The following is a 71,919-nucleotide window of genomic DNA, read 5'->3' as shown; positions in this document are numbered from 1 at the left end:
TTGCCTAGGATGGAGTGCAGTGGTTCAATCTCTGCTCACTGCAACCTCTGCCTCCTGGGTCCAAGTGATTCTCCTGCCTCAATCTCCTGAGTAGCTGGGATTACAGGTGCGCGCCACCATGCTCAGCTAATTTTTTGTATTTTTAGTAGAGACAAGGTTTCACCATGTTGGCCAGGCTCGTCTCGAATTCCTGACCTTGTGATCCCCTGCCTCGGCCTCCCAAAGTGCTGGCATTACAGGCGTGAGCCACCTTGCCCAGCTGGGGGTATTTTTGAAAGGCAGTCATTAGACAGAAAATTTACTCCTCAAACTGGCCTTATCCTCACCTTCAGGGTCTGCTACCTCAATCTTTAGGTGGCAGGGCTGTTAGTGTATTCTTTTGAGGTTACTGCCTCCAGGCTGGAGAAGCACTTTCTCTCGCCATATGGAATATTCCTCCAGAGTCCTGCCTCCCCTAGTTCAATCCCACTGGCTCTTTATCCTGCAGATCAGGATCCCGCCCTTTCCTGCTTTCCAAGGTTAATGCTGAATTTCCCCTACCTATTTTATTTCTGGGTAGTTTCAGTGGAAAATTGCAGATGCCAGGGTAGAATGTCAGGAGTTAAGTGCTCAGGTTTACATGACAACCTTGAACCAGAAACATATCCTTTAATTTGTGTTTATTAGTAAAAGAGGAAGAAAGAAAATGAAACAAGGTCAAGAAGCTTGGAGAATGACTGCCTTGGGGAAAGTGTTACATTAGGCATGACTTAGGGCTCTACAGAAATGCAGTTCTTGGGGAATGTGTGTGGCAACAATTGTGTCTCTGACCCCTAGTCTGTTGGACACTGTGTGTGACGGCAAGGCTATGGGTGGGAGAGAGCTGTGAGCACAGGCACAGGAGAGTCTGTGCCAGCAATATGGCCCTTTCATCTAAAGCCAAGGTGCAAAACCCGGGCACGGTGACTCACGCCTGTAATCCCAGCACTTTGGGAGGCCAAGGCAGGTGGATCACCTGAGGTCAGGAGTTTGGGACCAGCATGGCCACCATGGTGAAACCCCGTCTCTACTAAAAATGCAAAAATTAGCTGGGCGTGGTGGTGGGCCACCTGCAATCCCAGCTACTCGGGCAGGTAAGGCAGGAGAAGCACTTGAACCCAGGAGGTGGAGGTTGCAGTAAGCCAAGATAGTGCCATTGCACTCCATCCTGGGTGACAGAGCGAGACTCTGTCTCTAAATAAATAAATAACCAAGATGCAGTTTGTACTGGCGAATTAGATGGAATTATTACTTTGGTTCAGGGTGTTTTACAGAGAAAATTCTTGCTTCTGACGTGGTGCATGGCTCTCGTGGAGACTGGACTATCGGTTTTTTAATGAGTCCCAGGGGTTCCTGCCCATGGAGGGCTAACTGGGCCCTAGGTTTGGTGCCAAGCCCTCTGCAAACACCGTCTCGGTTAATACTTTTGACAATCTTGTTATGCCATCGCCGTTTCACAGAGGAAGAACCGGAGCTCAGAGAGGAGAGGTGCACATGCAGCCGACGGTGCCACGGCCGGACCAGGAAGTCAGGCAGCGTATCTTGGGGGCTCCATGCTTATTCTCCTCCCACCTTTTGGAAGGTACAGGATGGCACCACATGTCGCCATTTATGCACAGTTAGTGCAAACTCTCACTTGTGAGCTTGCCTGGGGCAACTGGGAGAGGCTGGGGGCTCCTTTTCCACCAGGCCCCGCTGCCTCTGTCTGATTCTTCCTTGTATTTTAGCCCTGTAGGTAATTTTCCAGTTTATGGGCTCCTGTGCCAAATGTGGTGAGTTAAAAGAACAGGCAGGCAGCAGCGCGACTCCTGCGTCAGTTGCGTGACTTTGGGCAGGCCCCACCACGTTTCCATGCCTCATTGCCACCCGGGGGAAGCGGGATGAGCCGGCCTGGGGGGAAGGATTGTTTTAAGGGGGGAACAATGTAAGACGTGCACCGGGAACGCGGACGCTGCTGGGTCAATGCCCGCTCTGCCGTTCTCTTTGAGAGTAAGGCTTGGGTCCTGCTTGCTCTAGCGCCCCAGGTTCGGAACGCAGCGGGGGCACAGGAGGAAACGCTGGTTCACGAATGCAAGGCCAGCAAAGTCAAATTTTTCCCCCTTGTCCGCTTTTCGGGGTATTTCAAGCGGAGAAGTCCTGAGTGAAGAAGTTTCCGCTTCCCAGTTCTCAGGTTCTGTCCGTCAAGGACCGGGAAAAGCGAGTCCGGACTGGGGTCCCCGGCGGTCGCTGGAACCCTTCTGAGTGAGGTTGGTACCTGCCAGGCCGCAGCTGGAGCGCGGGAAGCCGCAGTCGCCGGCAGAGGGCGCCCCAGGCTCACGGAGCGCGCGGCGCTCGGGCTGAGCGCTCCAGAGGAGCGGAGCACCGGCTGCAGTCCGGCGTTGACCGCAGCCGGGACGCGCCCGCCACCCCGGCGGAGGAGTGAGTGCCCTTGGGACGCAGCGGTGCGCGCTGGCCTGGATCGCCGCTGCCCCGCGCCCTCCCCGCGAGCGGTGAGTACAGGCGCCGCTGGGCACTTCTCACCCTAGTTAGGGGGCACTTGGAGACCGCGCAGGTCGGACGCTGGCCAGCTGTTCTAGGAGTTGGTGTGCTGAGAGTGGGAGCGCTCCCCTCGCTTGGGGCTTTGGGTCGGGCTAGGGGTTGACCCCAAGAGGCTCTGGATGTCGGGGCCGAGCTTTGCTTTCGGGAGACTCCAGCTTACTTGAGGCTCTGACAACGGATTTGTCTCGCGGGCCCCGCGCGTGCTGCGCGGGGCTCCGGAAACTGGCGAGGTAACCGAGGAGGGCAAGCTCTCACCGAGGCGTCCTCCGCCCACCGCGCCCGCAGAACCATCCAGGGGGACCACGTGCGGCTGTCGCCTGCAAATCTGCCTGTCAAGCGGGGACCGCCCCCAGGGCCGGGGAGGGGACGCGCGGGCGGAGTGGGCTGTGCCCCGCGGGAACCCCGGCAGCCGGTGCGCCCGCTGGTGCCAGCTCGGCTCGCTGCCTCGCATTGCCACAGGCTGCTGAGAAGTCGCGGGCAGTGCCTGCAGGCAGGCGCAAGGCCCTGCCCTGTAGGACTGAAGGCCGCCCGAGGGGCGCCCAGGCTCTGGGCTCCAGGAAAGAAGCCAAGAAAAGAAGCTGCCCAGGTGACCAGTCCTGGGAGTGCTCTCTCCCAAGGAAGCTCCGAGCGCCCAGAAGCCCTTAGCCTGGGTCCAGTGCCCTTGGAACAATCTCTAGCTGTTCAAGGCAGTGGGGCGGCACCGCCTGTTTGGGGGCCTGGCCTGGGGTCCTTTTTCCCAAACCCGCCCTGGAGATTTTTGCGCACCGGTAGCCGAACCCCTGCTGTATGTAGCGGGTTGGACTCAGGCGCGCCTCCTCAACGTTTCGGAGCCGCTGCGCCAGAGGAAGTCCACATTCCAAGCTGCAGGGGCTTTGAGAGAGACGACACCAAGGCAAGGTAGGTGGACCCTGACGGGCTTGCTCTGGGAATTATTAGGTTGGGCTTGACGTGAGTAAAGATGCGATCTGCTTAAGTCTTGGAGAAAGACCGTGCGTTTTTCCTTTGCTTTTTAAGGCGTTTGGAGAGCTGCTGAGGAGCCAGGGGCTTGGAGGAGCGAGAAGACATGTATTTTCAGCTGTGTCTCAGAAGGGGAGAATTTCCTGTCACCACCAGAGAAGCAACAGCTCCGAAATGTGATTGCAACTGACTAGCAGAGCTGAGGCCCAGCAGTCACCGGATTGATGATTTAGAATATGCTTAAAAAAAAAAAAAAGTGCTTTCTTTGGGGAATTCACGGAGTGGCTGGTGCCCAAGACAGTTGACCTGCAGCAAGGGAGTCAGAAGGCAGATGTAGAAATCAAGAGTGACCGTCCACGGGATTGACTTGGATTGCCACTCAAGCGGTCCTCTGATGGAATGTTGGTGAGGTCCTCTGCCCAGGAAGCAATCGGGGTGTACAAGGGACTGCCTGGTGAGGAGGACTCCTGAAAGTCTGACTGAGCCCTATTCCCTGCTTAGGAACTCAAGGGGTGGCAGAGCCCCTGATGTGCTTTCTCTCAGGAAGATGAGGACTCTGAACACCTCCACCATGGACGGGACCGGGCTGGTGGTGGAGAGGGACTTCTCTGTTCGCATCCTCACAGCCTGTTTCCTGTCGCTGCTCATCCTGTCCACGCTCCTGGGGAACACGCTGGTCTGTGCTGCCGTGATCAGGTTCCGACACCTGCGGTCCAAGGTAACCAACTTCTTTGTCATCTCCTTGGCTGTGTCAGATCTCTTGGTGGCTGTCTTGGTCATGCCCTGGAAAGCAGTGGCTGAGATTGCTGGTTTCTGGCCCTTCGGGTCCTTCTGTAACATCTGGGTGGCCTTTGACATCATGTGCTCCACCGCGTCCATCCTCAATCTCTGTGTGATCAGCGTGGACAGGTATTGGGCTATCTCCAGCCCTTTCCGGTATGAGAGAAAGATGACCCCCAAGGCAGCCTTCATCCTGATCAGTGTGGCATGGACCTTGTCTGTACTCATCTCCTTCATCCCAGTGCAGCTCAGCTGGCACAAGGCAAAACCCACAAGCCCCTCTGATGGGAATGCCACTTCTCTGGGTGAGACCATAGACAACTGTGATTCCAGCCTGAGCAGGACATATGCCATCTCATCCTCCGTAATAAGCTTTTACATCCCCGTGGCTATCATGATTGTCACCTACACCAGGATCTACAGGATTGCCCAGAAACAAATACGGCGCATTGCGGCCTTGGAGAGGGCAGCAGTCCATGCCAAGAATTGCCAGACTACCACAGGTAATGGAAAGCCTGTCGAATGTTCTCAACCAGAAAGTTCTTTTAAGATGTCCTTCAAAAGAGAAACTAAAGTCCTGAAGACTCTGTCGGTGATCATGGGCGTGTTTGTGTGCTGTTGGCTACCTTTCTTCATCTTGAACTGCATTTTGCCCTTCTGTGGGTCTGGGGAGACGCAGCCCTTCTGCATTGATTCCATCACCTTTGATGTGTTTGTGTGGTTTGGGTGGGCAAATTCATCCTTGAACCCCATCATTTATGCCTTTAATGCTGATTTTCGGAAGGCATTTTCAACCCTCTTAGGATGCTACAGACTTTGCCCTGCGACGAATAATGCCATAGAGACGGTGAGTATCAATAACAATGGGGCCGCGATGTTTTCTAGCCATCACGAGCCACGAGGCTCCATCTCCAAGGAGTGCAATCTGGTTTACCTAATCCCACATGCTGTGGGCTCCTCTGAGGACCTGAAAAAGGAGGAGGCAGCTGGAATAGCCAGACCCTTGGAGAAGCTGTCCCCAGCCCTATCGGTCATATTGGACTATGACACTGACGTCTCTCTGGAGAAGATCCAACCCATTACACAAAATGGACAGCACCCAACCTGAAGTCCAGGATGAACCCTGCCACACATGCTCATCCCAAAAGCTAGAGGAGATTTCTCTGGGGCTTGCTGTTAAGAAACTAAGGTATGGTGAGACTCTGGGGTGTCAGGAGAGCCCTCTGCTGCTTTCCAACACACAACTAACTATATTTTCAAATACATTCCAGTGTTTTTTCTGTGTTGTTCATAGTCAATCAAACGGGGACAGTATGAACATGGGGAGCCACAAGGGACATGTCTTTGGCTTCAAAATTGTTTTTAGAAATGTATTCTTATCTTAGGACTTGCAAAGTAGGGCAAAGAATCAACAGTGAACAGATTCACTTAAAAATCAAATGTTTCCAGGAAGGAAATGAGATAGGTTGAGTTTGCTGTATACAAACAGGTGCTAACACTGTTCCGAGCAAAGGTTTCAGATTGTAAAGGTAGGTGCATGCCTTCGTAAATTATTTCTAAAACATTAATTGAGGCTTACAGTAGGAATGAGAATTTTTCTTTCCAGAATTGAGAGATGTTTTGTTGATATTGGTTCTATTTATTTATTGTATTATATGGATATTTTTAATTTATTATATAATAAATCTATATTTATCATATTTAATAGGATAAATTAATGAGTTTTATCCAAGACCTTACAACCACATTTCTGGCCATTGAACTAGCACTTTATAAGCCAATGAAACAAACACACAGACTCTGTGAGATTCTAAATGTTCATGCATAACTTTTAGAAACAGAGCAAAAACTGTTAGGTAAGGGAGTAAAGTTGAAATGATTCCTTAAAGCTCATGGACACAAATAAATGCAAGGTGAGAACTGACAAATGCTATAAATGCTTTTTGTTTTTCTGAAAAGATTTTGAAAAATTTAAAAAAATATAGCTACTATTGTGTTAAAAACATTTTAAATGACAAAAGACTTTCCCAGGGGAATTTGCACTTCTGTAAATATCTTAAATAAAAGCCAGCTAAAGAAGAATCCAGGATTAAATTTATGATCTTAGGTGTAATGAAAAGTATATGCTGCTTTGTATTTATGTAAAATAATTGGCCCTCTCCATCTTTTCTCATTTCATGTGTTAAGCAGTTTTTCCGAACCAAACAAATGGCTTTCCTGGAGAGAGATGTGCAGACAGTGGGTTACAGCAGCCCCACTGGCGGACAAAACTCAACCCCTGCATTTCCATCTTACCAGGTCAAACCAAGCCACTCAGTGGGGCTACTTTTTGTAGTGCTTTAATCTGAACTTAGAGCTGATTTTAAAAGAAGTCTTTAAATGTTAATGGTATACTAACTAACGAATAGTGCCTCATTCTCATCCTTGAGTCAGATACTTCTGTTGATGGGAGAAACAGAAGGACCCTTTCTTTGGGTGTGTTGAGCCTCCCAAAGCCATCAGCATCTCTTTTGACAAATGCTAGTCCTTACTCTGTGCTTTGGAATCAAGCTCTTGTGTCATCACCTGAACTGTAAAAAGTATCGTAAGCCTCCCTCGCCAGATGCTAACTTGTGGAGCATTTCAACAGAGTTTCTTTGAAATGTTTACAAAGTATTCTTCTTCATAAGCAATTAACTTAACATTTAGATGCGATCAGTGAAAAGAAAAAAAATCGGAAAAATATCTCCTGCATCAGGTCTGTGTTATTTATGTATTGTGAATGTTTTCTTAATTTTATTGGCTGTATGCTTTCTTACATATAATAAACATATTTTGTGAACTCAAATCAACCCCGAATGAGCTGTGTTGCATTTGCTAAATGTGTTTTTAAAACTAGAACATTTCAGATCTACAAGGAAGGAAACACAGGCATTTTCAAGTATATATTACTTTTTCTTCTTTAATGGAATTTTCTTCTATTGCATATGGCATGTGCTGCCTTTGAATATTTAAAGTGAAAATGTTTTCTGATTTGGGCTATATACTCTTTTTCTTTCTGTCTTAATAATTTTTTTTTTGAGAAGAGGAATTACTTGAGGAATTATTTTACTTTTCATTTCACAGATTTTAAAACTTTCTAAAATCTCTGCTTTCTCTTTCAAAAAGCCTATTTTAAATAAAATAAAAATTTCAGAAAAGACCCTCTCAGCTGATAGCAACCATTGTACATGTGATGTTTGTTTTAAAAGTAAAATATAACATTTTTTTTTTTTCCTGAAGGGAATATACAGGTTGTGATGCTGGGCTTACCAAAATGTCTTATGAGGCACATCCATAGGTCCTGCCAAATCCACTTAGTTAATGTGCTAAGCAATTTTTTTTCCTGTTCTGAGGAAAGAGAACAGCTGAACAGCAGGTGATACAAAAATTAAGGGTTAAGTTTATAATTTGGAACATCACACAACAGATGGTGTCTTTTTAAATTCTGTATTTGCCTTCTCCGGGCTTTGGCATATAATGAACACATCTAGAGTGAGCACCCATAAAGCAGGATGCCTTTCTCTCTGTTTCATAACTTTACAGATATCTTTATTCTTTGAAGTCTAATTTTGTTCTTAAATTAGAAGCTCGGCAACACAAGCTACAATGCTCAGGCAGAATTGTCAAACCAATGAAACATGAGCCTTTACCATTTATCTCATTGGCAAAGGAGTGAAAATGAATGATATGTTGAGAAATTCTATTAAATAATTATAAAATTCAATATGCCTTCAATGAGACTGTAATTTGGGTTCCTGGCATATTGGATGATAAAGGGCATCTTAATGAAATTTAATTTTACTCAAAGAATCTTTCAGATAATTTGATTTACAATTATAAAAGGGGACTTTCATTTCATTTTTAGCTATGTTGGTGAGCCTTAATAACGTTAAATACATGTGAAACACTTTACCAAGATTAAGACAACATGAAAGAGGTGCTTTTTTTCCCTCTCTGTCCAAGAAGACATCTTTTCTAATCAACTAGATACACAGTTCTTATTGGTAACTGACACAGCAGGAAGACTTGTGGAAGTGGGGACTGAGCACTGGGCTTCAATGGGGAGGGTAGGCTTTATTCAGGAAAGTCACTGTTTCTCTTGGCATCTAAGCAAGTCAAGCTTTCTGAGTCTTAGCTATCCTGATCCATTAAATGAGAGGAGCAAAACCTCTGCATTAACTTTTTCGGAGGGGGTGTTGCCCCCCCAAAGAAAATTAATATGTTGTCTACCTCCGGTGACTTTCTGAACTCTCCATTCCCTGGCAGCTCCATCATGATTTATCTCTAAGACTACACCAGCAGCATTTCAGCCACTCTTTCCCCCAGAGCCAGCCCACAGTTGAGGGCCTGGAATGCAAAAAAACCTAGGCTTTGTTTCAGACAGAGAAGGGCTGACATTTCAGAGAGGAATGGCAGCTACCTGTGTGAGCATAGCCCTCTGTCTTTGCCTCTCAGCCTGTTAGCCCATTTGTGAAATGGAAGTAAATATGCCGGTTCTTGGGAAGGTTAAAGTGAAGCTAATGTCTGTAAGAGCTCTGAGCACTGAGATGTTGTGCTCATTAATTCTTGGCAAGATCTCTATTTTGAAGGGGTTAATCACAATACTTGTCGCATTAATAATAATGGATTTGCTATATACTTGACTTATTGTGTGTTTGCTTAAAGCAAATGGAAATGACTTTAGGAGCACAGGTGGTTGGGATTTTCCCAGACAGTATTGTCTTTTGCTGTGGTTATCTGGTATTCCAAAAGCAAGTGGCTTTTCATATCTGCATAGTTAAAAAAAATTGCATTAAGTTACCACCAGATACTGATTGAATAAATCTGTCCATAACATCTTATTCGCAAAATGTCTTTATCTTATAGAATTCGTTTCAGGAGTAATAATTGAGTTGATGGACTGTCGGATGTTAAATTTAGGACCTACTGCTTTGCACGATTTGGTTCCTTTGGTCACGAGAAGGAATGAGCCCTCTGGGCTATGAGATTGTAGTACTATGTAGATTAGATGCATCTCTATGGATATGTTTGATACTCCCTGGATATAAACGATGACAAATCCACATGTTTATTTTGTGGAGGATTGAGAGGATGGTGAGCACTCTGGCACAGACAAAACCTCTAAGATTTTGTTACCAGGCCAATCTACGTTGCCTTCTGTCACGTTAAGTAACTTCCGTCTGATGCACAGAATTTAAAAAGCAGCATTTGGACTTTAGACTGTTACATCATTCAAGATTTGGGAGTTGTAATTTAAATAGTATTAGAAGCTCAAGAATAATCTCTGATTTAAAAGGGTTTAACTTTCTAATCAGTATGACAAAATATACAAAACCAGTTGGAATTTTTCTCATGCTCATAGAATACAGACTCTACTAGCTTTCAAAATTGATACATGTTTTCATCTATTGAAAAGGATCTGTCCTGAGCTGTGTACTCAGAAGTGATACCACTTCTCATAATTCCACTGGGAGAAATGCTAGCAAAATGGCAGTGGTGGTGGGACCTAGGAAGGCTGAATTGTAGGGCAAGATGTTTCATTTCATTAAAAAAAAAAAATGGACAGGCTGCTTTACATCCCTTGAAAATAAGGTGGGGTGGGGTTGGTCCCTACAATAAGGGGGTTAGATAAGATGCTTTCTAAGATATTTTCTGGCTTGGAAACATGAGATATGAGGTCCATTATAGGCAAAAGACGACTCTGACAGGTTCCCCCTGATGGGTTTCTCAAGTCCCCATTCTCTTTGCTTTCAGAAAGCTAACAGAGGAATATTTATAAAATGCAAATTTGATAGGTATGCCATTGCTTAGCATTCTTCGATGGCTCCCAATTACTTTTAGTGAAAAAATCAATTTCATTCAGAGCCTTTCATGATCCTGCCTCTGGTGGCCTCTGCAGCCTGATCTATTGCTGTGGTCGCAGCAGCACCACCCTGAAGGCATTGTGAGCTTCGTCCAGTTTGTGGAGTCCTTTCTTGTTTTTATGCCTCCGTGCATGCTGTTCCCTGACCTGGGACACCCTTCCCTGTTGCCTCTGTCTGTCCACTCCTACTCAGTCAGGCACCGTGGTCAGAGTTCTTCCTTGGTGCCTTCTTCCCACCTCTACTTCCTTATTTATTCCCAAGGCTTACCAGGTTGTCATGAAGTGATCTTACTTCCTTATTGTTTTCCCTAAATTATGTACATATGAGAGCAAAAGCTATTTTATTTTTTCTCTCCTCTCTTTGTATATTCCTAGCCTCTGACACACTGCATGGCTTATAGGAGTTGCTTATTAAATCTTTGTTAAATGAATGAAAGAATGAACAAGTCAAAATAAGAAATGCTGGAGTCACAATTTCAGTGAAGTTTATTTTTGGGTGCTTGATGTATTTGTGTAAGTCTGCTAGGCTTTCTCTAAAGTCTTTGGGTAAAACTTCCAAATGATTTCTGAGGCTTGCAATTCCCTAGAGGGACATGGTTGTATAGAGGTAATGGCGTATGTATATATGCATATGTACTTAGACACACATACTTATATGCATACACATACATATGTGTGTATATGGGTACATATATAATTCAATAAAATTTGAAGTTAATACCCTTTTAGGAGCACTTTTTGTGATTCAGACCCTGTGCTGGAAGCTAGGGACACAGAAATGGATTAGACACTATTCTAGTCTTAGAGGAGAAAGACATACGCAAACAAACCATCATTGAAAAATGTTTTGAAAGTACGATTAAGGAGAAGGAGATTTTCTTTTCCAGGTAATGACAATAATTCAATTTTATTGAGCCTTGATAACCACATGCCCAGCATTGTGTCAAGCACTATGCATTCCTTATCTCATTCTATTCTTACACTCATCCTACCAGGTGGGTACAATTGTCATCAGTGCTATCTTACAGATTGTAATTAATATTGAGAGGGCATGTAATGTATTCGAAGTCACATAGCTGGTAAATGATGGGTCCAGGTTTGAATTTAGGCTCTCTGACTTCAAAGCCTATTCTTTTAATCAAGAATCTGTTCTGTTTACCAGGAAATAGCCCTAACCAAACAAGGACTTCCTAAGAGGGTTCCAAATACCTCGAATACTGTGCATTAAAAAATTCTTATTATTGACATTTTCAAGGATATACAAAAAGTAGAGAGAATGGTTTTATAAACTCCTGTGTACTCATCCCATTACCCAGCTGTGAACATTAGTAACACTGAGGTTGATGGTCTTTGAAAGAGTTAAGTGAGCAATGACAACAGGAGGCTTGTATCTTTGGGTAGAATGTAAGATAACGTTTAAGACATTAAAATTTCAAAAACGTGACCTGTGGAGTTCAAAGATAACAAAATAGGGAGATGCTTACTCAAGGGCTGAAACCTTCCTGTGTGTGCACATCAGTTGAATCAGCACACCTTTATTTATTCCAGCAAACATTTACCGACACTTGCCTGGTCTTTGGGAGAGGGACATGAGAGGACAAGGCAGGACGGGGAAGGCGGAAGAGTGGCTGGCAGAGCATGGGAACCGAGCACAGGTCTGGGAAGGAAGTGGCACTGGAGGTGGGCTTGAAGGATGGACAGACCTTTGACAGGTGAAAGGAGACAGGGAGTGAGGAGAGCTGAGGTGGAACTCCAGTGCCTGAAAATGTGGGACTGGGAAGTGGGTGCCAGATCAATTTTCTGGATATAGATCATGAAGTGGAGACGAATTTAAATTAGAAGGTTTGGTCCAAATGGGGACTTAAGGCTGCCGAATTAATAGCTTTGGGATGATCTCTACCCTCTACAGAAGCCCCTTCTCGGTCACCTGAATAATTAACCAGATCATCTCCTGATAGCCCCTGGGTGTGAGCATGCCCTTTCCTTCTGCACACACTCTCCAGCTGTGCTCACCTGCCCACTGCTCTCAAAGGCACGCTGGCGGCACCTCTTTGCTTTTCTTCTAATTCGGATGCCCTTCCTCCTTGTCATCCTTATCTGTTTAAGACTCATCTCAAGTGTGGACCTCAGAGCTGGAATCCTTCCCTCCAGCCTATAGCCCCCTGTAGGACATCCATCTTGTCCTGTGTGCTGTTTGGTTCCCGTTTTCTCCAGTGAGTGAGGCAGCCCTTGGAGGGCTGTGTGTCCTTCTCAGCACTGTATTCCCGGCACCCAGCATGTGGCCCGGCATGCAAGAGGCACCCAAATTAACATTTTAATTGATTAGATGAATAAGTGAATTGATGACTTTATAAAAGGCTTAGGGTAGGTGCTTATACACATACCTTAATTTTTGTTGTGGGATTGACTCTGCTCAGTTTATAAGAGCTGATCTTTTCTGCCAAATTAGGTTTCTCCATCACTGACACAATCACAGGAAAAATAGTTGAAATAGTATTTAAATGGCAAACTAGGTCTCTCTCTCATGTGAATGCACCTGGATAGCAATCAACCCTTTTACCCAGGAGAGAGAGGAAATGTTAGCCAAATGTCACAAATGTGCTTCCAGATTATCTAGCCACATGCACACTGTTTTGAGATTGAGTTTTTAGGACAGATGTATTTAGCATTATAAACATGTTGACTGTAATTAAGATAATGGTCAGTCCCATTTGTAAGATGCCTCTTTAATGCACACTGCTGTTTACTGTTAAATGGGGGGCAGGGGAGATGGGTGCTCCACGCTAATTCTGCCAAAACAGCTGTAGGTTTTTACTTACTACAAAACAGTATGTTCCTGACTGGAAAAGGAGGGGATTAAAGAGGATCTGGTCCAGGGGCAATAAAGTGAGGGTTCTAGTTTGTTTAAAGAGCCTGGTCATAATACCTTCAAGGCAAAAGCAAATTGGCATGCCATTTTTAGAAAGCATTCATCGGAACTAATAATATTGCTTGCTCTTAGGGCCATGACATTTAAAATGTCACACTTGGAAGAGGTTCCATTGAATAGCATAACTTCTGGGTTAGGACAAGGAGCGGACACTTTCCTGCCTTACTCATAGCAGTATAAATGGATATGGCCAAGCGGAAGGCGGATTTGGCTAGGACAACTAAGGTTTAAAGCATGCACACAACTTGACCCAGCAATCCCACTTCCACAGATCTGTTTTACATGCCTCCTCACCTGTGGGCTCAGAGACGTATGTGTAAAGGATGCATGCTGCAGCCTTGCTTGTAAAAACCAACTCAAGACAACTTAAGTGTCCAGCAGGAGGGGAATAAATAGCTAAAATGTACAATGTTCCTAGTATGTGGTAGTTTAAAAGAAAGAACTTTCAGAACATATTACAAAGTGAAAAAATAAGTTGTCAAACAATATAGTTCCTATTTTTTGTTTGCTTTTTTCTATAGAGATGGGGTTTCTCCATGTTAGTCAGGCTGGCCTTGAACTCCCAGCCTCAGGTGATCCGCCCGCCTTGGTCTCCCAAAGTGCTGGGATTACAGGCATGAGCCACTGCACCCAGCAAGTTCCTTTTATTTAAAAAAGTGTGTAAGAAATATATATTTCTTAATGTAATTACATAGAAAAAGATGTATAAAAGTGCCTACCCACCTGAATAGTTGAAACAAACAAATAAATAAATGTGGGTGCATAGGCAGATCTCCCATGCAGAAGAATTCCAAATGATTTAGGTAGGTAAGTCCCAGTCCTCAAGTGTAAGCTCCACCCTGTGACTGTGCACCTCTGTGATACCTCTTGGGAGAGGAGTGAGATTTGGGGAGAACCAAGGAGGGGAGGCCTTAACATTTTACTTTGTATATTTCTTGCTTTTTACAAGACTCTTGTGTTTATGCATATCATAGGTTTAATTAAAATAAAATTATTAGAGAAGCGTGATGGACTGGGTGTTAGGCAGGAAGAGCTCCAGTTGTGGTTGCCTTGCTGGCGAGGTTGGCACACAGGTGCTGAGGCACGACCTTGAAGGAAGGTACAGTCTTGAGCACCTTACATGTTTCTGAGCTCACCTGTGCACATCTCTGGCTTGATCATCAGTGCCTGGTTTGGCTGAGTCTGGCTGGGTCGGGGCCTGGCTTATAGAGGCTCAGCTGACCAATGCAGATCACAGGGTCACAGGGCCTGTCCTGCTCCCGGTCCTTCGCCTTTCCCCCAGGACAGGACTTTCCCACTGTGTGGGGGTCTTACACAAAGGGACCCTTTTACTGAGCTTCCTCAGAGCCCATATTTGGAATAATGTTGTTGATGAAATGCGTCTCATTTAGAAAATAATGCACTGTGTGGCCTTCTTATAGGTTAAATCATTTTCTCTCTTCAGCTTTTGGGAAATTATGAAACACACCCACAAGGGGGCTCTTGGGGACTCCAGGTTGGGGGTCATCAGTGAAAGCAGGTCTGAAGTCCTCAGAGTTGTCACAAAGTGGCCCTTCTCAGGGGCCTGCCTTGTTTTAAGACTTTCATAGACCTTACCTATGCTGACTTTTGGTGTCCCAGTGCAAATCAGATCAAATATATTAAAATGCTTCCACCTCCCAAATCCTTTTTTGCAGCATGCGTATATGGATTTTTTTGGTGAAAAAAGTCATTTGTAAAATTGTTCTTAATTTTCATTTTGCAGTCATTTTGTCACATTTTGGAGCCAATGCATTTCCCCCCTCAGGTCAGTTTTGGATATTTTATTAATAGTAAAAGCTCAGAGCCCCGGAGACTTCTAGTACCCTGGCTCTGAACAAACCACAGCAAGAATTTTCTCCAAGTTTCGAGAGCAAAGATGTCAGATGCTGTTGGGCACAGCAAAAGTGACGATTGCCGTTTTCCCTATTGAATTCTTTCTGTTTTCTAGCTCTGTTGCTATTGCTCAAATGCATAAAAGCCTCTTCTAAAAAGCAGTATACAGTGTGACATAAACCACTTCTGATTATTTTGAAATTGAAAAACACTCCAGTGTTTGTTCTTAGGTTTAACCTTTTGGGAGGTTTTCCAAATCTATTTTTCTCATCATTGTCATAGATATTAAATGTTTTAGTGATACTTTTATGTTAAATGTGCCCACAGGCTCCTAATTATAGATGCTTCCAGAGAAGAGCAATGAAGGCTTCAAGTTCTAAATCCAAGGTTTGAGGATAAAATCATTTAGGGCAGTATTGAGGGAAAAGACAGGCTCCCTCATCTAATCTTTTATTCTAAAAGGAGGAAGAAATTTAAGTGTGAAGCATCAGATTGTATAAGCTGTAAAAGATCAGACGTATTAGTCAAATGCAAGGGGTCTCAGAGGCGAGATACATAATCAGGAAGCATTGCTAAGATGTAGCCAATTGTAGACAGAGACTGGTAAATGAGGTTAAGTGATTTCAAACACAAGTTTGTACAGGAGAAGGTCTTTGAGGACCTCTTTTTAGAGCATCAGTTCATGAGTGGCTGACTGCTTTGGCAAGACTCTAGATTGCATGTCATGAGACCTCTGCTCATACTCCCTCTACATTCACAGGAATGAGCAGTAAAGAGTCAACAGTCAGCTTGATTTTTCTTGTTTTTCTCCCTGACAGTTATTAAACTACTGATGTGCATTTAACAGAGATTCCAAATTCAACAGAGGAGGTGGGCATGGGGGAAGGGGGAGAGGGCATGGAGGAGCTGGCAGAGGAGACAGCTTGGGGTTTGTCAAAAATTAAGGACTACCAGTTCACGTTTTTTAAAAGCAAGTTTTGGCCGGGTGGCAAAGTCTGTAATCCCAGCACTTTGGGAGGCTGAGACAGGTGGGTCACCTGAGGCCAGGAGTTCGAGACCAGCCTGGCCAACATGGTGAAACCCTGTCTCTACAAAAATACAAAAGAAAAAATTAGCTGGGCATGATGGCAGGTGCTTGTAAACTCAGCTACTCTGGAGGCTGAGGCAGGAAAACTGCTTGAATCCGGGAGGTGGAGGTTGCACTGGACTCCAGTCTGGGTGACAGAGCAAGACTCTGTCTCAAAATAAATAAATAAATAAATAAACAAATGCATGCAAGTTTTTATTATAGAATAGATTTAGATTTACAGAAAAACTTCGAAGACAGTATAGAGAATTCCCATATACACCACACCTAGTTTCCCTTATTAGTAACACCACACATTAATACTGTCTCAATTAGTGAACTAATGTTGATATTTTATTAATTAAAATCCTTATCTTTTTTAATTTCTTTAGTTTTTCCCTAACGTCTTTTTTTCCCATTCCACAATCCCATTCAGGACAGAACATTACATTTATCATCACACATTCTCAGGATCCTCTTGGCTGTGACAGTTTCTCAGATTTTCCTTTGAATGACTTTGACAGTTTTGAGGAGTAGTGGTCATTTGTAGATTGTCCCTCAATCAGGATTTGTCTGTTTTTCTCGTAATTAGACTGAAGTTATGGGGTTTTGGAAGGAAGATCACAGAGCGAGCCATTTTTATCACATTATATCAAGGATATATACTATCAACACGACTTATTACCTTGATCACCTTGAAGTAGTCTTTATCAGGTTTCTCTACTGTAAAGTCACCCCCTTTTTCCCTGTGATATTCTTTTGAAGAACATCATTACGTGCCGTTTGCATTAGGGACGGGGTTATCTATGTGAATCATTTGGAGTTCTTCTGCACAGGAGATGTGTCTATTCTTCCATGGTTGTTTATGCAGTCAATTATTTATTTATGTTTATGGCTCAGGTAACCTATGTTTGACTATTTTATATTGTTGCTCACATCGTTCCGCCTTCGGCCAGGGAGCTCTGTCAGTTGGCTCCTGGATCCTTTTGACATACCTCTATCATTGTGTTTTTTTTTTTTTTTTTTTTTTCTACCTTCCTTACTTTCTGGCTCTATAATATGTTCCAGGCTCATTTAGGATATTTCCTGCCTCAGCCCTACAATCAGCCCTCTCTCCAGGGAGCCCTGGTTCCTTTTATTGAAGAATGGCATTAGAAACCAAGATCTGGGTACTTAGGTGAGCTCATTGCTACTGGAGTGTCATTACTTCTAGGTCTTCTTAGCTTACAGAGAAAATAAATATACGCATGTACTAGCCCATGTGCATACACATAAATATTTTTATATGTAAGCATTTGTATCTATAGTAAGCTAAACCTGAGTTTTTGCTGATGTCTCCAACTTGAATCCATTACCACATGGGTCATTCTAGGCTCCTTCCCTTGTTTATCAGTAACTCTCATTCTAACAGTGAGGAATCTGGCTCCTACCATCTTCCATCCATTTATCGAATTTTATTTTATTATTATGTTCTAATTTCAGCTTTTATTTTAGATATGGGGGTACATGTGTAGGATTGATACTTAGTATGTTGGACCCAGGTAGTGAGCATAATACCTGATGCGTAGTTTTTCAACCCATGTTCCTCTTCCTCCCTTCCCTTTCTTGTAGTCTTCAGTGTCAAACACTTATACACTGTCGATGGGAAGCTATTTGGACATTTCTCAAAGAGCTTAAAACAGAGCTGCTATTCAACCCAGCAACCCCACAACTGAATGTAGATCATTATGCAAAAAGACACATGCACTCATATGTTCCTCACTGCACTATTTGCAATAGCAAAGACATGGGATCAAACAAGGTGCTCATCAGTGGTGGATTGGGTAAAAAAAATGTAGCACATATATACCATGAAATACTATGCAGCCATGAAAAGGAATAAAATCATGTCCTTTGCTGCAACATGGATGGAGTTGGAAGCCATAATCCACAGCAAATTGATGCAGGAACAGAAAACCAAATACTGCATGTTCTCACTTATAAGTGGAAGCTAAACATTAAGTACACATGGACATTTACTGAATTTTCATTGTTCAATTCCATTACACATGTATAGTGGCTTCAGAATTGTAGCTCATATCTCTGTAGGAATCAGTTTTATCAAGTGTGTAGGTACAATGTTTATGTGAAGTTCCTTGAGGCCTTCAGTCTTACAGACGCCACCATTTCCAAAGTTACTTACGTCAGTCCTTTTTCCCTCTATCCCCTTCAGTGAGGTTGTTTCATACATTTGTAATACAGTTAGATTATTTTGCCATAGTCTACATTCTATCCTGGGATCTCCTGAACTCCCAAATAATTTTTAAAAATCCATACATTAAGGTACACTGTTTATGCTGCAAAGTTCTGTGGTATTTGAGAAATACATAATGTTATGTATCCAACATTATAATACCATTTAGAGTAGTTTCACTGCCCTAAAATACCTCCTGAGCTTTACCTATTCAATCTTCCTTCTGTCAAGCCTCTGGCAACTGCTGATATGTTTACCCTTTGTGTAGTTTTGTCTTTCCCAGAATGTCATAAACATGAATTCATAGAGTATGTATTGCCTTTAGACTGCTTCTTTCACTTAGCAATGTGCATTTAAAATTCATCCATGTCTCTGTGTAGCTTTCTCTGTCTCATTTCTTTTTATTGCTTAATATTATTCCATTGTACAGATGGATAGTGAATGGTATTCCATTCATGAATGGACAGTTTATCTATTCACCTATTAAATAAATATGCCTTGGTTGCCTCCAGTTATTGGTGATTATTTAAAAAGCTGCTATAAATATTTGCATGCGGTTTTTGTGTGGAGATAACTTTTAAAATCAGTTGGCTAAATATGTAGGACTGCTTGCAGTTTCCGGGTCATATGGGTCTTCTGTTTAATTTTGTAAAAATCCACCAAATTATCTTCCAAAATGGCTAACCATTTTGTGTTCCCACCGGCAATGAATAAGAATTCTTGCTTCTTCACATCCTCACCAGCAAATTGTACTGGCATTTTGAAAATCGCCATTTCAATAGGTTGTAGTAGTATATAATTTTTGTTTTAACTTGAAGTTCCTTAATAACAAGTGATGTTGAGCATCTTTTCTTAGGCTTATTGGTCATCTGCATATCGTCTCTGGTGAGGTGTCTTTTCACATTTTTTGCTCAACACTGGGTTGTTTTTCTTATTGTTGAGTGTTCTTTGTATATTTTGGATGCAGGCATTTTTTAAAAAATTAAATATACGTTTTACAAACTGTTTTTTCCCAATCTGTGGCTTGTTTTTTAATTCTCTTAATAGCGTCTTTAACAAAGCAGAAGTTCAAAATTTTAATAAAATACAACACATTAATATTTTTTTTATGGATTGTGCTTTTGCTGTTGTATCTGGAAATATGTCACGAAACCCAGTGGCATAGAGATTTTCCCCTATGTTTTCTCCTAAATATTTTATTTTATTTTTTGAGATAGGGCCTCTGTACTCCCAACCCGGAGTACAGTGACATGATCATAGCTCACTGCAGCCTTAAACTCCTAGGCTCAAGCGATCCTCCTGCCTTAGCCTCCTGAGCAGCTGGGACTACAGGTGCACACCACTATGCTCAGCTAATTTTTTAAATTTTATTTTTGGTAGAGATGAGGTCTCATTATGTTGCCCAGGCTGGTCTTGAACACCTGAGCTCAAGCAATCCTCCTGCCTCAGTCTCCCAAAGTTCTGAGATCACAAGCATGAGCCACCACATCAGGCCCTTTTCTAGATATTTTAAAGGTTTACATGTCACACTACCCTATGATCAACTTTGAGTTAATTTTTGTGTAAGGTATGAGGCCTGTGTCTAGGTTCATTGCTTTAAATCTAGATATCCAATTATTCCAATATCATTGTTGAAAAGATAAAAAGCAACTTGCTCCAGGTCATTCAAAGATCAGTTGACTACATGTATGTGGGTCTATTTTTGTGCTCTTTATTCGGATCCTTTAATTTATGTTTACCCTTTCGCCAATATCACACTGTCTTATTTATTGTATCTTACAGTAAGTCCTGAAATTAGGTAATGTGAATCTTTGACTTTGTTCTTTTTCAAAATTGTTTTGGCTATCATAGGTCCCTTGTATTTCTATATAAACTTTAGAATCAGTTTGTTGATCTCTATAAAATTGCTGGCTGGGATTTTGATTCTGATTGCATTGAATCCATAGATCAAGTTAGAAAGAATTGGCATCTTCACAATATTGAGTCTTTAAGTCCCTGAGCACAGAATCTCTCCATTTATTTGTATCTTGCATTTCTTTCATCATTGCTCTGTAGTTTTGTGCATACAGGTTCTGTACATAGTTTGTTAATCCATAACTATTTCATTTTATTGTGCTTTATGACATTTTTCAAAAAATAAATTGCATTGTTCATTGCTAGTATATGGGAAAGCAATTGACTTTAGTATATTGATCTCGTAGCCTACAATCTTCCTATAACCACTTTAGTTCCAGGAGTTTTCTTTTTCTGTAGATTCTTTGAGTTAAAAAAAATTTTTTTTTTTTAAATGGAGTTTTGCTCTTGTTGCTCAGGCTGGATGGAGTACAATGGCACGATCTTGGCTCACTGTAAACTCTGCCTCCCAAGTTCAAGCAATTTTCCTGCCTCAGCCTCTCAAGTAGCTGAGATTACAGGCATGGGCCACCATGACCAGCTAATTTTGTATTTTTAGTAGAGATGAGGTTTCTCCATGTTGGGCAGGCTGGTCTTGAACTCCTGATCTCAGGTGATCCACCCGCCTCAGCCTCCCAAAGTGGTAGGATTACAGGTGTGAGCCACTGCGCCTGGCCTCTTTGGGGCTTTTAAAATAGACAATCATATAATCTGTGAAAATAATATTTTTATTTCTTTCCAATCTGTATCCTTTGTATTTGCTTTTCTTGTCTTCCTGCATTAACTAGGATTTCTATTATGATATTGAATAGGAACGGTTGAAGAAAAAAATCTTTTTCTTGTTCCTTGTCCTTAGGGGAAAGCATCTGGTTTGTCAACATCGAATATGACATTAGCTATGGAATTCTGTAAATATTCTTATTTTTATCAAGTTGAGGAGATTCACCTCTATTCCTAGTTTGCTAAGAGTTTTAAAAATTATGACTGGCTGCTAGATTTTTGTCAAATGTCTTTACTACAGCGACTGATATTATACAATTTTTCTTCTTTAGCCTGTTTATATGGTGTATTACACTGACTGATTTTTAAAAATTACAGCTACTTGGGAGGCTGAGGCAGGAGAATCACTTGAACCTGGGAGGTGGAGGTTGCAGTGAGCCAAGATAACGCCATTGCACTCCAGTCTGGGTGACAGAGACTCCATTTCAAAAAACCAAAACCATTTATTTTTATTTTAGATTCACGGGGTACACGCGTAGTTTTGTTACAAGGATATATTGCATGATGCTGAAGTTTGGGCTTCTATTGATCTCATCACCCAGATAGCAAACATCGTACTCAAAAGAAAGTTTTTCAGCCCTTGCCCTTCTCCTTATCTTCCTTTTTTTGGAGTCCTCAGTGTCTGTTGTTTCTGTCTTTATGCTTATGTGAACCCAAGTGGGATTTAGTTTCTACTTATAAGCGAAAACATGTGATATTTGGTTTTCTGTTTCTGCAGTAGTTCATGTAGGATAACAACTTCCAGGTGCATTCATGTTGCTGCAAAGGACATGATTTCATTATTTTTTATGGTTGTGTAGTATTCCATGGTGTATATGTACCATGTTTTCTTCATCTAATCCACTACTGATAGGCATCTAGGTTGATTCCATGCCTTTGCTGTTTTGAACAGTGCTGCAGTGAACATATGAGTGCATTAGAATGACTTATTGACTTATTTTCTCAGTAGAATTACTTATTTTTCTTTGGTTATATACACAGTAATGAGATTTCTGGGTCAAATAGTAGTTCTATTTTTAGTTCCTTGAGGAATCTCCAAACCGCTTTTCACAGGGGCTGAGCTAATTTACATTTCCCCCAACAGTGTATGAGTATTCTCGTTTCTCCACAACCTCACCAACATCTGTTTTTTTTGGATTTTTATAACAGCCATTCTTGACTGGTATGAGAGAGTATCTCATTGAGGTTTTGATTTGCATCTCTGATGATTAGTGATGTTGAGCATTTTTCATGTTTGTTGGCTGCTTGTATGTCTTCTTTTGAGAAGTGTCTGTTTATGTCCTTTGCCCACTTTTAATGGGGTTATTTGTTATTTTCTTGTTGATTCATTTAAGTGCCTTATAGATTCTGAATATTAGTTCTTTGCTGAATGCATAGTTTGCAAAAATTTTCTCCCATTCTGTAGGCTGTCTGTTTGCTCTGTTGAGGGTTTCTTTTACTGTGCGGAAGCTCTTTAGTTTAAACTTTTGATTGTGTTGCATTTGCTCTTGGGGTCTTTATCATAAATTCTTCGAAAAATAAATAATGAAGAAAGGACACCCTACCAATAAACAGTGCTGGGAAAACTGGCTAACCATATGCAGAAGAATAAAACTGAAATCCTATTTCTCACCATATACAAAAAGTGACTCAAGATGGATTAAAGACGTAAATATAAGACTTCAGACTGTTGATTGATTTTTGAATGTTGAAATAGTCTTGCATATCTGGAATAAATCCAATATGGTCATCATATAAAATTCTTTCTAAACACTGCTGGATTCGGTTTGATAATATTTTGTTGAGGATTCTTGCGCTTGTGCTCATGAGAGACTTTGGTCTACAGTGCTTCTTTTTTTGTAATATTTTGACCTGATTTTGGTACTGGACTTTGGTACATATTAATAGAATGAGTTAGAAATTGTTCCCTTTGCTTCTATTTCCTAGAAGAGACCATTGGGAGTTGATATTATTTCTTCCTTAAATGTTTGGTAGAATTCACTGTGAAACTCTCTAAACCCGGTGTTTTCTTTTTTTTCTTTTTTCTTTTTTTTTTGGGGGGGGACGGAGTTTCGCTCTTGTTAACCAGGCTGGAGTGCAATGGCGTGATCTCGGCTCACCACAACCTCTGCCTCCTGGGTTCAGGCAATTCTCCTGCCTCAGCCTCCTGAGTAGCTGGGATTACAGGCACGCGCCACCATGCCCAGCTAATTTTTTGTATTTTTAGTAGAGACGGGGTTTCACCATGTTGACCAGGTTGGTCTCGATCTCTTGACCTCGTGATCCACCCGCCTCGGCCTCCCAAAGTGCTGGGATTACAGGCTTGAGCCACCGCGCCCGGCCCTGGTGTTTTCTTTATTTGGAAGGTTGACAGCAACGTTATTGATCTGATTTTTAAATAGATATAGGGATATTCAGGTCATCTTTTTTTGTGTGAGTTTGGTAGTTTGTATCTTTTAAGGGATTGTCTTTCATTTCATCTAGGTTATCAAATTTTTCGTCATAGAGCTGCTCATAGTATTCTTATCCTCTTAACATCCATGGGATCAGTTGTAAAGTCCTTTTGCCCTCTCATTTCTGATATTTTAAGTTGTGTCTTCTCTCCTTTTTTCTTAATTCGTCAAATTTTCAATCAATTTTATTGACCCTTTCAAAGAACCAGGTTGTTGATTTTATTGTTTTTTCTGTTTTCAATTTCACTGATTTACGCTCTAGCTTTTAAAATTATTACTTTTCTTTTGTTTGCTTTAGGCTTAAGTTACTCTTGCTTTTTTAGTTTCCTAAGGTGGGCACTTAGCATATTGATTTGGGATCTTTTTCTTATATATTTTAATGTTATAAATTTCCTTTGAAGAACTGTTTTTATTGTATCACACATATTTTGACAATCATATTTTTATTTAGTTTGAAACATTTAGATGTCTCCTTTGACCCATGTGACATTCAGAAATGTGTTGTTTAACTCACAAATAGGGGTTATCTTTCTGTTACTGATTTTCAGTTTAATTTTGTTGTGGTCTGAGAACATACTTTGAATGCTTTTATCTGTTTAAATGTGTTAAGGTGTATCCTATGGCCTAGAATGTGGTCTATCTTGGTGAATGATCTGTATGAGCTTAAAAAGAATGTATATTCTTGTTTGATAAAGTATTCTGTACATTTTATACACAAAAATAGGCTAAGTGGCATAAACATACTCAGAACCAAATCTGTCTCAGTGCAGTAATTTCATGTTACCTTGCACCTGTAAATCAGGCTTTGCCCAGGAAACTTCTCTTAGGTTATTTGTAAACGTCTCACCAATCTTTTGACTTAGGGTACTATCAACAAATTCAGGCTTACAGGAGTAAAATTACTTGTCTGAGGTCTTTCTGCCAGTAAATGCCACCTCTCAGGACTGACAGCAACATTCCTGCTCTTTCCACAAATACCATTATAAGAAGTACCTCAAGTTCTAAAATGATTGATTAATTGGAGTTTTATGGAGGAAGCGCTAGTCCTCCTTTTCAATCTAGCTAAATTAATCAGCGTAGGAGGGAGCAAGACTTATACAGGTGAATAGAAAAGTCATCTTTAACATGAACAATAGGAATGTAGGAGGAACTAGGCAAGAATGGATTAGTAATGAAGTATGGGCTAAAGAATTCGAAGTCAAGGGCAATTAGAAAAGAAGTGTTAGTTTCAGAGAAAATTAAGTAGTTTGAAGAAGGGGGAAGACAGCTGAAGTTTATTGGTGGTTTTATGTGTCAGGCACTGTGCTGGGCACTTTTGCATTCATTTCCTCATTTAATGCCCAGAGCAAGCCTATGAAAATGTCCCCACAGCTCATGGATTCTCCCTCCCATCCTTAGCCCACAATGTAGTGATGCTTCTCAGGGAAAAAGAGGAGGATCCCAGAAAATAAAATGGTGGAAAATTTGGAAAGAAATATAGGATGGCAACTGAGGATCTTGAGCTGAGGGAAACTTGTTGATACCAGTGTTTAGGCAGAGAATGGGCATTCGGCCACCAATCATCTTGGGTCAGGGAGTCAGTGGGCCCTGGGATGGGGGAGGGTAGGACTTCCCCCAGACTGGACTGCAGTGTGTGGAGGCCAAGCTGAGGTTCTGATGGTGGGATGATCTCCTTGGCCTGTAAGGCACCATTGGACCCAACACTGTGACCAATCCTCCTCTTTGTATAAGCTTTCCAAAATGTAGGGGAGGACTAGTTCTAGGCAGAACTAGTGAGAACTAAATTTGTTCTAATATAGACTTCCTGGATTATAAATGATGCATAGAAATATATGTGTGTGTGTGGCATGTTTTGAGAAAGTTGAGTCCCCGGAGAGCTTCACTATGGAGGTAGAGGTTTGGTGCAGCAACCACAACTAAGCAAAACACTTGAGAAGAGGAGATTGTGTATACCCTATTCCCCTTGCCCTCTTCCTTATGCAACTAGAGAAAATAGTACCTATATCACTTGGCCGTGGGGATGTATGTCCCAGGTAGACACGGCCTTTATGTTATACATCCTTAGAGATACAGTAGTGTGTCCATATCAGTCACAAAAACTCATTAGCCCAAGTTGCCTAAGGCAACAATTGAGCCAAGCAGCCCTTTTTGTGTTCTGATCTTTTGATAGTGGCTATAAGACCTGCTTCCTTAGACTGAATAGACACCCAGCAGGTACTTGGGATTACCTATACCTCAAGTACAGATGGGAAGACAGAGCTGCTCCTGATAGGTAGTGTCTTAGTTAGTTTGGGCTGCTGCAATAAAATATCATGGACTGTGTATCTCATAAACAGTAGAAACTTATTTCTCACAGTTCTGGAGGCTAGGAAGCCCAAGATCAAGCAGGCTCAATGTCTGTTGAGGGTCCATTTCCTGGTTCATAGATGGTATTTTCTCCCTGTTTCCTCACAGCTGTGTCCTCATGCCCGAAGGAGAAAGCAGCTCTCTGGAACTTCTTTTATAAGGGCACTAATCTCATGAGCTCTCATAATCTAATCACCCCAAATATCCCACCACCTGATGCCATCACATTGGTGTTTAGGTTTAAACATGCAAGTTTTTGGAGAAGACAAAATATTCAGACCATAGCAGGCAAGATGGGATATTGAAATTGTTTCATTTAATATTTAGAAAAATATGTATCTTAAGCTACCAAAGTTGGATATATCAGCTGTCCAAATAACAAGGCCCTTTGCCTTGGATGCAAATAATGAAATGTCTCATGAGTAATTCTTTTCCTGTTGGGGGGTGGTGGTGGGCACAGAGGGTAAATGCTAAATATATTCTGGGTGCCAGCGTTAAAGGATGTACATTTGTGGTTGAGACCCGTCAGATAAGTCTTTTTATGTTGCTATAGCACCTAGCACATAATTCAGTCAGCAGTTAGACTTGGAATTATTTTAAAGATTTTTGGCAGTTTTTTTCCAGGAAGGACAAGGAGTATAATCTCTGTAAATATTTGATGATATGTGGATGAATGGGAGAATAGGTAGAGAGATGGATGGGCATGTGGGTGGATGGAAGGATGGGTATGTGGGTGAATGGAAGGATGGAGGGGTGGATTTGAAGGTGGATGAAGGGATGGATGGGTGAGGGTGTGGGTGTATGGGAGGTTGGGTATGTGGGTGAATGGAAGGATGAAGGGATGGCTTTGTGAATGTCTGGAAGGATGGATGGATGCGTGGGTGGGTGAATGAAGAGGTGGATGGGTGGGTGCATGGGTGAATGGAAGGATGGTTAGATGAGTGTGTGGGTAGATGGAAGGGTGGATGGATAGATGGGTGGGTGGATGAAGGGATGGATGGGTGGGTGTGTGGGTGGATGAAAGGATAGATGGATAGAAGATAGTGTCATTAAAATTTCTGAGACTGAGTGTAAGTAGCAGAACCAGACACAACCAGACTATTGTGTGTGTCTGGTTGCCAGAAACCTATTTATATTGTCCTGTGTTGGTATCAATTTTACCTTGTGGGTTTATCCTTGTGGGGTATTACTTACCTGGATTATGAAACTTGAAAATATTGGTATAGTGCCAATCAGCTGAAGGTGAGGGAGTACAGACCACAGGTCTGCGCTTTGCCTGACCAGGGCTAAATTCAGCTCTTCCAGTCACTTTCCCAGCTCTGAGCTGCAGTTTCCTCATCTGCCAGAAGAGAATGAGACCCACTGTCTCAAAGAGTGGGAGTAAGAATTGAAAAAGGCAGTAGTAATAATTACGGTTAATATTTAAAGAGAGAGGACTCTTACTGTGTACCAGGAATTAGTTTATGCTCTGTATGCCCCAACTTACAACAAAACAATGAGGAAGCTACTGTTACAGCCCTCATTGTTCAGAGGAGAAACTGAGGCACCGAGTGGTTAAGAGAGTTGACTAAGGCCTCCAGTCAATAGCACAGACCTGGGCTTCAAACCCAGACAGGCTGTTTCCAGGGTGTGTGAATTTAGCCCTTTAGCTAGGCATCTCTTGACTGTATAGAGTGCTTGGCAAGTGGTATGCCCCTGGCATGTGGTGGGCCTTCAGTAAAGGGGCAGTTCCTTTCCTCTAGGTTCATTTGTTGCCCTGATCTGGCAATGGTGGCCTGTCCCCTGTGGACAGAGCTGATAGGAGACTGGAGAGATAGCTGGTGAATTCACTCTTGGCCAGTCACACAAAGTCCTTCAACAAAGATTTTTCTTTTGATGCTTTAATCCTAGTTATTTTATTTTGTTTTGTTTTATTTTATTTATTTATTTTTAAATTGTACTTCAGGTTCTGGGGTACATACGCAGATCATGCAGGATTGTTGCATAGGTACACGCATGGCAATGTGGTTTGCTGTCTCCATCCCCTCATCACCATATCTGGCATTTCTCCCCATGTTATCCTTCCCCGACCTCCCCACCCCCCTGCTGTCCCCCCCTTGGCCCCCAACAACAGACTCCAGTGTGTGATGCTCCCCTCCCTGTGTCCATGTGTTCTCACTGGTCAACACCCGTCTATGAGTGAGAACATGTGGTGTTTGATTTTTTGTTCTTATGTCAGTTTGCTGAGAATCATGGTTTCCAGATTCATCCATGTCCCTAGAAAGGACATGAACTCATAGTTTTTTATGGCTGCATAGTATTCCATGGTATATATGTGCCACATTTTCCTTGTCCAGTCTATCATTGATGGGCATTTGGGTTGGTTCCAGGTCTTTGCTATTGTAAACAGTGCTGCTATGAACATACATGTGCATGTGTCTTTATAATAGAATAATTTATAATCCTTTGGGCATATACCCAGTAATGGGATTGCTGGATCAAATGGAATTTCTATTTCTAGGTCCTTGAGGAAATGCCACACTGTCTTCCACAATGGTTGAACTAGTTTACACTCCCACCAACAGTGTGAAAGTGTTCCTATTTCTCCACATCCTTTCCAGCATCTGTTGTCTCCAGATTTTTTAATGATCACCATTCTAACTGGCATGAGGTGGCATCTCAATGTGGTTTTGATTTGCATTTCTCTAATAATCAGTGATGATGAGCATTTTTTTCATATGTTTGTTGGCCTCATATATGTCTTCTTTTGAAAAATGTCTGTTTATATCCTTCTCCCACTTTTGGATGGGTTTGTTTGTTTTTTTTCTTGTAAATCTGTTTTAGTTCTTTGTAGATTCTGGATATTAGCCCTTTGTCGGATACGTAGATTGCAAGCATTTTTTCCCATTCTTTTGGTTGCTGATTCACTCTAATGATTGTTTCTGTTGCTGTACAGAAGCTCTGGAGTTTAATTAGGTCCCATTTGTCTATTTTGGCTTTTGTTGTCAATGCTTTTGGTGTTTTAGAGATGAAGTCCTTGCCTATGCCTATGCCTATGCCCTGAATGGTATTGCCTAGGTTTTCTTCTAGAGTTTTTATGGTGTTAGATCTTATGTTTAAGTTTTTAATCCATCTGGAGTTAATTTTAGTGTAAGGTGTCAGGAAGGGGTCCAGCTTCTGCTTTCTGCACACTGCTAGCCAGTTTTCCCAACACCATTTATTAAACAGGGAATCCTTTCCCCATTGCTTGTTTTTGTGAGGTTTGTCAAAGATCAGATGGTTGTAGATGTATGGCATTGCCTCCAAGGCCTCTGTTCTGTTCTATTGGTCTGTATCTTTTTTGGTACCAGTACCATGCTGTTTTGAATACTGTAGCTTTGTAGTATAGTTTGAAATCAGGTAGCATGATACCTCTGGCTTTGTTCTTTTTGCTTAGGATTTTCTTGGCTATGCAGGCTGTCTTTTGGTTCCATATGAAATTTAAGGTGTTTTTTTCAAGTTCTGTGAAGAAGCTCATTGGTAGCTTGATGGGGATAGCATTGGATTTATAAATTACTTTGGACAGTATGGCCATTTTCATGATATTGATTCTTTCTAACCATGAGCATGGAATGTTTCTCCATTTGTTTGTGTCCTCTCTTATTTCCTTGAGCAGTGGTTTGTAATTCTCCTTGAAGAGGTCCTTTACATCCTTTGTTAGTTGTACTCCAAAGAATTTTATTCTCTTTGTAGCAATTCTGAATGGCGGTTTGCTCATGATTTGACTCTCTGTTAGTCTGTTATTTGTGTATAGAATTGCAAAATCAATTGCACATTGATTTTGTATTCTGAGAGTTTGCTGAAGTTGCTTAACAGTTTAAGGAGATTTTGGGCTGAGATGATAGAATCTTCTAAATATACAATCATGTCATCTGCAAGTAGAGACAATTTGACTTCCTCCTTTCCTAATTGAATACCTTTTTTTTTTCTTGCCTAATTTCTCTGGCTAGAATTTCCAATACATATTTAATAGGAGTGGTGAGAGAGGGCATCCTTGTCTAGTGCTGGATTTCAAAGGGAATGCTTCCAGTTTTTGCTCAATCGGTATGATATAGGCTGTAGATTTGTCATAAATTGCTTTTATTATTTTGAGATATGTTCCTTCAATACCTAGTTTATTGAGAATTTTTAGCATAAAGGGCTATTGAATTTTGTTGAAGGCCTTCTCTGCATCTATTGAGATAATCATGTGGTTTTTGTGTTTGGCTCTGTTTATGTGGTGAATTACATTTATAGACTTGCATATGTTGAACCAGCCTGGCATCCCAGGGATGAAACCTACTCGATCGTGATGGATAAGCTTTTTTATGTGCTGTTGCAATGGTGCCAGTATTTTATTGAAGATTTTTGCATCTATGTTCATCATGGATATTGGACTGAAGTTTTCTTTTTTTGTTGAGTCTCTGCTGGGTTTTGGTGTCAGGATGATATTGGTCTCATAAAATAATTTGGGAAGGATTCCCTCTTTTTGTATTGTTTGGAATAGTTTCAAACTATTCCAAAGAGGTACCATCTCCTCTTTGTACATCTGGTAGAATTCAGCTGTGAACCCATCTGGACCTAGACTTTTTTGGTTGGTAGGCTAATAATTGCTGCCTCAAAAGTGAAAGACATGGATTTCAAGATCCTTAAGAATAAAATGAAAGTTGTTTACCTCAGCCCAGGGCTTGTTAAAGAACAAGAAGCAAACCTATTCCGAAATGTGTTTTAAGATAGTTCTTTGAACTCCTTTGCAATTTTGGTGCATAGATATTTTAGAACACAATAATAAGAAAAGTGTTTTTTCAAAAGAATGCCAAGCGTTACATTCCCTACTATTCTTCTTATTTGTTCTGTGCAAAAGAGTGAGATAATGAGTGGTCAACTTGAGGTTCTTTTCTGCTGTAATTTAGGTTGACGTATTAACATGAGCAGATTACTCAGCCATTTGGAGTCAAAAATAGAAGGTGCATATCAATCTAGACAGGTGCAAATCTCCCACGGTGAAGTGAGCAGTGTATCCCTATGATTAGAACCATTATTTCAGGAGGCTGGATACAAATCTTGCTTCTACTCCTTGCTGTGTGAACCCAGGTTTGTTATCTCTCCTCTCTAAGCCTCAGCCCGTGCACCTGAAAAATGTCAATGGTTTTGTAGAGAGTGGCTGTGATGATTAAATAACATAACATTACATTACTGTAAATCTGAAGTGCTGGACAAATGTGAAGGATAGTACTCATTTTTGGAGCATGGGGTCCCAGCCACACAGACTGGATTCGAGTCTGAGCTCAGGTACTTCCTTGCTGAGCCTTGGTTTTCTCTTCTTCAGAATTAGGATAGCAATACTGACATAATAGGATTTTTTTTTGATTCAATGAGATGGATACATTAATGTATTCATTAATGCACATTAATGTGCATTCTCACTAAATTTTAGCAATTATCATCTGATGATGACCTCTGGCTCAGACGCAATGCCACAAAGCTTAGGGCACAGATAGAAATAAAGAAATGGCTTAAGCCATTGACTGATTGCAGTTAAGTGTTCTTTTCATTTCCTCTTGTGTGAGTGTGGATGTGTTTACATTTTGTGTGTGAGTGTATGTGTGTGCTTTAGCATGGTTAAGGACAGATTTCCATGGTGAGGACTGGGATGGGTCATAGAATCTATTTAGTCTTTACAACAGTTGAAAGCATGATGGAGCACATTATCCTTCTGGAGGCCACACCCCACCCCTGGCTGACTCTGGCCTAATTCTCTGCAATCCAATTATCGTAAACACTTGCTGGGCACTTCAGCAGGTCACCTAGAAGGAGTGGTGTTCATTGTTGATTGGAGGGATATAGTTTTCATGTAATGGGGCACTTCCCTGATGTAGGATGTGCTGTCCACACCTGCAGTTCCCACTGGGCAGAATGTTGGCTTGCAGCAGAATGTGGAAGTACTTTATGCTCCTTTTCTTTCTTCCATTCAAGAGGAAGTCATTTGATATTCTTTCATGGGCCATGTGCACATTACATCACTCCTGGAATATTGTACACCTTCCTCACATGTTGGCTGAACCCCAGTCTCATTCCATTCATTTATCTTTCACATTACAGTCACATTTGTAGTTTACAGAACCATCTGATCATGTCACTCCCCTGCCAAAAACCTTTCCCTGGGTCCCCATCACCCTCAGGAGAGAGTCCTGGCTGCTTTACATTTTTAAAGGACGTTTTCCTGAATTGGCCTCCACTTGTTTCTTCAGGCCACATTCCTGCATTCCCTGCTGTACTTCAACCAGGCAGAAAATTAAAAAGGAAATTAACTAAACTATACTTTAGACAAAACGGTCCTAACAAATACATATAAAACATTTCATCCAATATCAGCATGCCTGTAATCCCAGCACTTTAGGAGGCCAAGGTGGGTGAATCACATTAGATCAGGAGTTCAAGATCATCACAGCTTTTTATTTTTCTAAAATGGAGTCGCACTCTGTCACCCAGGCTGGAGTGAAGTGGTGCAGTCTTGGTAATTATGTGTGGACAAATTTGCTTATCCCATTAGCTCATGTGCAACTCATGAGGAAAACTGAATCCTCTCTGGTGCACAGATGGTGCCCAATACATATTTTTTAGACATAGTTCAGTTTAGTGTTTAAGAATTCAACTTTGGAGTCAGTTTGACTCTTGGATTCACCACTTTATTGATCTCTAACTTACGTCGGGTAGCTAAGATGACAAGGTCTTAGCTTCTCTCTCTGTAGGAAGAGGCAATGGTGCTTATCTCATGGGAATGTTATAAGAATTAGATAAAACAATGCAGCAAAGGGCTTGGTAGAGAGACTGACATGTATTAACTTAACAGGTGTTAGCTTTTATTATTGATAAATGTTTTTTGGGCCCATGCAATAGCATAACCTATGAAAAAACAGAATGACCAAAGGGACACTGAGTAATGGTTTTTGATTCTGGAAACCACCTGGGACACAGGATTAAAGATGGTCTTTAGCTGAGAATGTGTTAATAATGGTGATGGGAATTGTTGGGAAACTTTGTTGTCTGAGAATATGATAGAGCATATTTAGCTGCAAGTAAGAGACACCTGAACTCAAATGGGCATAACCAATTTGAGGAAGGTTAATTGGTTTATTTACCATACAGTGAAGAGGTTGGATGGGCTTCAGCATTGGTTTGATTCAGATGTGCAACTATATCATCAAGGATCTGGGTCTTTTTCTCTGTGTGTTTCCTCTCTGCCATGCTAGCCTCATCTCAAGACCATACCTTTTTCCTGTTGCAGTTTTAAGAGGGCTCTCAAAATCTTCTGGGATTTGATGACCATGGCAAGGGAGAGGGACAAGGTTGCACCTAGAAGCTCCTTCAGAAGAGCAAAAACTTGCTTTTCTAAAACCATCGGCTAACATCTTTTACAATCTCATTGGTTCGGAACTAGTCACATACCATCAATGCACAAATGGATTATGGCCAGGGAATGAGGTTATGCAAATTGGCTTGGCCTGAGTCATTGTCCCCATCCCCAGAACCAAGACCTGTATTCTGTAGAGGTGGGGAAAGAAAACCCAAGTATGGAGAGAAGGGACAGGATGCAAGGAATTAAACTATTTTCTGAGTTTCTGGAAGAATCAGCAACTCTCACTGTTCTTGTGAAGATTTCACAGAATGGAAGACATGTCTCTGTACTTTTATTGCCTTTTCATCTAGGTGTTTTAAAAACTGCATTCTTACATCTTTTATTCTCTAGTCACCAATGAAAGAATTATAATAATTATGTTTTCAGGCTGTGGATGCAGTGTCTTACACTTGTAATCCCAGCACTTTGGGAGGCTGAGGTGGACAGATCACCTGAGGCCAGGAGTTTCAGACCAGCCTGGCCAACATGGTAAAACCCTGTCTCTACTAAAAATACAAAAAAATTAGCTGGTTGTGGTGGCACATGCCTGTAATTGCAGCTACTCAGGAGGCTGAGCCAGGAGAATCACTTGAACCTGGGAGGCGGAGGTTGTAATGAGCCAAGATTGTGCCATTGCACTCCAGCCTGGGCGATAGAGTGAGACTCTGTCTCAAAAAAATTTTTATTTTCATTTTTTGGTGTGTCTACTATTTGCACTGCTAGATGCTGTCCATATTTTAGCTTTCATTCTCTGAAGATATTCTTTTTAATAACTCTGAGGTAAGTGTTACTAAATCCTCTTTATAGATTGAAGAAGCAAACAGGAGCTCAGGGAGGTCAGTGTAAGTTTTTCAAATTCTAACAGAAATTAGTGGCAGACCCAGGATTTGATTCAGGTCTGTCTGATTCTAAAGCCCATATTTGATCCAAAACTCCATGCTACCTTCTTATTCTAGAAGCAAGGCAGACTTCCATTTGAAAATGGATGTCCACACTCCATAATCTCTTCTTTTCTCCCTGGAAATCACCCAAAGCAATAAGGAAAACAGAAAACAAAAATTCAAACTACTTTTTTTAGTGAAGCTGGGAGACAGACTGAAAAAAAATTGGTAAGAGCTGCCAAGAGCACCCAGGAGCTGTGCGAGAGAAAAGAGCCAATAGCAGAGGAGAGAGCTCAGTAAAGCATTGGACTAAAATAATTATTAAAATTTCTTGAAGCTGGGGGAACCACTATGAAGGGAAAAAGCCATATGATTTAATTTAAAAAGAGAATGAAAAAGTAGAGTACACTGAGAGGTGGAAGAAGTCCCCCTGAACATGGTTAGGTTCAGAGAAGTGAGGAGGCTGGATATATCAGTCAGCTTTCACCATATAACAAACACACCCAAACTCAAACATTTGTTCTTGCTCATGTGTCTTCAAGGTGGCTGGGGCTAATGTACCTAGGCTGTTAAGCTGGGTTTGACCCCAGTTTGATGGTTGAGTGTTGTCTTTTCCATATGTATCTCAACCTCCTTAAATCAATGGCTACCTGAGGCATGTTCTTCTCATAATGAAAGACAAGAGTCAAGAGGATAAACTCAAATGCATGAACACATTTCATGCTTTTGATCACGACATACTCCCTAATGACTCCTTAGCCAAGTGTCATGCCTTTGATCATGGGATACTCACTAATAGCTCATTCGCCAAAGCAAGTTGCATGGTCAAGTCCAAAATCAAGGGATAGACAAGTACAATCCATCCACCAGGAGGGGTGGCAAAGATGTAGATATATGATATTACTACAGGGCGAAAAGAAGGGAGAATAGGAATTTAATCTTCCATACTAGGTTACATGTAGAAGCATGTTAGACAGTCCATGTTTAAGAGAAGCAGCCTAACTTTGTAAGTGAGGAGAAGAGAGCTTCTGAGTTGTGAAAGCTGACTTGATTATAATTCCATCCTGGCCTCTCTCCATCTATAGCAAATACATGGCTTGTGAAATTCTAATGCACTTAACAATAAGCCATAAAAAATAAAGTAGTGGTGCATTTTAAAGAAGATACTATGAAAGAAACGAGGAAGCGAACAGCAAAATTTATGAATAAAAATATTCAGTATATTCAGTAGTAAAATGGCCTTGGAACAGATTAGAATTGTCAACAAACACTCTACTATGAATTAAACATCATAATAGAGCAATAATCCCTAAAAATAACCGTTATGCAATACCTCAGAGATGAGATTGCAGGGCAGCAGAAGATAAAATATGATCTGGCAAAACTCAGAGGAGAAGAGGAAGAAAAAATAGAACCATGGTAAAAATCAAGACAAAATTTAAAAGAGCTACACTACAAAAAGATAATAAATGACATAGAAAATAGAAGTGAGAAGCATGAATAAAAGAATATGTAAATAGAAAGAGTTAAAGGGGAATAGATTGTGATAGATTTAGGGCACAGGCAAAGGACATTAAATATATGCATTCCCAAAGAAGAAAACAAAACACAAAACAGAACAAATATTAAAAGTATAAATCAAGATAACATTCCTAAAATAAAATAACACTTGAATCTACACATTGCCAAGGACACATTGTGTGCCAGGAAAGATGGCTCTGAATGGTCAATGCTGAGACATTTCCTAGAAAAATCAGTGGACTGTGAATATAAAGATTCCTAGTATTAGACCTTATATAGGGCTTTATTTCCTTTGTCCCCAGCTGACTTCACATTTCTCCAGAACAACATTCAGCTCCAGACTGCAGTAGAACAACACTTAATATTTAGGAAAGAGAGCATGAATCAATGATTTTATATCCAGTCACAAAGTTCTTTAAATAGAAAGGCTAAAAAATACAATTTTAAAAACATAAGAGCTCGCAGAATGTGTTCTCATGAACCTTCCTTGAGGAAAATAAAAATGGCAAACTTTAACCAACCAACCATTTTTGAGAAATGGTATACAAGGACTGGCAGTGAGCATTATACATATCTGATAGAAGAACAAAGACTAATATTAATGTGAATATTCAATTGGCAGGATGGAAGCTGAATGTTATATATTGTAAAACATTATAGAAATGATAGACGTTACTCAAACTGGGGGAAGAAAAGGTATAAAGAAATAGGTGGAGAAGAAAATATATTGAAGATTTCACATAATGGGTGAGAGTAAAAACATATTTAAAATTGACTAAGTAGTAGCAATACAAATAATCACAGCCAGGTTAGTACCAACCTCAGAAAGTTAGTGGTTTACAAGAACATCACAATATCATTGTTGATGTGTCCTTCGATTGAAGTTTGGGCTGATCAGAAATGATATTGTCAGGTAGCCCTGCCTGAGGCTGTGGGCCATCTGGGCTTGGCTTCAGGCAATGGGCTGAGTTTAGATATCCACCTTTATTAGCCCTGGACCCAGGTGAAAGAGCAGCAGATACCCATAGGGAATCTTCTCATAGCACACCACAAGCGAAGCGGTAAAGCACATGTCATGCCTCTGCTCATGCTGCATCTGCAAAAAATTCTACTGGCTGAAGCAAGTCACATGTCTAAGCCCATCATTAATGGGGTGGAAATAATATATTGCTCTAAAGTGAGGAATTTAAGACAATAATCCAATCTATCATCGTATATTTAAAGTACAAATATAAATATTAAGAATATTAATGAAAACTTGCTAATAAAGAACTAATACTGTAAATATGTAAAAACATAAAGAACTAATACATAGAGGACTAAGGAAATAAAGGACTGTTCCCTGGTAGCTGTGAATTTGTTATGTTACATGCTGAGGGTTGCAGATAGACTTGAGGTTGCTAATCTATCAGTCTTAAATAGGAGGTTACCCTGGATTATCAGTGGGCCTGATGCCATCACAAAAGTTTCTTAAAGAGGCAGAGGGAAGATTTGACTCTAGAAGACGTCATAGTGACGCAGTCCGAGGAGGACTCAACCCACCATTGCTGTCTTTGAAGAAGGAGAAAGGGACTATAAGTCAAGAAATGTAGACAGCCTCTGGAAGCTGGAAAAAAATAAGAAGACAGATTCTGCCCTAGAAGCTCCAGCCACATCAGCATTTTGGTTTTAGCTTAGTGAGACACATTTCAGACTTCCGACCTCTGGAAGAGTAAGATAGTACATGTTGTTTTAAGCCATTAAATCTGTGATAATTTTTACAGAAGCAATAAGACATTAATACACTTACCTACAAATGAAATTCAGCATAAATTCAGGATGGATCACCAATAAAAACCAATATTATGATACTTATAAGACACATGTATGAAATTGAGGGATTCAGTAAGATGAGATGGACATAGTGTAATTCTCAATGAACTAAATAAAGGTATCAGCTCTGATTAAAGTAAAAACTGTAAGAATTACCTAAAGAAAAAAGATACATAACAGATATATAGTAATATTAAGAACTTTAATTCAACTTTCTTAGTCAATTACAAACCAAGTAGATCTAAACAGAATAATCAATTAGTAAGTTAGCATAAAGGAAACTTTTTAACTTGAAAATAAAGAATAGGGTTCTTTTTAAAACATGTACCTATAAAAGAAGTTGAAAATTTGACCACATATTAGTCCACAAAGAAAGTCCCAATACATTTCCAAAGGTAGATATGGTACAGGAAAATTTCCTAATTTTAATGTAGTAAAATTAGGAATTAAAGATAAAATCAGAAAAAACCCTCATATCTTCAAAGTAAACAAACAAACAAAACTCTTTTAAGTCAGAGCAAAGAAAAAATTTCAGCCAAAATTAGATCATATGAAGGAAATGATAAATAATTTCTATATATCAGAACTTATAAATGGTGTTAAGGGGGAACTTAATGCTTAAAAGACTTATGTTAATAAGTAAGAAGGGCTAAACACAAATGAAGCAATCCTCCTAAGAAGATACAACAGAAATTTTTAAAAAAGAAAATGGAGCAAAATTAAGATCCCAAAAGTGGGGGGGTAAGATGTTACTATAGATTCCATAGAGATTAAAAGGTAGTAAGAGAATACTAGGAACAATTGTATGTACATACATTTGGCAATTTATATGAAAGGAATTTGTTGAAAGATACAAACTACTAAAAGTCACCAAAGAAGAAAGTAGATAACCTGAATTGACCTACATCTATTTTAAAAATTGAATTTGTAGTTAAAATCCTTCCAAGAAAGAAATTTTCAGGTCCAGATGATCTCACTGGCGAGTCCTACAAAGCATTTACAAAAGAAATAATGCCAATTTTACGTAACTTCTTCCAGAAAAGAAAAGCGGAAGGAACACTTCCCAACCCACTTTTTGTGTTTTACATCTTCCAGATTCCAAAACCAGACAAAAATAATATGGGGAAAGAAAACTATGGGTCAATATCATTTATAAGCATTGATGTAAAATTTCTCAAGAAAACATAAAAAATAGAACTCAGCAACATATGAAATGAATAATATACCATGAGTAAGTGGAGTTTACTGCTGTGATGAAAGACTGGGTCAATAGTTTAACCTGATCAATGTAATTCACCATATCAACTGAGTAACAACAACAACAACAACAACAACAACAACAAAACCACATGATTATTCAATTAATGCAGAAAAACCATTTGACAAAATTCAGCATTGTTTGTGATAAAAACTCTTGGTGAGGTTGGAATAGAAGGGAACTTCCTTATCCTCATAAGGGGAAGCTAACATCATACTTAATGACTGAATACTTTCCTTTAAGATTAGGAATAAGGCAAGAATGTCCATTCTCATTCTCTTCTTTAATAGTGGATTAAAGTAAGATAGAGAAATAAAAACATATAGATTAGAAAGTAATAAATAAAACCTGCTGGAACTATGTAAGTGAACTTAGCAAGTTTGTAGATTTAAAGTCAGTGCAAAACCATTCATATTTTTATATACTAGCAATGAGCAATGATAATGCAAAATTCAAAAAGACAGAAAAAAAATGGAGAGACATGTCCTTCTCATGGATTGGAACCTTTAATAGAGTTAATCATGACAGATCTGTATATTGATCTATGAATTTAATGCTAGTTCAATCAATATTGTAACAGGATTTTTTATAGATATACACATGCTTATTATAAAATGTATATGGCAAGAAAAAGAATGTAGAGTAGCCAGAACAATTTTGACAAAGAAAAATGAAATTGCATTTTAAGATTAACTATAAAACTGTAATAAACAGTATAGTATTGGTGAAAGCATACTTGCATAGATAAATGGAACAGAGTAGAAATTTCAGAAACAGTGTTCAGAATAGAGATTTAAAAGCCAATCAATATGGCCAATTAATTTCTGATAAAAATGCAAAAGCAATTCAATGGAGGATGGTTTTTCAGCAAATGGCATCAGAACCATTGAATATTCATTTGCAGTAAAATGAAGCTTGATCTAAACCTCATACCTTATTCACAAATTATCTCAAAATAAATTGCAGCTATAAATGTAAAATGTAAAACTCTAACAACTTTCAAAGAAAACATAGGAGAAAATCTGTATGACCTTAGGTTAAGCAAATAATTTTTAGATATGACATCAAAAGCATAATCTATGAAACAAAATTATAAGTTGATCTTAATCAAAATTTAAACGTTTTGAAATACACTGTTATGAGAATGAGAAAATAAGCCATAGACTTGGGAAAATATTTTTAAGACATGTATTTGACAGACAACTTGTATCCAGAATATAAAAAGGATATTCTAAACTCAATGGAAGGAAACAACCCAATAAAAACATGGACAAAACATTTGAACACACACTTCTTTAACACACATATAGACACGGCAATAAGCACATGAAAAGATGTTCAACATCATTAGCCATTAAGAAAATATAAATTAAAACTGTAATGAGATATACTGACATGCCCACTGGAATTACTAAAGTTAAAAACAGAAAAAATCTGACAATATCAAACACTGGCAAATATATGGAGTAACTGGGACTCTCCTACATTCCTGGTGGGATAAAATGGTACAGCCACGGAAAAACAGTTTATCAGTTTCTTATAAAGTAAAACATACACTATCAATAAAACCAAGCAATTCACTCCCAGGGTATTTACCCTAGGTATAAATACTGTGTTCACACAAAACTCTTTACACAGATGTTTATAGCAGCTCTACTCTTAATCACCTCAAAATGGAAACCACCCAAATTATCTTTAACAGGCGAATAGATAAATAAATTGGTACAGCTATCAAACAGAATATTATTCCACCATTAAAAGGGACAGACTATTGATTCAGGCAACAACATTGACAAATCTCAAAGGCATTAGACTGAGTAGAAGTAGCCAGTCTCAAAATGTTACATAATTTATTATTCCCATTTATATGGCATTCTGAAGAAGCAAAACTGTAGGAACAGAGAATAGATCAGTTGTTGTCAGGGGTCAGGAACTGGGAAATGGAATGATTACAAAGGGCCAGCTTAAGGAAATTCAGGGAGTAATGGAAGTTTTGAAAGAGCTATCATGCCATCCATTAGAAAAAATGCTATGAGGTTTCTAGGGGAATTTTAACATACTACTAAGGGACAGAAATTCTTTACGGTGGACAACCTGGCAGACAACACAATCAAATGATCAATGTTAACAACACTTGTAATGGGACAAACATACGTGCCTCTTGATATAATGCCCTGAGAAGGACAGAACATTGCTTCTGTGGTATTTCTGACCAAAAATGCATGGCCTGAATCTAGTCATGGCCAAATACAATTGAGGGATGTTACACAGAATGAACAGCCTATATGCTTCAAAAATATCAGGGTTAAGAAAGAAAAAGACTGATAAATTGCTCCAGATTAAAAGAGACTAGGGGAACATGGCAACTAAATGCATGTGTGATGCTGTATTGGATTCTGAACCAGAAAAAATATTTTTCTAGAAAAGATATTATTGGGAAAACTAATAAAATTAGATAGGGTCTATGGATAAGATGGTAGTGTTGTATCTGTTAATTTCCTGATTTTGATCATTGTATTGTGGTTATATAAGACGATGTCCTTGTTTTTAGGAAATATATACTAACAAATTCAGGGTTAAAAAATGTATCTACAATTTACTCTCAAGCACTTCAGAAAAAAACATGTATACCCCCAGGGAATCTAAGTATATAGCAACTTTTGTACTTTAAAAATATTTTTTTTCTGAAAATCTATAATTCTTCAAAACAAAATGTTAAGTAATAAACAACTGATAATTCCAATTTTGTTTAAATTTATCTGGAGCAAAAGTAAAGGAACATATTTTTCCAATTTCTTTTATATAATGAGAATAACTTTAATAAAACCTGTTAAAGATAGAGATGAACAAAAAAGTACAGACCACTATCACTTATGAATATCAACAGAAAATTCTAAAAATCATGCCTGTAACCCCAGCACTTTGGGAGGCCAAGGCAAGTGGATCAGTTGAGGACAGGAGTTTGAGACCAGCCTGGCCAACGTGCTGAAACTCCGTCTCTACTAAAAATACAAAAATTAGCCGGGCATTGTGGCCTGTGCCTGTGGTCGCAGCTACTCAGGAGGCTGAGGCAGGAGAATAGTTTGAATCTGAAAGGTTGAAGTTTCAGTGAGCCAAGATCATGCCACTTCACTCCAGCTCGGTGACAGAGTGAGACTCCATCTCAAAAGAAAAAAGAAAAAAAAAGAAAGAAAAAGTGCAGCACAGCAAAAGAAACCATGAATGAAGTAAACAGACTACCTATAGAATGGGAGAAAATTTCTGCAAACTTTGCATCGAACAAAGGTCTAATATTCAGCATCTATAATAAACTTAAACAAATTTACAAGAAAGAAAAACAACTCCATAAAAAAGTGGGCAAAGGACATGAACAGACACGTTTCAAAAGAAGACATATGTGCAGCAAACAAATATGAGAAAAAAAAAAGGTCCTGAGGCGGGTGGATCACTTGAATACAAGAGTTTGAGACCAGCCTGGCTGACATAGCAAAACACTATCTCTACTAACACTACAGAAAATTAGCTGGGCGTGGTGGTGTGCACCTGTAATCCCAGCTACTTGCAAGGCTGAGGCATGAGAATCCCTCCAACCCAGGAGGCAAAGGTTGCAGTCAGCTGAGATCATTCTACTGCACTCTGGCCTGGGTGACACAGTGAGACTGTCAAAAAACAAAAAACAAAACAAAACAAAAAGCAACAACAACAAAAAAAAACTCAACATCACTGCTTATTAAAGAAATATAAGTCAAAACCACAATGATGAGATACTGACTCACACAGTATGTAAAGGTATCAGCTCTGATTAAAGTAAAAACTATAAGAATTACCTAAAGAAAAAAGATACATAACAGATATATAGTAATATTAAGAACTTTAATTCAACTTTCTTAGTCAATTACAAACCAAGTAGATCTAAACAGAATAATCAATTAGTAAGTTAGTTAGCATAAAGGAAACTTTTTAACTTGAAAATAAAGAATAGGGTTCTTTTTAAAACATGTACCTATAAAAGAAGTTGAAAATTTGACCACATATTAGTCCACAAAGAAAGTCCCAATACATTTCCAAAGGTAGATATGGTACAGGAAAATTTCCTAATTTTAATGTAGTAAAATTAGGAATTAAAGATAAAATCAGAAAAAACCCTCATATCTTCAAAGTAAACAAACAAACAAAACTCTTTTAAGTCAGAGCAAAGAAAAAATTTCAACCAAAATTAGATCATATGAAGGAAATGATAAATAATTTCTATATATCAGAACTTATAAATGGTGTTAAGGGGGAACTTAATGCTTAAAAGACTTATATTAATAAGTAAGAAGGGCTAAACACAAATGAAGCAATCCTCCTAAGAAGATACAACAGAAATTTTATTAAAGTTATTCATATTCACAGTATGACTCACACTGTAATTCAGAATGGCTGTTACTAAAAAGTCATAAATAACAGATGCTGGCAAGGTTGTGGAGAAAAAGGAATGCTGATACAGTGTTGGTGGGAGTGTAAATTGTTCAACCACCGTGGGAGACAGTGTGGTGATTTCTCAAGGACCTAAAGACAGAAATACCATTTGACTTAGCAATCCCAAATCATTGTATTAAAATGCATGTGTATGTTCATTGCAACACTATTCACAATAGCAAAGACATGGAATCAACCTAAATGTCTATCAATGATAGGCTAGATAAAGAAAATGTGGTACGTATACAACATGGAATACTATGCAGCCATGAAAAGAATGAGATGATGTCCTTTTCAGGGACATACATGGAGCTGGAGGCCATCATCCTTAGCAAACTAACACAGGAACAGAAAACCTAATAACATATGTTCTCACTTATAAGTGGGAACTAAATGATGAGAGCACATGGACACATAGAGGGGAACAACACACACTGGGGCCTATCGGAGGATGGAGGGTGGGAGGAGGGAAGGATAAGGAAAAATAACTAATGGGTACTAGGTGATGAAATAATTTGTAGAACAAACCCCCATGACACAAGTTTACCTATGTAACAAACCTGCACATGTATGTCTGAAGTTAAAATAAAAGTTAAAATAAAGTTACACATTTCCTTGTAAGCACAGCTTTAGCTGTGACTCATCACCATGTAATATTTTCATTACCATTCAGCCCAAGATAATTTCTAATGTTTATTTTTGATTTATTACTTGACCAATGGGTTTTTTAGAAGCATGTTGCTTAATGTCCAAACATTCTGGTAAAAATTCTTGTTGTTGATAGCTAGCTTAATTTCACTGTGGTTAGAGAATATACTCAGAATACTTTTAGTCATTTGGAATTAATGGAGATTCACTTTATGGCCCAGTTTATGGCTAGTCTTAGTAAATAATCCATGTATACTTAAAAAGCATGCATTTTCCATGATGGATTGTAGTGTTCTATATATGTTAACTGTGTCAAATTTGTTAATTGTGTTGTTTAGATAGTCTATACTTTCATGACAGATGATTTTATGTGCCGACTTGACTGGGCTAGGGGATGTCCAGATAGCTGGGAAAACACTGTTTCTGATGTGCCTATGATAGCGTTCCTGAAGGAGATTAGCATTTGACTCCATATACACAGTAAAGAAGGTCACCCTCACCAACGCGGGCGGGCATCATCCAATATGCTGAGAACCAAAATAAAACAAAAAGATGGACAGAGTGAATTTTCTCTTCCTGTCAGAACTGGGACATCCATCTCCTCCTGCCTTTGAATATCAGCATTCCTGGTTCTCAGGCCTTTGGACTTGGACCTGACAGATCATGAGCCTTATAATTGCATGAGCCAATCTCCTTTAATATATAAATATATTAGATATAAATATACAAAAGGAGATTAGCTCATGTAATTATCTCCTGTCATATATCTATTATATGGTTCTATTTCCCCGAAGAAATCTAATACAATCTTTATGCCTTTTTTTGGGCATTTTTTTGTTCTATTAGTTACTGAGAGGTATATATCTAAGTTTCCTTCCTTATTCATGGTAGTGCCTATATAGATGTATCTTCTTGTTGTTGTTGTTTGAAATGGAGCCTTGCTCTGTCACCCAGGGCAGAGTGCAGTGTCATGAGCTTGGCTCACTGCAACCTCTGCTTCCCTGGTTCAAGAGATTTTCCTGCATCAACCTCCTGAGTAGCTGGGACTACATATGTGCACCACCACCCCTGGCTGATTTTTTTTGTAGTTTTAGTAGAGGCAGGATTTTACCATGTTGCTCAGGCCAGCCTTGAACTTCTGAGCTCATGTGATCCACCTGCCTTGGCCTCCCAACGTGCTAGGATTATAGGTGTGAGCCAGCACACCCAGCCCTACGAATGTATCTGAAGCATTTCATTTTATTTAATATCATGTCAATATATATTTAGTTGCTAATCTTTGGACATGAGGCCAGTGTCTTTCCTTTGAGTATGGGTGCTTTCAAGATGGCTTCCACCCAGGTGTTCTCATGAGTCCACTTGACCCAAGAAGAATACATTCATTCTTTTCTTGCCAAGCAATGAGAGTGTGGGCTTCACTTGGGCTCCTCTTCATGCTGCCAGCTCTCTCCAGTTCACCGCTGTCATGCACTGGTAGCTGCATTCAGGACAGGCAAACCAGCAGGTGCTTCCCATGCTGCCATCCTCTGCAGCTCAGATGTCTTAGTTCATTTGTGTTGCTATAAAGTAATACCTAAGAGGCTGGGTAATTTGTGAAGAAAAGAGGTTTATTTGACCCACAGCTCTGCAGCTTGTACAAGAAGCATGGCTCCAGCATCTGCTTCTGGTGAGGGCTTCAGGGAGGTTTCATTCATGGTGAAAGTTGAAGGAGAGCTAAGGTGTGCAGAGATCACATGGTGACAGAGGAAACAAAGGAGAGTGGGAGGGTGTCAGGTCTTTTAAACAATCAGCTCTTGGGGGGAACTAATAGAGTGAGAATTGAGAATTCACCCATAACCATGAGCATAGGACCAAGACATTCCTGAGGGCTCCATCCTTATGAGCCAAACATCTTCCACAAGGCCCCACCTCCAACGTTGGAAATAAAATTCCAACATGAGATTTGGAGGGACACGCATCCAAACCATAGCACCAGAAATGCATGTTTGCATTAAACTACTTAGCTGGTTCTAAACTTCTGGTTCATTGGAATCACCTGGAGGGCCCATTAAACCGTAGATTGCAGGGCCCTACCCCTCAGAGTCTCTGACTTTATTGGCCTGGATGGAGTGCAATAATTTGCATTTCTAATAATTTCCAGGTGGTGCTGATGTTGCTGATCCAGGGACCACACTTTGAGCATCGCTGGTTTAGCCAGTCATCTTAATATCATTATTTTGGCCTTGGGTTGCTGTGACCAAGGACCTGTGATAGATCCCTCACAGCTGAGCAGTATGCTGGAGGCTGAGGAGTTAGGGTGGGATTCTAGGGAAGATTTCTGCACTCTTAAAAAGTTTTACAGAATAGTGATTCACCACTTTTTTTTTTTTTTTAGAATAGTGATTCACCACTGTGGCTGTAAATGTGGCAGCCGCTGGGGACCATGTGGGGAGACATGGCCCATGTGCTGAGGAGGGTGGGAGTGGGGGAAGATGGAAAGCACTGGAGCCTTAGAGGCTAAAGGATGTTCAGCTGGTGAATGAACCAATCCTGAGACGTCCCACCTCTGGGCCTTGTATTCTTCAGCGAATACCTCCTGGTTGTCTAGCTTTTTGCTGGGTCTTCCCTGGCTTGCATTCTCACAGGAGCAGATACAGAAAGGAAATCCCGCCTGTGCCTCCAAGGACCTCGAGACTTGGGTGGGATTGTCTCCTTCTTCCTGTAGTGTTGCCCGGGATGATACACGATGTCTCCCAAGCTTCTCTGTTCCTAGACTCACTTGCCTGGGGTCCACCTGCTGTTCCTTTGTGTATTCACCTTCCTTTGCTCCCCTCCCCCATGCAAATCTCAGCCCCTTCACTTTTTTTCTCACCAGAAATACATGCCTGTGGAACACTTGGGGTGTGTGTGTGTTGCATTTCTTGAAGATTTGCAGGTTGATGGGCAGCCTCAGCGTGTCCTGTGTGGACTCCTGTCCCGCTGGCTCTTCCCCAGCTTCTTTTCCACCCCTCTCCAGGAACACCCACACAAAGGGTCTCACCTTCTACCCAAAGCACTTCTTATTTTTCGCACACAATGATCTTCCTTTTCCTAAAAGGAGTTGGGGTGATAAAGGATGTGAATATCTCTTTATCACCTGTGACTGTGGATATCAGACCATGTGAACATTTGGAGCAAAGTCATCCCGGAAGCCTTGGGAGGTGCAAAATGCCAGAAAGAAGAGGAAGGTTGGTGTTGCCATGCTGTGTTCTAATACGGTCTTTCTTTGGAGGTTTAGGGTTTCCCCCAAAAGCCCAATGATTCCACCTATCATGACTGAGGAAGAGGCAGTGCTCAGACAAGAGGCTTGAAATAGGTAGAGATGGAGACACCTCTCCTAGAGCTAGACCACACATTCTCAATGGGGTGATAGTGCTCCTAAGGGAGCAGATGTTGGTTCTTGGGCAGGGGAGGGCAAAAACCCCTCTTACTTTCTTTATGCATAAAGCACAGAAAAGCATCTGTGCATAGATATATCACATCTGTGATGTTGCAATTGTATGGGTGCACAATTAAGAAAATAATGTCTGAAAAGGCTCCTAGTTGGAGGCTGATATTTTTTTTAAAAAGGCTGAGAAGCATTCATGCAGATGAGCTTCTGCCCTGTGGCAGCCTCAGCAGGTGGCACCATCCAGTTGCTTGGGTCAGACATCTAGGAGTTATCATCCATTGCTCCTTTCCTCCAATAGGTCTCAAAGGCTCCAAAAATAGATCCCCAATTATTCGAGGACCTGCTATAGTGGCAACAGAAATGTTATTACCTGTAAAACCTAAAATATTTACCATATGGCCTTTCATTGAAACAGTTTGTAAACCCTGGCTGTAAATTATGAGCTGCTTAGGGCAAAGGATGGGGTTTAAGCCAGATGTGGTGGCTCACACCTATAATCCCCATTCTTTGGGAGACCAAGATAGGAGAATTGCTTGAGCCTAAGAATCTGAGACCAGCCTGGGCAACATAATGACACTCTATCTCTATAAAAAAAAGAAAAAGACAGGTCTTACTGAACTCTGTCTCTGGGTCTCAGCCCAGAGCCTGGTGAATAGAAGTCAGCAAGTGTTGAAAGAAGAGGAGTTGCGTGGATGAGTAATGAATGCAGTGCAAGCTCATGTGGTCGAAGGTGCATCTGCACAGTGTGAGAACCAGGAAGCCACAGAGTTTTCTTCTAAAAGCAGAGGCCACCGTTCAAGTTTAAATCCAGCAAAACTGCCTTTCCCTCTGCTCCTGCCCTCTTTTCTGTTATGCCGTATTTGAATAAGACAGAATCCTTTCTTGTGTGGCTCAGATGATTAAAAATAAATTCTCTAAGTGCTACTTTCCTTTGGGAATCTTGAGCACAGTCTAATGGTGGCGAGGAAAAAAAAATCCCTGGTTTACCGCTGAGCCTCAGAAAGGGGAAGTGTTTGCTTCATAATGAAAAATTCCACGTGTTGTACACTCATCTGGGGCCTGTCTGGCTTGATTTAATGATAACTTTGCTATGACGAACTAATTACTGTGCTTTGTTAGACCTATAAAACTTTACAGCACCTAAAATTACAGTCATAGCTGCTAACAGGAGTTGAGCGCTTTCTGTCTTCAGGTTCCTGGACAGCAGCTTACATGCATTACAAAAATCCTGAGGCTGAGAGGGAAGTGACCTGCTCAGGTTAGCATGACTGCCAAGTAGTGGGGCAGGGATTTGACAAGTTCTGATGGACCACAAATTCTCTGTTCTTTCTACTCAATGAGGAGATTAATCAGAGTAATAAAATAATACTAGTTGGCTGTTAGGAGATGGATTCTATAGACCAGGCTCTTTTAGAATGAACAAAGAGAATAAGGAAGCTTCCTTAATCTAGGGGATGTGATTCTAGGATTTTAACGAACTAAGAAGGAAACAAATTGTCTTTTAGGGTGATGCCTCATGCATGAGAGTCACACTCAAAAGCTGCTCTTCATGCCGCCTATCCTGTCTCCGTGGCAATTGGCCATCTTGCTTGCCTCCCCGTCTATCCTTCCTCCTTACTGCTCACAGCCTGACCACTGCTCTGTTTCTCCCAGGTCCCTCCCGGTTATCTCCTGACTCTCTCCCTTCCTTCAATTCTTGCTGTTCCTGACCAACCTCAGGCTGGAAACCTGGCTTCTCTCTTCCATCACCTCAAGTGCTTTGAAAGTTCTGGCTCACAGAAAGCCATCAATTCCACTCTTGGCTCTATCACCACTTTGCTTTGATCACATGCTGCTCTGCCACCATTCCCTGCTCTGGTGACAGCACAGTGTGTGCTTTTGGAGAGCTGTAGCTCTCTGGTGCTTATCCAGGGTGTCTGTGTGGCTCTGATGCTGTCTCAAACTCCAGGGCCGAGTCTAGGCCTGTCTGGTCAGCCTCTGTCTATAGTGAGTGGTTCATGGATGGAGACATGACCTAAGACAGCCACAGGGACTCAGTTCTGGGACTTTTGTTGCAGCTGTTGGAAAACTTCTCTTTTGTCCATTGGAGCTTCTAGAAGCATCAGTAACAAAAACCTGAATCTGAATAAAGCCAGCCTAGAGGAAAACAGAGCTGAGAAGTGGAGAGAGATACCTAGATCCAGCTATTCCTGAGGCTAAGATACTCCCTGAACTTCCAAATACCAGAACCAATAAATCCCACCACCTAGGTTAAACTCGGTTCCTATTTATTAGTTGCGACTAATGAGGAAATGGAATGGAATGGCATTCCCTCTCTTTATTTCAGTTTCTTCAACAAGAGCAGAAAAATTATAGTTCTTTGTCCGATGAATTACTATGCTGAAACTGTAAGATTAAAACTAAAAGAATTTTTCAAAATTGTTTTATCAAAATTCACGTTCTCTACAACTGCGATGTAAATATAATGTCTATTCTCATGTATGAACCCAGTTATATATGTATTTATAGGTTAACACATACAAATGTTAGGCCCTGGAATGATAATAGCCAGGGGAGTAAGCTCATTCTGATCACAAGAAGCCCCTTCTCCAACGCGGCAACACAGACAGGGAAATCAGCAAGTACTTAACAGTGTGATGGGTGCTGTGATAGGGGGCGGGGTGTCTGAACTAGACTGGGGTGATGGTGGACAAAGGGGATGGAAGGCTACCTATCTGAAGAAGAGGGATGGAAGGCTACCTATCTGAAGAAGAGGGATGGAAGACTACCTATCTGAAGAAGAGGGACGGAAGGCTATCTGAAGGATGAAGAAGAGAAGATGAGAAATCCATTCAAGTGGAAACAGCATTCATACTGCACCACATGGCTGAAACCTGGCAGCCCATCAGTGCAGCTGGAGCCTACAGTGGTTCCAGCAGGTACCAGGCAGCCCCCTGACAGAGGTGTTCCCCGGCCTACTGTCTGAGCTACAGAGAGACTGAAGGATACACTTTAACAGCTCTCCATTGTCAAAATGATGCTCTCTTGCAACATTGGATTTTGAGAATATCCACCCCCAATAGTGGAAATTCACCAAAAGCCCAGCCTGAGAATGTATGTCTGACACATCCATGCTTCACAAATATTTGTTAAGTGATGAACGCTAAGAATATGTTCCAAAAATTGTTCTAAAATTAAACCTCATTTAAATTCATATCTAGTAGCTAATATCTCCTTTATAGTCACCCTACTTTTTTTTTTAACCTGAAATGTACATATCCGTGAGATTTTAAAAGGAGCATGGATATTCAAGTATTAAACTCCCCCTCCCAAAATATGTTACCTTTATAACAGATGAGGAAGGTTGGATAAAATAAGGAGGAAAAGGAAGACATTTTAGACTTGTTAAGCATTAGTGTATGAATCTGTGGATGTTATTATATTTAATTCTCATCATCACCCTGGAAGTAGAAAGTGTTCTCCTGGATTTATAGACAAATAATAATAATAATAATAATAATAATAATAATAAAGATGGCCAGGGTCACAGGTGGTAAGAGGAGGGCTTGTATTAAAACCTCAGCCAGGTGCGGTGGCTCACTTTGGGAGGCCAAGGCAGGCGGATCAGGAGATTGAGACCATCTTGGCTAACATGGTGAAACCTCATTTCTACTAAATATACAAAAAATTAGCCGGGCATAGTGGCACATGCCTGTAGTCCCAGCTACTCAGGAGGCTGAGACAGGAGAATTGCTTGAACCGGAGAGGCAGAGGTTGCTGTGAGCCAAGATTGTGCCACCGCACTCCAGTCTGGGTGACAGAGTGAGACTCCATCTCAAAACAAAACAAAACAAAACAAAAAAACCAAAACCCTCTGACTCATGTAACTCCAGCCTTCTTTTTTCTAATTGCTGAGAATTACAATTTCACCCCAAATTCTCCTAATAGTCACTTACAAATAGAATTGGTGTTCAACTCTGATCACCTTAACTCGCCATTTCAACTATTTTTACTCACTCTCTTGAAGTTGCTGTGCATACTGAGATAGGAAGTTGAGCTTTCTCTGATGTCCTCACTACCTCCCTTTCTCTCTGGGTTGCCCCCTCATCTGTGTCGGGTCACCTCTCTACTTGTGGTTTTGGATGAGACACTGCACCACAGGGTGTGGGACCTTGGGACCTGGCTTCCTGGGAAGCCACCAAGGGGCTGCGTGATGCCACCGGAAGTGTAGGATTATCTCCTTGTGGAGGAGACCTTGACCACCTGGGAACTGGAGAAGGGGGTGAGCCAGACAGACGTCTCCTTTTCTTCTCTTCCCACACATTATTCTGAGGTCCAGTCTCTCTTTTCTCAACCCTTCTGTGTTATGGCTGAGCCATCCTTCCGAGCATTCTTGGCTCTCTGTCAAGTGGTAACCAAAGGTAACTCCCCAAACCACAGAACATTGTGTTGTCTCTCTCTTCTTTTCCTTTTTCCTTTATCAACAGTGTCCCAGGTGTCTCTTCCCATATAAGTTGTAAACATCTAAATCTTGCCTCAAGCTCTGCATTCTAGAGGCCCTAGTCAAATAAAATGGAAAAACTGGTCCATTGTGGTGGCTCATGCCTGTAATCCTAGTACTTTGGGAAGCTGAGGGGTGGATCACCTGAGGTCAGGAGTTTGAGACCCGCCAGGACAACATGGCACAACCCTGTCTTTACCGAAAATACAAAATTACACGGATGTGGCGGCACATGTCTATAATCCCAGCTACTTGGGAGGCCGAGGCAGAATTGCTTGAACCCAGGAGGCAGAGGCGGCAGTGAGTTGAGATTGTGTCACAGCACTCCAGCCTGGGAGACAGAGCAAAGCTCCGTCTCAAAAAAAAAAAAAAAAAAAAAAGTTGGGGGTAAACATCTTCAGCTCATGTGGGACAATATGTTAAAAAGGCTTCTTAACTTCCCATAGTCCAGCAGTGCTGAGGACAGGCAAGTTTCCTCCATAACTTAACTTCCCATAGTCCAGCAGTGCTGAGGACAGGCAAGTTTCCTCCATAACTTAACTTCCCATAGTCCAGCAGTGCTGAGGAGAGGCAAGTTTCCTCCATAACTTAACTTCCCATAGTCCAGCAGTGCTGAGGAGAGGCAAGTTTCCCCCGTAATGGCATACATTCTTGAATATGAGGTGAATCTTTCCCTGCTGTGATGGCTAATTTCATGTGTCAACATGGCTAGGCTGTGGTGCCCAGTTTTTTTGTGAAATGGCAGCCTAAATGTTGTTGTGAAGATATTTTTTAGACATGATTAACATTTAAATCAGTGGACTTTGAGTGAAGCCAATTAGCTTTTGTAATGTAGGTGGGCCTCATCCAATAGGTTGAAGGCCTTATGAGAAAAAGAAATTTTCTGGAGGAAGAAGATATTGTCCATAAGAGGGCAAAGGTTTCCAGAGCTGCTCTGTGGAATTCAGACTCAATATTGCAGGATTAACTCTCACCTAAGTCTGCAGCCTGTTGGCCTGCCCTATAGATTTTAGACTTTCTGGCCCCTATGATATCATTAATCATATTTTAAAACCTCTCCATAAATACATGTTCTGTTTCTCTGGAGAACCTGACTAATATGCCCCCTAAAAATATCAGAGAAGATAGTACAAAATATTTATTGGAGTCCTCATGAATTTATTTATTTATTTATTTATTTATTTATTTATTTTTGTGGAGATGAAGTCTTACTGTGTTGTCCAGGCTGGTCTCAGACTCTTGGGCTCAAGTGATTCTCCCACCTCAGACCCTCAAAAATGCTGGGATTACAGGTATGGGCCACTGTGCCAGCCCCCAAATTATTTGACACAGCAGTAAAATATTATTTGGGAAAAACATATTGATCTGAAACAATCTCATTCAATACTATTTTGAATACTTATAGAGGTCACTGCCAGAATCTGTATATAAAGGAAGTAGATAAGTTATTCCCCAATTACTTCACATGATGTGAGAGAGTCAAGTAAATTATTGATGATATCAGATGGATGGTCTTCTTGGCTCATTTACCATTTCTTTTGTTAGCATGATTGATGAAAAAGGAATTTGCCCAGCTCTGACTCTGTACCAGGCATTACACTGGGTGTCGGGAATGTAGTGGTGACAAAATGAAGGCCCTGTCCTAGAGCTCATGTTGTCTTGTGGGTCAGTGGACATCCATAGATAAAACAAAGGTGTTGAGCAAACGCGGCTCAGGCCATATTAAAACATGACTTAAAACAATGCTACCGCCCCTTTAAAATTTTCTCTAATGAGAGTTTTTCCCCGTTTCTGCATAAAAATCCTAGCAGGTACCATGGCTTTCCTCCTACTCTAAGGTTGGAGACAGTTCAACAGTCACTTCAAGTTGGAAATACCGCCTTAATGCAGTAAGTAGAAAGCTTAGTGCAATGTGGTAATCTGAGTTTGAACTGATTAAGCTTTAAATCTTTTCTGCCTGATGCAATCTAGAAGCCCGCTGTGGGAAAGAAGCCTCTCCTGGAAGCTTGCCTCTCTTCCACTTTGTCCTTTTCTCATCAATCCCCCAGCTTGCTCCCCATGTCTGACCCCTCAGGGTGAGAAGGGGATAGAAGATTCCCAAGGGGGAAGGGGGCTCTTTCTCGGGTTGCTTCTGTCCTCTGTATGAAACGTGGATTCTTTGGTGAGGCAGGTGCCTATGGATGCTCCTTCTCTTGTGGGCTGCTTTTGTGTACTTTTTGCAAGGTCCCTGATGGGCCCCTCTCCCCTTACGTCCTTTGAGCCATCTTTATTTTGAGTGGTTAGTTTCCACTCCTTTCTCCAACCTGGAGGAGTTCAATCCAGCTGTTTGCTGCTGGGTTATCTTGGTTACTCTCAGCTGCCCTGATAAAGATGGGGTCTGACAGGCTGTATGAGAAGCCCACTCAGGACTGCTCTCCTACATGACCTCATTCGGTCCCTAGGAAGCACTCAGGCCTCCATGGCCTTGACAGCCCAGAAGGGTGGAAGTGCAGTTGCCAGCCATCACACCTTTATTTCCCTGTCAGGAGTCAAACTCCAGCCCATGTGTGTCACTCCCAGTGTCAGGGTCATATCTGCCTTGCAGAAGGATCCCACTTACCAGGTAGGGGTCATGTCTGAGTTGAGTAGCCCTGGAAAAGGATCCCTCTTACTAAGCAGATGAGAGGATGGGCCTTCCAGCACAGATCTTTCCATAATGAGCCAACTCACAAAATTCTCACTCCTCCATTTTTTTTGACCTTTTTTATATTCTGGAAATGGCTCTCAAGAATTTCTTTTGAACATCTGCAGTGGTTCCTCCTCTGGAAATGTCACGTCTATTGTATCTTGGTATCTGGATGAAAATTCAACTTTAATGCTTTTTTACATACATAAATAAAATTATGCAACACAACACACAATATGTAACATATCATGTCCTTTGAATTCAGTCTTCATCACTCATCACGCGGACTTCAGCTGTGATTTAAAACTCTTGGCTTAATTTTCTTCTCTGAAAATTGGGAATAATATTGGCTTCACAGGACTGTTGTAAAGACCTGAGGTGATGGAAAGTTCCAGTACTGTGTCTAGCCTCTCCTAGGCACTCAATAATTTGAACTGTGATTATCTATTGTATGGTAATGGATAGGCAAGAAGTAACCCACTGGGAGGAATCATGCCTCGTTATGAAGGCAGACAAAAACAAAAAAGGACTGAAATATTGCTCCTGGTTTCATTTTCCTATTTAAAATACCCCCAAACAAAAATTTATCTTCTCCATTTGAATAAAAGTTTAATCAGTAAAATTTTTTAAATGTAAAAATCATCAAAACCACATAATCTCAACATGATTATTATTTTGAAATTCTTCTATGCATCTTTTTACAGTCATAATCATACTGCATATACAATTTCATACCCTATTTGTTCCCCACAGATATTATATTGTAGACATTTTCTATTTTATTGTATATCCTAATAACTATAATTTTTAATGACAGTATAATATTTCTTTGAGGAGATAAATGATAATTTACTTGGCTGTCTTCCAATTCTATGACATTTAGGTGGTTTCTATTTTCTTCCACTTTTATAGATGGAGTCGGTTAGAGTTCTTTGTTGGCAAGTAACAGAAGCTGAGGTGGGAAAGGGATTTGCTTGAAGGATGCCCATGAACTCACAGAATTTGCGAGGGAGTTGAGGAACCAGGTGAATAAAAAGACCAGGATTTGGGGAAGCTCCGGGGGTCTGAGCATCAGGAGCTGTTTGACAGCGTGGTTATGGCTCTGCTGTTAGAGCGAATGCATGCTGGCTGTGGTTTCCTGTCCTTGTCAGATCTAGACACAAAGTCCCTTGAGAGAAGGTGATGGAACTGGCCTGGGGCTTGTACTTAGACCTTGGAGCAGTGAAATCCGAATGCCTAGATTCACAGCAGAACCAAAACTATGTGGTGGGGGCAGGGGTATAAATTCCTCAAAGAAAATAAGGGCATTGATAGTAGGTGGCCAATAAACCAAGTCTGCACTACATAAATACTCCATCTTTACACATATAGCTCTTTCTAGGCTTTGGAATTATTTTCTTAGATGAAATTTTCCAAAGTGGAATGATTGGGTCAGAGGGTAGAATTTTGGGGGTGGTTCTTGATGTACATTATTGAACAATAGAGTACAGGAACAATCCTATTAGAAGTATTTGAGAGATGTAGCCAGTTAAAATGAGGGACTCAAGAATTATACAAACATGCCTTAAGCATTTTATTTTACCTCTGTCTGTATCTAAGTCTGTTATGCTGCTCATCTTCTGATGCAGGGCCAAGGTCTTGATGTGTGTCCTCTGTTTGGAGTTGTGGGTTGTCTTTCCTGCACATGCATGATCCACAACACATTGTCTGAAATCTCCAGTCTAGGATTCCACAGAAGGGAGCAAGGACTTAGAGATCTTGTGAAGCCAGCTGAATGCAGCATCCCTCTGGATGTTTAAGATTCCTACCCCCTTCAAATCCAGTGGCTCGCCCACACCTAACTCCACGTCCATAATTTTGCATGAGTGACTTGTTTTTTTTTGAGCCTTTCCAAAGCCTTTAATTTAGTTTTCATTGAAACAGTAACTCCCTTATTTATTCTATTCTTATTTAATTGGCTTCTATAATGTTTGTTTTAATTACATAATTTACAAAATGGCTCAAGAGGCCTTAACAGGCTTGAGAACAAATACAACTCACTCCTGGTAAGCAGGCAGCCCAGCTGGTGAAAGCATCAGGACAAAGAACACAAGGGAGCAGCCCCCAGTAGAGAGTGCTAATGACCCAGTGGGTCTCCCTCCGCCTGCTTCGCAGAGGGAATGGTGGGTTGGCTAAGTGAAGTCGTTTAGGAAAAGTTCTGTGCCAGTTTAATTGAGCCCTCTTCATATCTTATATAATAATAATGCATTAGCAAAGCCATGAATTTGACCGGGGTACAGTGTGCGTGTTGAGTTCTGTGTCCTGTGTATTTGTGTAGCTTTGACAACAATCAAGATACAGAATGATTTCATTTTCATAAGCATCTCCTCAATGCTGTCCTTTATACTCACGCCCATCTCTTTCTCGCCTGGCAAATTAAACCATTCTCTGTCCTTATAATTTTGTCATTTGAGAGTGTTATTTGACTGGAATCATACAGTGTTTGCCCCTTGGAGATTGACTGTTATCAGTCAGTATAATATCCTTGAGATGTACCCAAGTTGGTGCATGTGTCAGTAATTCATTTCTTTTTACTGCTGAGTAGTATTCCATGGTATGAATGTACCACAGTTTGTTTTAGCCATTCACCTATTGAAGAACATGTTTGTTATTTCCAGTTTGGGCTATTACCAACAAAGTTGCTATGAGCAATCACCTACAGGCTTTTGTGAGGACATATGCTTTATTTCTCTGGGATAAATGCCCAGGAGTGCAATTGTTGGGTTGACTGGTAAGTGTGTGTTCAGTTTCTAAAGAAATTGACAAACCATTTTGCAGCATGGCTGCACATTTTACATTTCCACCAACAATATATGAGATATCTAGTTTCGCTATATCATCACCAGCATTTGGTATTGTCAATATTTGCTATTTTAGCTGTTTTAACTGGTGTATAGTGATATGTCATCATGGTTTTAATTTGCATTTCCCTAAATGGCTAGTGATATAGAACATCTTTTCATGTGTGTTTGTGTTGTGGGTTTGAGGGGTTTGGGCCTGATTGAGGAATTTAATATGACCAGAGGAAGCAGTAACACACCACAAGTGTTTGTAGGGTGGAACTTGGACAAGGTTGTGTGAAAGGGGAACTTCCCTTATAGAAGGAGTCTGTCTAGAAGCTATGGTGTGGTGCACAGTTTCCCTACTCAGAAGGGAAGGAGGGCTTGGAAACTCTCATGGGAGAGAGATAACAGGAAGGGCTTACGTGTCTAGGTGGTATTATTTGGCTGCATAGCATGGAATCTCTGCATCACAGAACTCTAAAGGGTCATGGTGGTTTGAGGTCTTATAACTGCAAGCCTCTATCTTATCAGTAGTCAGCTGATATGGGGTAAAATTTTGCCAGGTATTTAAAGCAGAGAAGCTTTAAAGACCTAAAATACTGCTTTTTTGTTAGATTTTCTTTCCTCCCTCCCTGCCTCCCTCCCTCCCTCCTTTCCTTCCTTCTTTTCTTCTTCTCCTCCTTCTCCTTCTCTTCCTCCTCCTCCTCCCCCTCTCCTCCCCCTCCCTCTTTCCCTCCCTCCCTCCCTCCCTCCCTCCCTCCCTTCCTTCCTTCCTTCCTTCATTCATTCTTTCCTTCATTCTTTCCTTCTTTTCATAAACAGATGTGTAAACATTTGACCTTGGTGCTGGTAGGCTTTTGAGTTAATGAATCTCAGCCTGCAGTAAAAAAATAAACAACCTAGGAACCAATATGCAGAGACAATCTCTGACTCATTTACATAACAGTTTGAGCTTTGTTTATTCTTTTATGTAATGTCTCATGTCTTTGTTCATTTTATAATTGGATTGATTTTTAAAAAATGAGTTTTGGGAGTCCTTTCTATGTTCTAGTTATAGATTGTCAGATGGGTGGTTTGCAAATATTTCCTCCCAGTCTGTAGCTTGTCTTTTCATTGTCTTATCAGGATCCGTCTCCTTCTGAAATGCTGATATATGAATGTTGGATGTTTTATTATAGTTCAGTATGTCCTTACATGAACAAATGGCTTTGCTCATTAGTTTTTCAGTTTATTTTTTCTTTGTTTTTCAGACTAGGCAATTTCTGCTGTTTCATCTTCATGGTCACTGATTCTTTCCTCTGTCCTTTCCATTCTACTGTTGAGCCTATCCAGTGAGTTTCATCATTTTGGTTAGTGTACATTTTAGTAAGTATAAAATTTCTATTTGCTTTTTCTTTATATCTCTTATCTCTGTGCTGATACTTTCTCTTTGTTCAACTTTCTATTTTTTGTTTGCTTCAAGTATGTTTGTAATTGTCTGTTGAAGCCTTTTAATGATGAGTACTTTAGAATCTTTGTCAGCGCAAACCCGACAAAAGCAAGCAATGGGGAAATGATTCCCTGTTTAATAAATGGTGTTGGGAAAACTGGCTAGCCATGTGCAGAAAGATGAAACTGGACCCCTTCCTTACACCTTATACAAAAATTAACTCCGGATGGATTAAAGATTTAAACATGAGGCCTAACACCATAAAAACCCTAGAAGAAAACCTAGGCAATACGATTCAGGACATAGGCATAGGCAAGGACTTCATGACTAAAATACCAAAAGCAATGGCAACAAAAGCCAAAATAGGCAAATGGGATCTAATTAAACTTAAGAGCTTCTGCACAACAAAATAAACAATCATTAGCATGAACTGGCAATCAATAGAATGGGAAAAAATTTTTGCAAGCAACCCATCTGACAAAGGGCTAATATCCAGAATCTACAAAGAACTTAAACAAATTTACAAGAAAAACAACAAACAACCCCAGCAAAAAGTGGGTGATATGAACAGACACTTCAAAAGAAGACATTCATGTGGCCAACAAACATATGAAAAAAAAATGCTCATCATCACTGGTCATTAGAGAAGTGCAAATCAAAACCACACTGAGATGCCATCTTATGCCAGTTAGACTGACAATTATTAAAAAATATGGAGACATTAGTTCAACCATTGTGGAAGACAGTGTGGTGATTCCTCAAGGACCTAGAAATAGAAATTCCATTTGACCCAGCAATCCCATTACTGGGTATATATCCAAAGGATTATAAATCGTTCTACTACAAGGACACGCGCACACGAATATTCATTGCAGCACTGTTTACAATAGCAAAGACCTGGAACCAATCCAAATGCCCATCGATGATAGACTGGACAGGGAAAATGTTGCACATATACACCATGAAATATTATGCAGCCATCAAAAACAATGAGTTTGTGTCCTTCGTAGGGACATGGATGAACCTGGAAACCATCATTCTCAGCAAACTGACACAAGAGCAGAAGATCAAACACCACATGTTCTCACTGATAGGCGGGTGTTGAACAATGAGAACACATGGACACAGGGAGGGGAGCACTACACACTGGGGTCTGTTGGGGGGAAATAGGGGAGGGACAGTGGCGGGTGGGGAGTTGGGGAGAGATAGCATGGGGAGAAATGCCAGATATAGGTGATGGGGAGGAAGATAGCAAATCACACTGCCACGTGTGTACCTATGCAAGAGTCTTGCATGTTCTTCATATGTACTCCAAAACCTAAAATGCAATAAAATAAATTCAAAAAAATATGGAGACAACAGATGCTGGAGAGGATGTGGAAAGCTAGGAATGTTTTTACACTGTCAGTGGGAGAGTAAATTAGTGCAACCATTATGGAAGACAGTGTGGAAATTCCTCAAGAATCTAGAAATACAAATACCATTTGACCCAGCAATCCCATTACTGGGTATATACCCAAAAGATTATAAGTCATTCTATTATAAAGACACAAGCACACATATGTTTATTGCAGCATTGTTTACAATAGCAAAGACTTGGAACCAACCCAAATGCCCATTAATGATAGGCTGGATAAAGCAAATGTGGGACATATACACCATGGAATACTATGCAGCCATAAAATAGAATGAGTTCATGTCCTTTTCAGGGACATGGATGAAGCTGGAAACCATCATTTTCAGCAAACTGACACAAGAAAACCAAACACTGCATGTGCTCACTCATAAGTGGGTGTTGAACAATGAGAACACATGGACACAGGGAGGGAAACATCACACACTGGGGTCTGTTGGGGAGTGGGAGGCTAGGGGAGGGATAGCAGGGGGTGGGGAGATTGGAGAGGGATAACAGGAGAAATGCCTAATGTAGGTGACGGGGGAATGGAGGCAGCAAACGCCACGGCATGTGTGTACCTATGTAATAGTCCTGCAAGACCTGCACATGTGCCCCAGAACTCAAAGTATAATAATAATAATAAAATAATATTTGTCAGAGGATTCTAAAGTCTGTGCCATGTTAGTATTTTGATCTGTTGATTGCTTTTTAAAACTCAGTTTGTGATATTCCTGGTTCTTATTATAATGAGGGTGTTGTTTTTTTTTTAAAGTTGAGTTCTGGATGTTTTAGGTATTATTTTATAAGGCTCCTGTTCTTATTTCAATGTTGTGCTTTTAGCAGATTTTCTCTGACACTGCTCTGGCTGTGGCAGGTGAAAGAGAGAGAGCACCATTTCATTATTGGCTGGTGAGGGTGGAAGTCCAGGTTCTCCACTTAGCCTCTGTCTCTATTGAGAGTGAGGGAGAGACACTTTTTGTTAGTGCTGGGTGAAGGTGGGAGTTTAATCTCCTCACTAAAACTTTTGCTGGAAGTAGAAAGGGCACCTCATTCCCGTTTGATGTGTGGACTTCATTAAGACTGAGGGGGTAATGGCTTTTTACCACTGAACAGTGATGAAAATTGTGACTCTTCATCCGGCCTCTTCTGATATTACCCCAGTGAGGAGAAGAAAGAACGTTTTATTACCACCAGTAGGAGGTGGTCACCGTGGATACCATAGTGCTTAGGGAGTGGTGGACATGGTAGAGGGATTTCTTTTTTTTTTTTTTAGATGCATTTTAGGTTTTGGGGTACATGTGAAGAATATGCAAGATTGTTGCATAGGTACACAAATGGCAACGTGATTTGCTGCCTTCCTCCCCTTCACCTATATCTGGCATTTCTCCCCATGCTATTTCTCCCCAGAGGGAATTCTGTACTGACATCCGTCCAGATTGAGATGTCTTGTTACATCATGATAAGTGTAAGAAATGTAGGCTCTGCATTTGGTCTTTGTTGGCAGAGTGAGAGTGGGGCAGAAGTTTTTGTTTTTGTTTCCCCGCCTTTTGTGTTTTACTGGAGCAGAAGAGCTATTGTCTGAATGTTTTCTGTCTTGCTCGGCTGCTGCTTTCCCAGCCCTTTGGCTAGAAAGAGCAAGAGCAGGTGTTATTTCATTTTGTTTTGTTTGTCCATGGTCACTGGCATTTCCAGATTGCTAACTTTTCTAGTATACAACCTTGGCTATCTGAGGCAAAAAGAAACCCAGGGAATTCACCATCGTGATACTTCTTGGGTTCCAAAGTCTCTAGCTCTTCTGCCTTCTTCTCTCCCCTTTTCAGACTCCTTTAAAGTTTGTGATACAAATAGCACCCAGGATCTCTGGTTATACTTAGCAGGAAAAGGAGGAAAAAGCATCTCTGTTCCACCTTCCCAGAAATGGAATTCTTTCTTCAGTACTTTTTGTCACTATCTTAATAGGTGAAAAATAGAACCACACTATTGTTTTAATTTGCATTTTTTACTTTAAGAGAGAGCAAAACTGTTTACCATTTTAGTTCCACTTTTCTGTGAATTAACTGCCACACATTTTGCCCTGTTTATCCGAAGGCATCTTATTTGTGTGTGTATTTTTTTACATTCTGCTTTACTGATTAGTTTAAGCTGTATGTACAATGAGTATATTAATTCATTCATCTCCAGGGGATGGGGGTGTGCATTATTTTAATTTTCCTATTTATTCTGGTAATAATGCAACTTTTGGAAAAATTAATGGAGCAGACTAACACACTACTAATTTAAGTAGGTCATGTTTTCTTGCAGATAGTCTTATCATAGAAGAGAAAAAATAGTTTTTCCTTCCACTTTTAGGCAGGACTTTGTGTCCCTGAGGCGTGGGCTTCTTTTTACCTCCTGGAGAGAGTTAACAGATTTTTGTCCATGAAATCTTGGCCTGTGGAAGAGATTAGGCTGCACTGCCCAAGAAGACAGGGTTGGGGTTATATGATTTAGTGGGTGCAGGTGAAGAGCAGTACAGTTCTGAAAGAACCTATTTACCTACTGAGGAGGGGTGGCAGGTTTCCTGGCTTGGTAGAGACCAGGACCTCTTTGGGAGTGTTCCTAGGAGTTGTAAGACTTTGTGGGCATCTTTGTGACTCAGCTGCAGCAGTGCTTGACAGATGGTAGAAGAGAATGAGTGTTCCCCAGTAGCCTCTTCATAGCAGAAAGAGCAGGAGGCCAGGGAAACCATCATGAATTAAGGGCGCCATTATTTTCCTGAGACCATAAGCCCTGAGATAATTGTACAGCTCAGTGGAGGTGGAGGGCCTCCTAGTATGATTTCTCGTGGATTTCACACTCCCCTTAGCCAGTGAGAGCTTAGAGCTAATTTTAATTTAGAAAATATAGGAAATGTGATATGTCATTCTCTTTTCTCTCTATGGGGAAATTATAACATACTTTTCTGTATTTTTCCCCAAGTTTTCTACAATGAGTATGCATCCATTTTAAAAGTAGGAAATAAGACATATTATAAGCAAAACATGAATCCTTCACTTGCTAAATATGCTTTTTTAAACCAATTTGATTTTTAAGTTTCAGTTTTAGTCAAGGATGTTTTTGATAAACAGAAATTTTAAAATGCTGTTTATTTCATCAAATTGACCCATATTAAACTAAAAAAAAATTTAAGCTTAACAAGTTAACAGCTCTATCAACTACCCAGGTGGTTGAATAAATATTCAGTTTTATTTTCTCCTAATTTTTCCATGGATATACATTAGGACATTACCATCGGACTTTTGCTCAATTTCACCTGAGCCATGAAGACAATTGGTGTCTTATTCCAGATTAAGACTTCCATGCAGAAATTTCTGAGTAAATGATCTAAATCTGTTAGGTGACTTTTAAGTCCTCAAAGTTAAAAAATAAGAAGAGATTAAAGGAGTTTTTGGGAAAAGATTTTTCTGCTGGTAAAAATCTAAATAATTTAGACAGTAGCCTTTAGTGGTAGTTTGAAGGACTGGTCTAGAAAGAAGCTACCTTCTCAGAATTTCCTTGGTCGGAGAAAGCGTGAGTGCTTCCTATGGATTAGATGTGGGCAGCAAATGGGGTGTGGGGTGAGGTGGTCTCTGCAGAATTCAAGGACGGGTCATAAAATAAATTACTAGGTTTAATCATATTCCAGGACCAGCAAGTATGATGTGAGCTATGACATCATCAGTCAGTCAGCTGCGAGCTTTCCAAGTCCATTTACCATTTCTTTCTGCTTTTATTGAGTTCTAGAGGGATCAGAGATTGTGGTTAGATAAACTTGCAGAGAAAGTGGAAAGTAGGAAAATTAAAAAGGTGAATACACCTCTTATTTGTAAACCTCCTGCCACTCAAGTCCTGAGCTGAGGAAAGAGGGAGAAGTTTTATTTATAAATCAAGTGAAGAAATTTTTTAAATTACCCTATTATGTCACAGGACTAAATGTTTAAATTGCTGAGTGGAGAAAGTGTTTTGAGGCTTAAAGAGAACTGGGATTTGAAGTGCCCAAAGAGCTAACTTATATTACTGACCAGAGAAGTCATGGGATTTCCCAATTATAGGGAGAGAATCCCTCTGTGGCCTACACTGCTGACAAGGCGGGTGCCCTTTCGAAAGCTGTTCCTGCTGGAGATGTAATTTAGAGGAGAGGAATTACATTTCATGATTTTATAAACCTCCAGCAAGAGGAGTAATTAATTATCTCTAATTCAGGCATCTAACCTTCTTAACTATTCCCAAATCCCACACTGATTTTTTGGTCGTTTGTTTCTGTCCAGTCTTTAAACAACAAATAGTAATCCCTTCTTAATTTTCATAAGAGTTTCTGCGGATTTGGTTTCATTTCTTTTGTGAGTGTTTGACAGATTTATTAGTGAAGTCATTTGGCCTGAAGTTTTTTCGTGTGTGTGAAAAGCTTTTAAATTTCAAATTCAATTTCTTGAATAGACACAGGACTATTCACATTGTCTTCATGTGTCAGTTTTAGTAATTTGTGTTTTTTATATTTTGAGATGGAATTTCACTCTTGTTGCCCAGACTGGAGTGCAATGGCATGATCTCAGCTTACTGCAACGTCCGCCTCCTGGGTTCAAATGATTCTCCTGCCTTAGCCTCCCAAGTAGCTGGGATTACAGGCACCCATCACCAGGCTTGGCTAATTTTTTATATTTTTAGTAGAGACGGGGTTTCACCATGTTGGCCAGGCTGGTCTCAAACTCCTGACCTCAGGTGATTCACCAGCCTCAGCCTCCCAAAGTGCTAACAAATTTTTAAGAAATTTGTTAATTTCATTTCAGTTATGAAATTTATTGGCATAGGATTGTTTAAAATATTATTATACTTTTAATATTTTTAGGATCTGTAGTGATGCCCCTTTATTGGAATACAGCTCGTTCATTTGTGTTTATTCCTCTGTATAATTAATCCATGTAGCTAAAGGTCTTTTTAAAAAAAAATTTTTTTCTTTTTAAATTTTATTTTACTTTAGGTTCTGGGGTACATGTGCAGGTCATGCAGGGTTGTTGCATAGGTGCATACTATATCTGGCATTTCTCCCTCCCCACCCTTCCCACCCCCCATTGTCCCTCCCCGAACCCCCTTAACTACCCCCAGTGTATGATGCTCCTCTCCCTGAGTCCATGTGTTCTTATTGTTCTACACCCGCCTATGAGTGAGAACATGCATTGTTTGGTTTTCTGTTCTTGTGTCAGTATGCTGAGAATGATGGTTTCCAGATTTATCCAAGTCCCTACAAAGGACACCAACTCATCGTTTTTTATGGCTGCATAGTATTCCATGGTGTATATGTGCCACATTTTCTTTGTCTAGTCTATCATTGATGGGCATTTGGGTTGGTTCTAGGTCTTTGTTATTGTAAACAGGGCTGCAATGAACATGTATGCATGTGTCTTTAAAGTGGAACGATTCACAGTTCTTTGGGTATATACCCAGTAATGGGATTGATGGGTCAAATGGAATTTCTATTTCTAGACCCTTAAGAAATTGCCACACTGTCTTCCACAATGGTTGAACTAATTTACATTCCCACCAACTGTGTAAGAGTGTTCCTACTTATCCATATCCTCTCCAGCACCTGTTGTCTCCAGATGTTTTAATGATCGCCATTCTAACTGGCGTGAGATGGTATCTCAATGTAGTTTTGATTTGCATTTCTCTAATGACCAGCGATGATGAGCATTTTTCATGTTTGTTAACCTCATATATGTCTTCTTTTCAAAAGTGTCTGTTCATATCCTTCACCCACTTTTGAATGGGTTTTTTTTTTTTTTTTTTTTTTGTATATCTGTTTTAGTTCTTTGTAGATTCTGGATATTAGCCCTTTGTCAGATGGGTAGACTGCAAAAATTTTTTCCCATTCTGTTGGTTGCAAGTTCCCTCTAATGATGGTTTCTTTTGCTGTACAGAAGCTCTGAATTTTAATTAGATCCCATTTGTCTATTTTGGCTTTTGTTGCCATTGCTTTTGGTGTTTTAGTCATGAAGTCCTTGTCTATGCTTATGTCCTGGATGGTTTTGCCTACGTTTTCTTTGAGTGTTTTATGGTGTTAGGTTTTATGTTTAAATCTTTGTTCCAACTGGAGTTAATTTTAGTGTAAGGTGTCAGGAAGGGGTCCAGTTTCTGCTTTCTGCACATTGCTAGCCAGTTTTCCCAACACCATTTATTAAACATGGAGTCCTTTCTCCATTGCTTATTTTTGTCAAGTTTGTCAAAGATCAGATGGTTGTAGATGTGTGGTATTATTTCTGAGACCTCTGTTCTGTTCCATTGATCTATGTCTTTGTTTTGGTGCCAGTACCATGCTGTTTTGATTACTGTGGCTTTGTAGCATAGTTTGAGGTTTGGCAGTGTGATGCCTCGGGCTTTGCTCTTTTTGCTTAGGATTGTCTTGGCTATGTGGGCTCTCTTGTGATTCCATATGAAATTTAAAGTGGTTTTTTCAAGTTCTATGAAGAAGGTCATTGGTAGCTTGATGGGGATAGCATTGAATCTATAGATTACTTTGGGCAGTATGGCCATTTTCACGATATTGTTTCTTCCTAACCATGATCATGGACTATTTCTCCATCTGTTTGTGTCCTCTCTTATTTCATTGAGCAGTGGTTTGTAGTTCTCCTTGAAGAGGTCCTTTACATCTTTTGTTAGTTGTATTCCTAGGTATCTTATTCTCTTCGTAGCAATTGTGAATGGCAGTTCGCTATTGATTTGGTTCTCTGTTTGTCTGTTATCGGTATATAGGAATGCTTGTGATTTCTGCACATTGATTTTGTATCCTTTGCTGAAGTTGCTTATCAGTTTGAGAAGATTTTGGACTGAGACGATGGGGTCTTCTAAATACACAATCATGTCATCTGCAAATAGAGACAGTTTGACTTCCTCCTTTCCTAAATGATTACTCTTTATTTCTTTTTCTTGCCTAATTGCTGTGGCTAGAACTTCCAATACTATATTGAATAGGAGTGGTGAGAGATGGCATCCTTGTCTAGTGCCTGATTTCAAAGGGAATTCTTACAGCTTTTGCCCGTTCAGTATGATATTGTCTGTAGGTTTGTCATTTATAGCTTTTATCATTTTATGATATGTTCCACTGATACCTAGTTTATTGAGAGTTTTTAGCATGAAGCGCTGTTGAATTTTGTAGAAGGCCTTGTCTGCATCTATTGAGATAATGATGTGGTTTTTGTCTTTGATTTCATTTATGTGGTGGATCACTTTTATGGACTTGGGTATGTTGAACCAGCCTTGCATCCCCGGGATGAAGCCTACTTGATTATGGTAAATAAGCTTTTTGATGTGCTGTTGCATTTGGCTTGCCAGTATTTTATTGAAGATTTTTGCATCAAAGCTCATCTTGGATATTGGCCTGAAGTTTTCTTTTTTAGTTGAGTCTCTGCCTGGTTTTAGTATCAGGATGATGTTGGCCTCATAAAAGGAGTTAGGGAGGATTCCCTCTTTTTGTATTGTTTGATATAGTTTCAGAAGGAATGGAACCAGCTCCTCTTTGTACATCTGGTAAGATTTGTCTGTGAACCCGTCTTGACCTGGACATTTTTTTGGTTGGTGGCTATTAATTGCTGCCTCAACTTCAGCCCTTGTTATTGGTCTATTCGAGGTTTCAACTTCCTCCTGGTTTAGTGTTGGTAGGGTACAAGTGTCCAGGAATTTATCCATTTCTTCCTGGTTTACTGGTTTATGTGCACAGAGCTGTTTGTAGTAATCTCTGATGATAGTTTGTATTTCTGTGGAATCTGTGTTGATATCTCCTTTATCTTTTTTTATTGCATCTGTTAGATTCTTTTCTCTTTTCTTTTTTATTAATCTGGCTAGTGGTCTGTCTATTTTGTCGATCCTTTCAAAAACCACCTCCCAGATTTATTGACTTTTTGAAGGGTTTTTTGTGTCTCTGTCTCTTCCAGTTCTGCTCTGATATTAGTTATTTCTTTTCTTCTGCTTGCTTTTGAGTTTTTTTTTTTTTTTTTTTTGATATTCCTCCTCTAGCTCTTTCAATTTTGATGATAGGGTGTTAATCTTAGATCTTTCCTTGTTTCTCATGTGGGCATTTATTGCTATAAATTTCCCTCTCGACATTGCTTTAAAGATGTCTCAGAGATTCTGGTAGGTTGTGTCTTCATTCTGATTAGTTTTGAAGAACATCTTTATTTCTGCCTTCATTTCATTGTTTATCCAGTCAACATTCAGAAGCAAGTTGTTCAGTTTCCAAGTGGTTGTGCAGATTTGAGTGTCTTTCTTAATCCTGAGTTTTAATCTGATTGCGCTGTGGTCTGATAGGCTGTTTGTTATGATTTCTGTTCTTTTGCATTTGCTGAGGAGTGATTTGCTTCCAATGATGTGGTCAATTTTGAGTAAGTGCGATGTGATGCTTAGAAGAATGTATATTCTGTGGATTTGGGGTGGAGCATTCTGTATATGTCCATTAGGTCCACTTGGTCCAGCTCTGCATTCAAGTCCTGGTTGTCCTTGTTAATTTTCTGTCTTGTTGATCTGTCTAATATTGACAGTGGAGTGTTGAAGTCTCCCACTATTATTGCGTGGGAGTCTAAATCTTGTTTTAGGTTGTTAAGAGCTTGCTTTATATATCTGGGTGCTCCTGTGTTGGGTGTGTGTGTATTTAGGATAGTTAGCTCTTCTTGTTGGATTGATCCTTTTACCATTATGTAATGCCCTTCTTTGTCTCCTTTGATCTCTGTTGGTTTGAAGTCCATTTTATCAGAGACTAGGATTGCAACCCCTGCTTTTTGTTTTGTTCTCCATTTGCTTGGTAAATCTTCTTCCATCCCTTTATTTTGAGTCTATGTGTGTCTTTGTATATGAGATGGGTTTCCTGAATACAGAACACCGATGGGTCTTGACTTTTTATCCAGTTTGCCAGTCTGTGTCTTTTGATTGGGGCATTTAGGCCATTTACATTCAATGTTAATATTGTCATGTGTGAATTTGATCCTGCCATTTTGTTACTGGCTGGTTTTCTTGACTGTTAGCTGACTCATTTTCTTCATTATATTTTTGTCTTTGCCATTTGGTGTGCTTTTGCAATGTCTGGTACTTGTTCCTTTCCACGCTTAGTGTTTCTTTTACGAGCTCTTCTAGGGCAGGTCTGGTGGTGACAAAATCTCTCAGTAATTGCTTGTCTGCAAAGGATTTTATTTTATGAGATTCTTGGTTGAAAGTTCTTTTCTTTAAGGATGTTGAATATTGGCCCCCACTCTCTTCTGGCTTGTAGGGTTTCTGCAGAGAGATCTGCTGTAAGTCTGATTGGCTTCCCTCTGTGCGTGACCTGACCTTTCTCTTTGGCTGCCCTTAGTAATTTTTCCTTCATTTCAACCCTGGAGAATCTGATGATTATGTGCTTTGGGGTTGCTCTTCTTGAGGAATATCTTTGTGAGTAATTTTTCCTTCATTTCAACCCTGGTGAATCTGATGATTATGAGCCTTGGGGTTGCTCTTCTTGAGGAATATCTTTGTGGAGTTCTCTGTATTTCTTGGATTTGAATGTTGGACTGCCTTGCTAGGCTTGGGAAGCTCTCCTGGATAATATACTGGAGTGTGTTTTACAGCTTGGATTCATTCTCCCCATCATATTCAGGTACACTGATGAAGTGTAGATTAGGTCTTTTCACATAATCCCATATTTCTTGGATGCTTTGTTCATTTCTTTTCACCCTTTATTCTCTTGTCTTGCCTTCTCTTTTTATTTCATTGAGTTCATCTTCAATCTCTGATATCCTTTCTCCTGCTTGATCGATTTGGCTGTTAAAACTTGTGTTTGCTTCACGTAGTTCTCGTGCTGTGTTTTTCAACTCAATCAAGTCATTTATGTTCTTCTCTAAGCTGGTTACTCTAGTTAGCATTTCGTCTAAACTTTTTTCAAGGTTTCTGGTTTCTTTGCATTGAGTTAGAACATGTCAGAAAAGTTTGTTACTATCCACCTTCTGAAGCCTGTTTCTGTCAATTTGTCTCACTCTTTCTTGGTCATGTTGTGTTCCTGTATTGTTGAGGAGTTGTGATCCCTTGAAGGAGAAGAGGTGTTCTGGTCTTTGATGGTTTCATCTTTTTTGTGCTGTTTTTTCCCCATCTTCATGGATTTTCCTGGCTGTGGTCTCAGGGAGCTGATTGATGAGGTCACTTGTTTGCCTGTCGAGGCACTACTTGGTTTCTATGAACTCCTTCAGGTTGCTAGATAAGCTTCCTGTGTCTTTCTTGTTTACACCGGGAGTTTAGGCCCACCTTTTCTGCTGACCTGGAGGTGCTGCTGGGTGGTCAAGAACACTGTCCCGTTGCTACGGCTTCCTGTGTTTTTTGTTAAAATCTGAGGCCTAGTCCCACCCCTTTAATGGTGGGCTATGCCTTTCCTCCCCAGGGCTGGATCATTGATGGTTCAGCTCAGACTGTGGCACTGGCTGCGCAACCTGCTAGAGTTAGTGCTTCAGCCCTCTGGGGTTTGTGGAGGAGGGTAGGGACCCACCCAGCCACACTGCCTCTCTCCCTGTTTTCAGCTCCTTCTCTCTGGTCATGGGAGAGGGGCCCACCCAGCTGCTCAGTCTGTCCTTATTCCTTCAGCTCCCTCTTTCTCTGGGCACGGGGAGGGGGCGATAGCTCAGTCTGCAGGCTCTCCTGGCCAGCTTATGGGCTTATGCATTTGCTTAGATCTGTGCGCCAATCCAGGACACCATCCTGGATTATTATTTAACTCTGCACTTGCCATTCCTGGCTCTTGACTGGCAAAGATCCCCTGTTCTATGTATTGCTGAGGCTTTGGGGGAAGCGCTGTATCTGGGCCAGAGTGCCAAAGGGGGAGCCTCCGACTCACTGACTCACCTGTCAGATGAGTGAAACAACACCCCTCCCCGCCTCAGTCTGCCCTGCCTAGGTTTTGTTCACCGTCAGACCAGACCCATTGAAATGCACCTGGTACATCTGTTGGAGCTAGGATATCTCTGGATTTCTGTGTCTCTGTAGCTGGGTATTGTGCACCGGAGTTGTGTCTATTTGGCAATCTTGACTCCCTCCCTCCAAAAAAATATTTTCAAAGAATCAGCTTTGAATTTATTGTTCATAAATTTTTTATTGTTTGACATTTTCTATTTCGTTAATTTCTGCACTCATCTTTATTATTTTCTATTTACTCTTAACTTGATCTTAATTTTCTCTTCTGTTTTAACATTTAAAGATAAACTCTAAGATAACAGGTTTTAGTCATTCTTTTTTAAAACAACTTGAAGTATCTACAGCTATACATTTTCCTCTAAGTACTGATTTAGCTGCATCCAATTGTTATGCTTTGTTTTTACTTCAGTTTAAAATACTTCATAATTTTTTGTTTTTTCTTCTTTGACCAATGGATTATTTAGATGTATGTTGTTTAATTTATAAATATTTAGTGATTTTTTGATGTCTTTTTATTATTGATTTATTATTTAGTTCTATTGTGGTTAGAGAATATATCCATGTTTTTTCAGCCCTTTAACATTTATTAAGATTTGTTCTAACAGAGTTTGACCAAAATGGATATTCTACAGTTGGTGGGTATTGTTTCTGGTCTCAGTTTTTATCATGTTCTCTCCAGTCTGGGTGGCAGGTACTCAAATGTTTGCCAGCCATGTGGGAGCAATGGGATTTGTTCAGCTGGTAGGTCCCCAGCAGTTGTTCTTTGCACAGTCCTGTAGAGTTTTATCTCATGCACATGCAAATTAGCATTTATCCAAAGATAGGTAGAGAAGATGTACACAGATATTTGGAGAATTTTCTCTGCTTAGCTCCCTCCTTTCTGGTATTCTTTCCCACAAACTCCAGTCATCTCTGTCCTCTAGTATTCAACTCAACAAGTTTTTCAGTCTCTGTTTGGGCTTCTCTCTATGCTGATGTACAGATATTAACTACAGACATACAACTAATTCATTAATAAAACTCATCTCATTTGCTTCTCTACTCTAAGGTAAGTGAGAGTTTTTTCCCATTGTCTAATGTCTGAAAACAATTTTTTTTT

General features: G+C 40.4%; 1 protein-coding gene and 1 pseudogene across 2 annotated transcripts; both read left to right on the top strand.

Annotated features, from left to right (window-relative positions):
* Positions 1-2,378: 2,378 nt before the first annotated feature.
* On the top strand, positions 2,379-7,124 carry DRD1 (dopamine receptor D1). 2 transcript variants are annotated; one of them, XM_032260388.1, is made up of 2 exons: positions 2,379-2,507; positions 3,571-7,124. In XM_032260388.1, the coding sequence occupies exon 2, from the start codon at positions 4,061-4,063 to the stop codon at positions 5,399-5,401; it is 1,341 nt and encodes a 446-aa protein (XP_032116279.1). In that variant the 5' UTR covers positions 2,379-2,507; positions 3,571-4,060; the 3' UTR covers positions 5,402-7,124. The 2 variants fall into 2 exon arrangements, with proteins under 2 accessions (XP_032116279.1, XP_032116278.1); XM_032260387.1 differs by lacking the exon at positions 2,379-2,507 and adding an exon at positions 2,948-3,453.
* Positions 7,125-11,815: 4,691 nt separating this feature from the next.
* LOC116538147 lies at positions 11,816-47,044 on the top strand (annotated as a pseudogene).
* The last annotated feature ends 24,875 nt before the right edge of the window (positions 47,045-71,919 follow it).

This window comes from Sapajus apella, unplaced genomic scaffold (assembly GCF_009761245.1).
Source record: "Sapajus apella isolate SASKATOON/1434 unplaced genomic scaffold, GSC_monkey_1.0 scaffold117, whole genome shotgun sequence".
In the NCBI taxonomy this organism is placed as follows: Eukaryota; Metazoa; Chordata; class Mammalia; order Primates; family Cebidae; genus Sapajus; species Sapajus apella.
Note: the sequence above shows the minus strand (reverse complement) of the source record. Positions and strands in the feature narration are given on the sequence as shown.

Bases quoted from the DNA above. Each gene is read 5' to 3' on its own strand.
- DRD1 (XM_032260388.1), top strand. From the start codon at position 4,061: ATGAGGACTCTGAACACCTCCACCATGGACGGGACCGGGCTGGTGGTG.